This window comes from Apostichopus japonicus, chromosome 16 (assembly GCF_037975245.1).
Source record: "Apostichopus japonicus isolate 1M-3 chromosome 16, ASM3797524v1, whole genome shotgun sequence".
In the NCBI taxonomy this organism is placed as follows: Eukaryota; Metazoa; Echinodermata; class Holothuroidea; order Aspidochirotida; family Stichopodidae; genus Apostichopus; species Apostichopus japonicus.
Genome location: NC_092576.1, coordinates 43,969,991 through 44,042,079, shown reverse-complemented (window position 1 = coordinate 44,042,079; position 72,089 = coordinate 43,969,991). Strand labels below are relative to the sequence as shown.

Genomic DNA, 72,089 nt, shown 5'->3' with positions numbered 1-72,089 from the left:
ATGCGGTTAACATCTGAAGTTTTGCAAACTAACAGAACAGTTTAGATCACTCTTGCTGATGAGTTCAGAAAGTATCGCAAAGGTGTCCGAGTGTTTCAGTCGCGTCAACCTCCAAAACAGTCACCCATGGCAGAACTGTAGTTGTAGCCTACAGCAATGACTGCAGTCCAACATCCAAGAAGTGCTTAAAACTATTATCACAATCCTTTCAGAGTATTTAATGGCTGTATATATTTCCTCCTAATTTGATTGAAAGATGCTTACAGCTGTACACTTGTACTGCAATATAAGGAAGAAGGCCCGATGGTTTCTGATGGTTTCTGCAGCAAAGACAGAACTTATAAATAACTCACTTTCTCTTACTTTTCTTCCGACCTGAAAAGGTTACCAGTTCACTCCAGAGACGGTACAGCAAAAGTGCTGAGATTGTGGGGAGACAGGTACACATACAGTAAACTTAGGGAGCCATATAGTTTTAATCTCTAGAGTTTCAAACTTATCAACGTTTGTTTTGGCAATTGGAAAAATACAATGTGACGTCTCAAACGAAATATATCACAAAGATCTGCCCCAGAAATTAAATTTATGTTGCACAATGTTCATCGCTAGTTAAATGGAACCAGCCTTCTTTTACTTCCTTCGTTCCTTTTGTGAACAGTCAGCAATCATTACAGTATTAATTAATAAACATATTATAACAATGCAAGAGTCCTGGCTTAAAGGCATTGAAGACTCTCCCCAATCTGCGTGCGGCCATCTGAAAAAGTTAACTTTCTGTTGCTTGCAAGTGACGTTTTGTTCTTGACGCTACAAAATGCAGACAGTAATGAAACGTGATACCTTGTTATCTTGAGCTGGACCTGAGATGTCCATTGCTGTATCATTTATACACTGTGCTGTGGGTATTGACCGCAGCTGTATGTACTGACTGTACAGTACACTAGTGTCTAACTACCGACGGTAGCAAGCTGTGTGTGTATTTTGTGGGATCGATGGTGGTGTTTAACACTTCTGTTACACCTCATTCGAAACTAGGTCAGATTACCGGCATTAGACCTTTCTTTTAGCGTGAGTCTTCACACCCTTTAAATACTGTGAATGCATCTAGAGTAAATTACTTTTTGAACCCTTCAAGTGAAAGGATTAAATGCCCTAGTATTTGCATTATGACTATAAAGCAATTACACAGACAATTAAAAACAGGTAGCATGTGAAAGTAAATCAAGGTCTGGGTTATTTCTGACACGGACGGACAACACAATACTTGATGCAATCTGTAGTGAAAAGGACAAATACTTGAGAGAAGTATTCAACTTTATAAACAAGAGACTAGTAATTTACAAAATAATAAAGTAGATAGAAGTGGCAGAGAGGGATGTTTCTACTGGTATTTAAGCAACTGTTTGAAGGGCCTGGTACAATAGCAGTGACCTAGTACAGTATGGAGTGTCCTATAAGTGCCTGGTAGTGAAGTTGAACAATACTGTAACACTTACTACACAGTATCTGTACAGAGTGAAGTGGGTACTTGATACTGTGGATGGTGCCACTACTATATAGGCCTATACTGAAGCAGATATATACATTAGGTACTTGTTACAGTAATAACTTGTACAGTACAGGTTTTCAAATTGGTACAGTAACTTGTAAGATGGATATAGTGAAAGTAAACTGGCCTCTGATGTGCAGGACTACTATGCCAGGTATTGGTAATGACAGCATACTGTACAGTATGTACAGGGTCAGGTTTAAAGTACAGTACTGCACAAGACCTAACACGGATAGGGGCCTCGAATGAACTACTGTGAGGCTTCCTGATCCTTGGGTCTCTGAAAATAAAACTAAACTATACTGTAGATGCAAACTAAAACTAAACTATGTAAACTAAAACTATATGTAAACTGTATTACAAATTTATGTGAAGAAGCTACCATCATTGGATGCTTCTCCAAGAATTTTTGGATTGATTGAACTGGTTGCATTTTTTCAACATTTTTGTAGAATGGCACTCTTTGTCGCGACACCCACCCCAACCCCCACCCCAACCCCCACCCCCCACCCAGGTGCCCATTGTACACGTATGCCAACTGTAACACCTATCAAGGCAATAATACAATTCTTGACTTTACACCCAAAGCAAAATAGCCATAGCTAGATGACTGTTTTGAATAGTATCACCCTCCCCATTACAAATTCTGATACCTCCACCCCTCTCCCCACCTTCCCCCCCCCCACCCCCCAACCACTGCACTCCTTTCCATCCAAGAAATAGATCCCCCAAGAACAACCCTGGCCTAGATCTTTAACCCGGCTACACTGTCATCAACAGAGTCCAAATTCAGTAGCCCACACCCTGTTTACCATTGAACAATTGTGGTTTATACACACACGTGTGTGAGTGTGACCGATTTTGTACCACTCACTGCTGCATACCTGAGGCCTTTTGCACTGCACTAGATGCATGCATAATGGTCTTGCATTGTTGGTAACAGTGTGTACCAAACCTACACTTAGAGAAACCAGTAGTGCGTGACACTGTCTGAATAACAAAAGAAGGACCGTATTACTTGGCTGACCATGACGAGCCCTTATTGTCATACACTAAAGCCCAGTGCCTTGTTAGTGAGCTGGTCTCTTAAACTGGACGAACCTATTGAGACACACATACATACTGTACTCCTTTGCAGAGGGTTCCCTTAGGGAATGGTGATACACACCTGACGATGATCACACAGTCACAGTCCCGATGCAAGGGGACTGGGGCTGAGAGCGGATCAGTCGTTTGGTAGTTTGGTTTTCGTGCCCAGGTTCTTTCCTGGGTGACTTTTTCTTAAAAAGTACCTTTGCAGAGGGTGTGGGGCAGTGGTTTGGGTCTAATTGTTATTACAAAGAAAGAGAAATCTAAATAATTAGTCAACCGTGCAGAATAAATTACCACAACGGAAGCAAGAGAGGCCATTCATAGATCTTGCATGAAAACCTACACTGTGATCATCACATCACAAACATGTAGTTAGCTAAGTGTAAAAAGAAGAAAATTTATGTTTTCTATTAATCTTTTTGAAACTTACACATCAGTTGCAAACAATTTGCAGAGGTTTTTAATTCCTTTATGTTATGATTACTTCTTGCCTTAATGATGGATGTAGATATATGTATATTTGTTTTTGTCTAAGAGCTTCACTATGTTTTTGACATTGGTCAACACAATCTGCTAGAGACTAAGAGACAGTTATGTGCATACGTGTGGCTTTAAGAGGAACTGTTCTGGCATATAATCCCTAATGCTAAGCAAGAAGAAAATGACCATCCCCCTGGCTTAGAATTTTGTTATTTTAGCCAGCTATAAAAAAAAAAATAAGGGCCAGAGTTTATAAAATCTTCAGGCTAAAATCAAGTTCTCACTTGCTGTCATGTTTTTGAATTACGACGCACATCAATAACTACTGTGTGCTTTTGAGAGCAGCCTACTCATATTTGCTGATACTGTACAGTAGAAGCAGTAAATTAAAATCGCAGGGATGCCAGCAGCATTTGCCCCTAAGGTCTGAAAGTTGTAGGGATTTGGATGTCCCAAAGACTATCTAAGATAAAGTTAAGACTTTATGAAAATCCAGAGAAAAAAAATTCGGTATAGGCTCCAATTTGCGTATGCTACAGTGTGTTAGGATAATAATTAGAAATTTGTGGAAAAGTTCATGCCTGTTTCAACTGGGACGGAAGATCCTGTGGAGCCGAAACCAAATTTCAAAATCGGGAAAATCCCTGAAAATTGGCCTCTTTTCTAAGATGATTCCTAGTCGACTTAGTACTGTACCATACTGTATATACAGTAATGTCTTTACGTCCCTAAATTTTCTACTGACAGACAAATCGGGATTGCAATTTTTCCTTTTGGCTACCAGTGGCATACAGCAGATAATCCACAGGCTATCTAACCAGTGAAAAGTCCATATTTGAGGCCAGTACCCATACTGTACAAGCACACCCAGATCACATCCGAAGGTTTAATTCAGCGTTAACTACACAAGATAATATTTCATCATTAAGTATCTTGCCAACATCTGCGGTACTATTCAATTTTACTAGTTATGAGAGAGCCTGGATGACATTTTTCATACTAAACTATTCATTGGCAGTAGTTACCTGTATCACATGCAATATATTTTCAACCCAAGACTGTGGGCCTTTACAGCTCTCTTAAAACTGTTCTAAGAAAAATGTATAAATTGAACGTGATAAACAGTTGGTATGGACTGGAAATATAATACACTTTAGGTCCTCTACATAGCAATCCAAAATCAAGTAAATAGTAGCCCCCCCCCCCCAACTTTTCAATTGTATAGCAAATAGATTTCCACCCATGCTTACTGCATGGTATGCCCGATAGTTATGGTACAGTAGTCTTATTGAACACTGAACTATGAGTACAATAGGCTTGCTTAAAACTCAACTGAATTCAATAGATTTGGGCATAAATTACTGCAAGTTGCCAGAGCATGAATTCATTGTGAGAAGCCAGAATCCTTGTCCTTTCATGAATAGCAAGAAATGCTCGGTACAGATTTTTAAAACTATTCATAACAGAGTAAAATAATTTTGCACGTCACAAATACATTCCAATGTACATAATACGTGATACTGTGTAATAAATAACTTAACAAAAACCAAACATAGAGGAAAACAAAGCTGCTAAGATGAAAAGCAAGCAGTTTAAACTTATAAAGCATGAATTTGAATGATACAGTACAGTATGGTACAGTATACACTACAACAAAACTACTGTTATATGTAAACGAAAAAAATTAACATATTAAAGTACAGTTTTAGCTACACCTAATATATGACAGGCCTACAGTACTGCACATGTATAAACAATAACCTTGTTACACGGTACTGTTGTAACTTCACAAATTTAACACTGTAAGATACCACATATTTCCACAATCTAAGAAAATTAATCAGACTACCTGTAACTTTATTACTTCCTTACTGTACATCATCGTGTGGCATTATGCAGGACCCTACAAAGGGTTGTAGGCAGAAAGGGGTGTGGGGATTTCCCTGCTCGGGGGGGGGGACAGATGAAGAAGATGTATGAATGATCAAACAAGGGATACAGTCCTAGTGTTATTGACAAGGGAATCCAGAGAGGAAAAAGATTCTCTCTCAGACAATGTCCTTGGCACCAAGGACACCATCTTTGTTTCACTGCTAAGTCCTCACTTTAGAAATCCTTGCAGCCGCTTAAAGACTTACTTGACAATACACTAAAGGCTGTGCAACGGCCTGCTAAACTTATAGTACTTCCGTCAAAAGAGCAAAGCTTGACACGAAGAGATGTATTTACAGCATAAACTGTTACCAGTCGTTCCTTCTGACATTTGTCTTTTTTAATTTTAGATATTCTATTTTAGTCGAAGCAATAGTGGTTTGTTCTGAGGCTGATTTCAAAGGCCACCGATAAACGAAGAGATCGTTCGTGTGAAATCAGTAGGAATACAGTAATTTTGTGTTATAGTAGGTTGTACTATAGAGAAACACGTCGTAGTTACTGTACACTGTTGGATGTGTTAATAAATACTTTGAACCCAGACATTTGCACTCTCTGGTGAGTTTGACATGCATGTGACATTGGTGGCAACAATTTCGTCTTCAAACGATGTATACTGCCAGCTTTGGTTCTTAGTATGAAAGGAAATTACTCACAAAAGAGAAACCAACAACAACTGAGGTTCAAAGAGCTCTGGTCAATCAGAAATTTTGATGTTTGAAACTTTATCTAATCCTTGAATTTTGAACTTTGAGTGAATATATTACAAATCCATCTCACTTAAACAATCCTGGTGAGAGAGGATCTTTCCTTAAAATTGGCAAAATTTCCTCCTTACACTTTCCAAGCAGATGAATCCATGTACTTATCTACATTTCCCAACTATTTCTTGCACAGGGAATAATTTAGCTTGTATCATATCAAAAAATGTTATGCAAAATGGGCAAATTACTAAGCAACATGCTAGATACATACAGTATATATATGCAAAGATGTAAATATATAGCAGTTTTTGTACACACAAAGTTACAGTATACATAAGAGTCTTGCATAGTATTATTTATGCACTGTACTGCTCTTTACCAGGGTATAACTAATTCGATATCACATCACAAAATGCTATGCAAAATTTGCAAATTGCTATGCAAAATGGGCAAAATGCTGTGTACAAAGATGTACAATATATCAGTTTTTGTACATATGAACTTAGGAAGTTACAGAAGACTTGTCTGATTATGTACACTATTCTGCCCTATACCAGGGAATAAGGTATCGCATTTGCCAAATGTTATGCAACATGGGCAAATTGCTATACATACAAAGATGTACACAGTATATCAGTTTTTGTACACCATAGGAACAATTTTATTTTGTAAAGTGTAAACTGCTATACAAACTCCCAGTACTAAATTATTACCTTCTTGCAATGTCTACAGTTCCACAGTTTGTTCCAAAGTAGGTTTTAACGTTTTCTTCACCAAATAAAATGTTTGACATAGTGTATAATAATTTGTTAAAGTTTTAAATTTTATAAATTTTTGTAATTTATTCCTAATTTATTGTTTACTTAAATTACAAAGCAATATGGGTGACATTTTGCTGTGTTATTATTGATACTTGCCTTTTGCTTCTAGGCTATTATTTGGGGTTAAATATTGTTTAGTTTTCATGTTTTGTTTTGTTTGTTTTTGTCATTTGAAGGACCCAATTTCAGCCATTCCCCGGATAGCTGGACCAGTGTGGGATCAAGTCCATGATATACCTTTCAGTGTTTTGGTAATGGTCATTAGCTTTGCATGCAAATACTGTATGTTAGAACTGTTTACAATGGTGCAGCTTTCACTAATAACATGCAAAAAGTTGTTTATTGAACAATTATGAATGGTAATATATGTGTAAACAAACTGAAATATAAATATCAAAACAATTCAACTACGCTAAAATGTGTTTTTTTTTTTTTTTTCAAAAGTGCTATATATTATGAAGCATCACTTACAAATTATATAAATGTCCTTCTAACTTACAATTTGTAACTAATATGTGACCTGTAAAATTAGGAGTTGAAGATAAATCCTCCTAAAACAAGTTTATTTGGCTGGCACCTACATGTACTGATCACCAAGTTTGGTGAACAGTGCATGTCGGCACTAGCCTAATACCACTTTACACTAAAGCTTGTCTTTACCACTTTGTGTGGCCTTAATAATGAAAAAAAATGTTTACTCTAGGCTAGACCTCCCTAACGAACATTTTCGGTAGGGGCCATTGGAGCATGTGGGGGATAAATGCCAATCTAACATTAAACTTTCATTCCCATGGCTTAAGAAGGAGGCTAGTATATTATTTAACAAAAGTGAAGTAGGCCAAGGCCTAGAGCAAAAACTAACTTAGGCCATTAGGCTAGGGCTTGCCTCATAATTGTCACACCCAAAATATTTTCGGTCAACAGCAGCAATATTTCGGAATGGGACAAGCTTGTAACATGTTAGATGGCTTTTTGTTGGCTTCGCTAAATCCATCACCCTACTTGAGGCTTTGCGCGAAATATGTAGACATATGCCCTACAAAAGTCTAGTACGTATGCTTACGTACAGTGTAGGCTTAGGGCCCATATGCCTATCTACTCAGCAAGCCTACGCTCAGTAATATTTAGTAATACACGTATGAAAGCTACAGTCTGACATACACAAGCGTACTACCGTTACCGTGTCAACAAATCGCACTTTCCCAATTTACAAAATATTCTTGACTCGGGCAGATAGAAAATCCACGCTAAATATTTATCAAACCTACCTTTCGTATATTAAACCCAGGATACAGTATCACAGACGTTCAAAAATATATTAATATGGAATATGTAAGTGCGTTATCTTTAATCTTTAGCGAATTCCATGACGCACAATGACACATTATCCACTCCCGACATAGAAGATACTTTTGCTCTTGAATGGCTCAAAATTAAGAAGAAAACGGTACGAATGTCCATACCTGACCAGAACCCGTACGATACGATATGCTAAGTTTTAAGTCTTATCTGCCGCTATAACACTACCGTGTCTGGCATCTGGCCGTAGAAAGAGTGTAGGCAGAGACGTATTGAGCTACCGTAGTGCTATTTTTTTCTTTTTCTTCTATGGGGAGGAACCCCAAATCCCCTTCACAGAGGTCGATTTCAATGACTCCAATACAGCCCCCTCCTTTATAAACTTCCTCATTCGCCTATATAGCCCTTCTACATAAGTTCAGTCTCTCGGGAAATATACAAGTTCACTGTCTTAACCACTTGGCCACAACGCCCTTCCCCCACCCCTGTCTCGCTCGCTTTATAAGAATGCCCTCATCGAAGTCTTAGCAGTGTTGGATTATTCAGCTGGATCTTTCAACTAATCAAAACAAGCGACTCAGTGTCACACAGGCCCTGTCAGTCGTCAAAGTTTGTACCTTTTTTTCTCTCGATATTTTGAATGAAACGGCGAACTTTAGAATATGTATTTGAAAATATCGCAACGATAACTCACAATTTCGATAACAAGCCTAAATAGAAAGGTATATCGATATAAAACAGGTCCATTATCTCGAAATTTCGATATACAACGTCGAAAATTTTCGACAAATAAAGTCAACATTTCGGGCAAGAATTCCTAAACGAAATATTGGAATGAAATAGTCCAAATTTTGAAAATGAAAGACAAAAATATTCAAGAAGTAGAATTAGAGACCGTAATTTTTAGAATATGATGGAAATTTGAGATGAAACAACGTCACAGTCGAGAAAAAAATAGTGATATTTTTAGAGAAAATAGTGAAACCGCTTGAGGCCACGCATTTCGAAATTTTGACTTTCTCCTCGGAAATTCAACCTTTTTATATAATATTACGAAGTATATTAAAGGAAATATTGGGAATTAAGATGCATTGATCTCAATTTCGTAGCAGAAATCAACTTTTACAGGAAAAGTCGAAATGTTGAGAACAAAAAGAACATATACTGCGAGATAAAAAATAAAGAAAATGAAATAATCCATACACGAAAGAACAACACTTTAATAGAGGGCGCTAGAGTGTTAAAAATTGTCCTGGACAAAAATCCTGAGTATTGTAAAATTGATTTATAACAGGAACGTGGAGAAAACATTCGGAGAAATGAATTTATTATTATTATTTTTTTTTTCTGACTCTCTTTTATTTGGGTTTAACCCCTAAGGCAGGATTATTTCGTCGATGTGGTGTTTGTTACTTCGGTCAGGAGGGTGGCTGGGCCGCGGGGGGGGGGGGGGTGAAGCAACCTCATGAATTGCGCACTGCATAAATTTAGTCCGTTTCTGTCTGAGCAATTTTTTTTTCAATTACGAGTTGACATCGTGATGAAAGCTCTTTGCACGTAATGAGCTCCATATAGTTATAAAAACACACTATCTTTGCTAACATATAACGTGAAACCTGCCGCAACTCCATATCGGGGACACAACCGGCAACTACATATTTTGACATTAATATTTAATAATAGTATATTATAATATTTACACTGGCAATTTTTGCTTTTTCTTTCTTTCTTAATTTAATTTTTAGCACATTTCTTATTTCAAGCTTGGACGTCGTTTATGGTATAAGCTCCCTCCATGAGGCATCGGCAATGTTACTTTCCGACATTCTTAAGATCGCAAGATTGCTTACAATAAATGCATGAGTTAGCTGACATGAAATAAGGGAATTCGCGGACATTCGAGAACATAGGAACAAACGTGTATTGACAATGGACCTCTCAGTTGCATCTCACTTGGCTTCGTTACAGCGTTTGAGGAGCGGTGAGTTGTCCAAGATGTTGGCACCTATAAGCACACACAAAAAACATCCAACACTTCAGTGCCATAAAAGCCTGAGTACGAATGTTTAACCTTCCATCGCATTTGTACAAGATTTACATTATTTCCCGAAATACAAAGGAATGAGGGCGCTAGGCGTAAACACGACTAGAAATGAAGAAGGAGTGTATGAATTAAGGAGTACGGACTCTTTAAAGTACCAATTTGAAAGAGTAAAAATTCTATAAAGAAAGAGTGGGTATAGGATTGAGTCAATTTGAACAAAGTCCCTTTTAGAACCGTTAGATGAAATCTGAATCGGAGCATTTGGCGGCATCCAAGGTGAGCCGAAATTGACTACGTCAGACATTTGAATGTGACTTATTGAGCAGTTGACGAGCGCCCTCAATTTGTTAACATTCGAGTTAGGATCATTACTATAGCCATCGCGTCTGTTTCAACAAAGTTACTTTCCATCTCCACGAATGAGTAACAATGTGCATTACATTCATGATTTCATAGTCAGCTGTACATGCATTGTCAAGTGATATTCCGATGGCAAACGGTGGTTGTACCTACATTAAACAAAAGGATAGTCCACATTAATAGTTGACCCCCCCCCCCCCAACTCAATATCTTGCCTTTTAAACTCCATATATTGTTGAATGAATTTAACCTATTTTGACCGGGTTGAAAGCTTGATATTGCCAGAAGTTGATCACAGCCGGTGGTCTGTGACGTCATCATCGAAGATGTCCTAATAAAAGCTCTACTTACATATTGTCATCATCTTGTGTTGATTTATCCTTAGAATGTGCTACGTACCACTATATTAACTGCTGATCTGTTTATGTTTTCTGTATTTAAAATTTCATCAAAAATGGGAACTTGTTTAGTAGAAATATTGTATTCCTCTGTGAAAAAATAAGTCACAAAGTATAAAGAACAGCAACAAAATATTTTCAGCCTAATTGCTGTGATGACATCATTCACACTGGTGTTGCCAGATGCATTCACAAACTATCATCAGATTTGAAAACATTCTTAAATCTTCGTATAACAATATGCTATGAAGATGTGATTTTGACCGGTATATGAAATATGCAGATTTTTTTGGCAGCGTGTTAAATGTTAAGTTACCGACTTCAGCCACCGTTAACCATTGAAAGTGTGGTCATCGACTTTAGTAAACTTTCAGTTCACAAAGAGATGATGTGTGAAGCTGTCACGTGTCCATAACATGGCCATGTAATCCTGGGAGATAGGTCATAGGTCAAGAAGAAAACCACTTTTTGAGAACTATGGTTTTGCCAACTTTTCAAGTTTCCCTGCAGGATCAGATATTTGGTGACGTCATTGTTCAATACAATCATACAAACGACTTCACCATCTCATTCTATATTTTTGTCCAAAGGAAAATATCACACATTCATGGAAACAAACAAGAAAAAAAGAAAAAAAAACAGATGCATGCTCCTAAAATTAATTTATATTTATAAATTTCGAGAGTCGACGCCATCATTCCGAAAAGCCATAGGAAATAAAAGGGTGCGTGGGGATGTAGCTTACACTTGGAGGTTGGGGAAGTTGGGGAGGGAATGGGGTGGGGGTGGGGAGGGTGTCAGATTAATAATTTTACTGTAATAGTATTATAAATAGAAAGCAAAATGTACTGCTATGACATCTTCTATATTAATCCTACATTTATTTTACATTCATGCTGTATTTATGCTACATTCATGCTATTTTTATGCAATATTTATGCTGCTATATTCGGCCAGGAAAAACTGAGCATGACTATAGAAAGTAAGAACGTATTTTATAGGCATAATGATTATAAACGGTTTAGGCTGTAATAAACCAATCACCTTTTCTGTAGCAATACTGGAAGACGCGCCCCTTTACACAATTGCAACGATCTGCATACTTGGATTAGTTTTTAATGTTCATAATACATAACTATGTAGCTCCTTCTTTTCCCGTTTACCATCAATACATTAAGAAAAACACTATAAGAAAAAAATACGTGAACTGGTGGACACATAGGAAATTAATGGTAGTTTTATCCTTATTCAGATATGATTGATATGATATGATAATGATGGTTTTAGCCTCCATCTCAGTATTGATCCTAGTTGTAAACAGTATTTGAATGCAACTGCAGTGTTGTAGAAACATACTGGACTAATGCACTGTGATCAGAGGCGGACTGGCCACACGGGCAGTTGAGCAATGCTCGGTGGGCTGGGGAGCCTGGTAAAAATTACAGCCCATTTTCACAGTAGTTAATAGAATACAGACGGGCTGTGTATGGTGGACGAATTGCTGAAGAATATGCGGATTCTACGTCATGACTTCCAATCGACTCATGATGCAAAGTTTGTTCAATTGGCTAATGACCAACTGGAAGATATGGAAGATCTTGTTATAGAAGAGTCACTTCCGGTAAAACGGCAAAGGCAGAAGAAACGCATGGATGGCGCACGAGCCACAGATGAGGCTACATCAACTTCTGACCCAGTGAACAGGTATAGCATTGAAGTGTATAACCCGATAGTAGACACTATTGTGAGCAGCATTGAGCGACGATTTGACAGATCAGCCACAGCAACATCAACATTCTATGCTGATCTCACACTTCTTCACCCAAGACACTTCGGTCAAGTGTTCCAGAGCTATGGAAGAGCTGCATAGATATTTGCTGAGATTTGATGATGCTGTCACTGCGGAACAACTACGAACAGAACTGCGAAGCCTTGAAGACCAGTGTTCAACACTGAAACAATCAGTAGCAGATGCTTATACATCGCAGGATGACAGTGACGGTGAGTCTGAACAGGACAGAGAGAGCTTATCAAGTGAGTCATGTAAAGACTGTCCTCTCTGCTGCTACAAGGTGCTCCTCAAGTTGAACCTTTTCACCGATGCTTTTAAGCAGGCGCGTAGCCAAGGGGGGGGGGGGGAGGGGGCGAAGGGGGCAGCCTTGAGCATATTTTTAAAATTTTGTTGAATGTTTTTATGATATCGCTAGTAATTTCAAAAGAGAAAATGCTAAGATGCAACTTACAAGGCCTGGGAAGTGCCATTTCCAGCAATCTGGGAGGCATTTTCAGCCAAAATTTTCTTATACGCTTCGCGCCAACATGGTGGCACTACGCTTAGATAGTTTGCAATGCTGTATCTACGGCTCTGAAAGTTTGCCTACATTTTCGCCCCCCACTTGGCAAATTCCTGGCTACGCGCCTGCTTACAAGAGCATTGGGCTTGCCCACAAGCTGTTGGTAACACTACCTGTGTCACAAGTGGCATGTGAACGTTCTTTCTCAGCCTTGAAGAGACTCAAAAACTTTTTGAGAAGTACGATGACACAAGAACACCTTGTTCATGTTGATGTCTGTGGAAAAAAAAAGATCTTGGCCAAACTTGACACTAAAAATATCATTGATGGTGTGGCTGCCAGAAGCAGCGAACTGCGTAGGCTCCTATTCTCATAGACATGACATGTGCTCGTGTTATTGAACATATATGTTTAGTGGATTTCATTTAGGTTTTTTTTTTATTTGTGTTAAGCATGTTGTCACAAAATGCTTGAAAAACTTAATAAAATCCAGTTTCAAAACATATATTATAGTATATTTTTGTTTACCTTTTTAACTTTTGCTTCTGAAAATTTTTAAGGATTATTGTAACCTACAAATATGAGAAATACAGCACCATTTTGCATCTAGGCATTCCTTCAAAAATATCTCTAGACCCCTCCCCCAGTACGGCGATCACTATGCAGGCGCGTATCCAGGGGGGCATTGGGGCGCGCGCCCCCCGGGTAAGAAAAAGAGGAGAGAAAAAAAAGAGAAGAAAAAAGGAAAAAAGTGGTGGAAAAGAGGAGGAGGAGAGGAAGGAAGGGAAAAGAAAAAAGAAGAAAGAGAGAAAACAGAGAAAAGGAGGAAGTAAAAGAAAACTGCCAAGACACCGGGAAGAGAAAGAAGAACAGTGACATCATTACTGCGCTGATCCCTATTATATACACATGGCCGGGTAGCCAGTGACGGATCGAGGACTTCGGAAGGGGCGTGCGCCTCACCCTACCCCTTACACCGACAACTCCATTTCTGACGTTTCCATTTTTCCTCTCTTACTATAATGTATCTATATAAATACTATATATGGTCTATCATAACGCGTGTGTGTGTATGGACGCCTTAAACAATTGTGCGATGAAACCAACTGTGGCTGGTCTCGAACTAGACCGAGTCGTCGGGGAACATGACGCATTTCGGGAAGGGGGCGACCGCCCCCCCCCCTCGAGCATATTTTTTTTTATGATATCGCTAGTAATTTCAAAAAAGAAAATGCTTAAGATGCAACTTACAAGGCATGGGAAGTGTCATTTCCAGCGATCTGGGAGGCACTTTCGGCCAAAATTTTCTTGTACGCTTCGCGCCAATGGTGGCGCTACGCTTAGAGAGTCTGCCTACAGGCTTCGCCTCTCCCTTGGCAAATTATTCGCTACGCATCTGTTCGAATTTGTGAAGCAAACAGCAGATATCACATCATATCAGTGAGCATGAAAATGGAGGTTCCAGGATGAACAGCCTCAAAACTGTCCACGTGTGTAGTCATAGGAACCCAATTTGATTTGGGGGGCTGTAACTTGCTCGATAAATATAACCTAAATTTTTCGCGCGCTCCACGCGCGTTCAACAAGTTAATGTCAATATCATATAACCAAGCATCGGTTATTACATCCCATATATTTTTCATCAACTATACGGTGTTTCGTTTCAACACTTCATGGAATGCACGTCCTTATTAGATGCCAATTCCAATATCATTACTTATTAAAAACAATATGGGTCATTGTAGGATGTCAAATCCCTGAACAAACAGTGTAATACCATATTTCACTTGCATGACACGCAGTCCTTTTTAAAGGAATTCTTGTTTTTTAGTGTTTTGTTTTTAGGTGGGATTTACTCAAAAGTGCCCCATTTCTGGGAGTGGGAACTGTTGGGATATTGAAAGGACACACAATACCTACATTTTAAGCCACATTTCATGTAGTCCCCAGGAGATGACTGCAAGAATTAATTTACAAAGCTGTTTTGGCCACATGCCCCATAGTCTAATACCATCGTGTACCGTACAGTCCGTGGAAATTGCGCAGTATAAAGCGGGATGCTAATGTAAACAACGAAATGTCTTATGTAGATGGAGAAAAAGCATGGAGGTCCAATTATGTCAAATTCTCTTTTACATTAGTAATGGCGAATTAGTCGACCAAGCTTAGAACTTTATTTTAATTTTCAAGGAGATATGTTTTCATTTCCTTTAGCTATACATTATTGCAATTTATTTTCTTTCAGTAGGAACCCCCCCCCCCCGCCTCCTACGCCTATGTGTGTAGTGTTCGGTTTCGGAAATATCTGGTATTATTTCATTTCCTTCAGCCAAGTTTTATATAGCCGTTATAAGGGGGTTTAATATTTGTACACCAATAAATTAACTGTCTGAATTTTCGAAAATTTCCTTACCAACATTCTTCATCATACTTCCCTCTATTCGTGTAATTTTGACCGGTCTGTTAGGGGTTGAAGGAGGTTTTTCTATATTGGTTGTCCATAGGTGACATTTTTGGCAACATTATGGGTATGTTTTGAAGTAAATTTTCAAATTCTGAACAAATAATGGGCTGAAAACCTTGAAAGGTGGGGCTGTCGGGTATTGTGGGCCGCGACGTAGAATCACCTACAAAAGCAATGATCCACAGGACATGCAATGAGGTCGAACATGACGGTTACTGAAGAAAATCTTCAAAAAGTTTATGGATGGAAAAAAAAAAACTTTTGGGAAATACTTGGTTCTCAGGCAAAAGTGTACATCTGGTTGGTCATTTTCAAGCCCGAGAAGTGCCATTTCCGGTGATCATAGGGGGTATAAAAACCAGAATTTTTCTTGTACGCTGCGCGCTAAACGATGGTGGCGCTCCGCTTAGATAGTAATTCGCGCCCCCCGGGTTACAAAATCCTGGATACGCCCCTGCTATGGTAGACACTATTGTAACTTAAGTAGCATATCAATAATTAATGGGCCCCGGTCCTGTCTAGGTGAAAAATGCCTGGGCCGCTTTTCACACCCAGTCCGCCCCTGACTGTGATATAGATCACAGAGAGAGATCATCGCGGGTTGCCTCTGATATGATGCTATTTATATTAAAAACAAGAATAATATTATTTGCTTTCCCAGCTTTTGAATTGTAACTTAGAATGTGAGCTTATAGTTGCCGTTCTTCAATATGCCTATTCCCAATCTAAACCCACGCACATCAAGGAAAGTAGTGAAGAATCTGTACTTTTTGCAACGGCACGCCCCCAACCCCTTGCTCCCCACCCCCCTCGTCATTCATCATTTCTCTGTAAATGTAGGTGACTCTCACTAAATCAATTACAAATTTCCCACGTCTTTCCACTTCCCTTGGGGTAGGATGGGCAATAGCCATCTAGCAATTACTCTCCGCGATATTTGGTTACTTGAAAATGCAGTCTGCAGCAATGTATGCTGTTACGTACACTGAAAGTACGTGTATCCCACATAAGAAGACCAGCCCAAAGCATTGTTTTGATTCCGTAAAATGTCCCAAATTTCTCTCAGAAAAAGATAGATAAACTTTCAGCGATCTTGGAACATAACTCAAGAATTTCTAAAGGTTTGTAAAAGTTTGGGTTACACGATGTAAGCAGGGAACACCTTTATTCGGAAATTTCGTAGTTAACTCCTTGTCGTGGCAGTAATTAATGCACTGAACGGTAACAACACGATAATATCCCTTTGCAACGTTACTGTAACATTTCCCTTTGCAGTAGGCTAGGCTTGTTTAATGTACATAAAGGTATAACGTTAGGGAATCAGCTGACACCATGACTACTCACTTTGGAATTGTATTGCAGAATCTTGTTTCTGCTTCGTGATAGCTAGAGCGGATTGAGGTATTACACCATGGTGGTCAAGCTTAGTGATGATTTAACATGTGAATGATATGCACAAGGGCCCAATTTAGAGATAGTCGTAGGTTATGTGGTTCCAACCTAAGTCAGTGTAACTGTAGCTTGTAGGACTAGTTACACAAAGTTACACTGTTACTTACAGTTACACTACAGTCAGGCTAGGGCTATCCTAGTTCAAACGTTAGGCCAACTAGTCTAAGTTAGTATCGTACACTAATACTGTAACTTAGGCCCAAGTGACCACATTTTGTTTACAGAAATTCTGGGTACACGCTATTGATGTTGACCCCAATGATGACATAAAAAGGGGCAGTCTTGGTCTTGGTGTAATACTGCACACATCGCCCCTGATGTGGCTGTTGACGTGCAGTCCTTCAAGTTTGCTAATGGTGCTGCTGACTTCCCAGCATGAACTTGAAGGAGGCGGTGTTTGGTGCTGATTTTAGATCAGATGGGATTGCGTTCCACTGAGGAATGGTGCGAGGATGGTGCAGTAGGCCTATCTACACTACATTTAGGGGCCTAGGCTGTACTGTGAATGTTTTAATTGAGTGGATGGCATTTTGAGATCTCACTCTGTTTGGTAATGTTATGTTTCAAGACCAATGGTAAAATGCCCATATTTCTGTAATTACTTACGCAATTTATACAAACAGTCATATTTCCTTCAAATTTTGCATTTTTCTGGGCCTTTTTGCAACATTTGGAAATGATCTTGGACTTTAAATGAAATCCTGGGGCAGTTAGGGAACACTTCAATCTGGGGACAGTCCATGGTATCCAGATTCCATCCCAAGAAATCAGGCATGTCTGGTCACCTTAGCCTAGTCTGTTAAGACTACATGTCTACTGTAACTGTTCTATTAAGAGTGGGCCTGTAATCCAGCCATAACTGTAGTTATGGCTTTTCAGTATAATGAATTATCAATGGGATCAACACCATGTTGTTTGCTTACCCACACGAAGGTAAAATCACATTGGAAGGAGGGAAAACATAAAAAGGTCTAGTTCTTTTACACTCATATTATGGTGAATGATTGATTGTGTCTTTTTCTACATGATTTTGGTTAATTTCCGCACACAATTTGAGGAGTTATGAAACACGTTTGCCGTCAATTAATATGTACAGTGATTTTTCGCAAACAACTTTTAGATTCTCACTCGACACAGGGGTTAGGTGTGAGCATACCATGTATATATATGGTTTTTTCAACCATGGATTTTCAATTTGCAAGAGATCACGTTTATCTAAGCTTGGCTCTATGGGGTAATACTGTAGTCGATTTTGGCGCACTATTTTAGCAGTGAAGTTGGCAGGTTTTAAAGATTTCTTGGACAAAATACTGTAGGCAATACTGTGCAGTGAGGTAACTCGACCAAACTTAGGTACTGTACTAATACTAAAGCAATGTTATAGAAAACAGACTACATTTGCAGCCATACAGTAGCAGTGGAATCAGTCCTAGCAGATACATGTTCTTTGCAACTGTTTAGGACAACTTAGGTGCAGCAGCCATATCGATGATTCTGTCACATGTTTATGTCGGTCATTACTTTGGTTTAGGAGGTGAAAGTTGAATTTTCGTATTGCACAGAAATATTAATTTGCAGTGTGCATTTAGGTAGTGAAACTTACAAGCTGTATGCTGAGCAGAAGTTGGAAAGAAGAAATGATGTCACATTTGATAGTACTACTAATGTTTTTTTTCTTTCTGAAAGGTCTGTGTCAATATTATGATTGCCATGGAAACCTGTCTTTCCATATATGTTTACGAAGTCCCTCCAGAGCCCAACAAAAACAGATGATACCGCTGTCATCAAGTTATATTTAGGAGGAATTTTCTCTCTGAATTTTTTGTTCGTATGAGTTTGTTCTTTTATTTTTTTGGAGGAGTTTTTAGTTTTTCTCGCTTTGCTCTGTAATGTGAACTTATGACTCCAATCGTTATTGTTTGCGAAAAGTAACTTCCAGTTGATGTAAGGTAAGGTATCTTAAATTTACATCCATTCCCACTGACAGTACAGATAATGACTACTCCAGTAGTGCATTCTCAAAACTTGATTAAATATGATCAAAGTACTATGCAAAATGGTTGAAGATGCATCTGTGGATTTGTACACAGGAGGCATAGATAGTAATTGTATCTAAAGGATAAGAAATTCATAATCTTCAAAATTGGGACACAAAATTTGAATACTAAATGATTCCCTGTGGTACAGTGTTTGTGTGACTGACCTCACATCCGAAGCACCTCCTTTGACTGTGTCTACAGTGACCTGATAACCTTTTAATATTGACCTACCACATTGACCAGCCTACAGCCTGCCCATGCTACCCACCATCCAGTGAACCTAGCTATATAATGTATTTTGCTACACAAAATTTCCCATCCAATTTTCACTTTCACTTTGGATTAAAATCTGTTTTAGTTCTCATCAAGCTTCCATCCACCCACATATAGTATACAGGCATGAACTTTTTCCAAGAATTCACGGAATATCCATGATTTCTTTTCTACCTCAGAGATCTACTCCTCTCAATTTCTGTGCATACTGTATCTATCAACAGCGTTGTATCATTTGATCCGTCGTTAGCATGTTTTTCATTACCTATGGATATTTAACCTGCAGGGGGACAATTAACTATTATCTTAACACACTGTAGCATACAGTATGCAAACTGGAGCCATTACCGCAATTTTTGCAAATTTCTGTAATTTTTTTTTTACCCCAGGCTCATCCCTGAGTTATAGACAGTTCTTGTAGCATTGTGGCATCTGTTGTATACACTTAATTGCGGCAATTGGACAAAATTTATGAGTGATTCGAATCACCCTGGTACTGTAATGGTTATTTTTAATTGTTACCTTCAAATCAGCGTCTCCGTACTTTTGGGGGGAAATAACTTATAAGCATCTTTATAGTTTTGACCCTTTTAGTTTTTTATAGTTGCTATTTTTTAGTCTGGCACAATTTTGACTTTCATTTTTTTTTTTCACTTTTTAGATTTCTTACATTTATTGGCATATATTTCTGTTAAATATTTTTTATGAATTTGTTACTCATATTTATTACGGAGTAGGAAGAACGTTATGATTTTTGATGTGTAATAGTTATATACATTGGCTGAACAAATAAATGAAAAAAAAAACAACAACTGAGATACAAGGAAGGGATGTCAACAACTAGGATAGTGGATGTTGAGCAACGTATTACCATAGCTTGCTGCTGTACTTACATTTATAAGCTTACAAGAAGACAACAGCATAATTAGTACAGGTAAATGTATACCAGCAAGTTCACCAGTCAGTATGAACATTCAGAACACAAATATTAAACCATCATTCATCTTTGGTAACCTTTTTGAAGAAAATCTCTCCTAAACATACCTAGCTAAGGAAAACCTTGTTACATTTGAGAGATATCCTAGTTTAAATGTTATATCTGGGAAATGTCACTTTGTAAATCTGTGATGTCATAATAGGACTGAGATATAATTTGTTTTCACCTGTTGTTGTATTCTCAAGATAGAAGGTTGACACTGAAAATGACTACAGTATGCTATCATTTGGTCATGTTGAGAGGTTCAATATCATAGAAGGACGTGGACTTAGCATCGAGATGAACTTTGAATACAATTTCTTTGTTCTACTTTTTCGAGATATGGCTAGGTCTGCAATTGTGACAGTGTGTATCACAAGAGGACTTGATGCAAACAGGTATTATCTGTATCTATCATACTTGCACACACTGACAGCAAACTTTTCTTTAAGTTTTTCATTACTTTTTCACTTTATGTTTTGACCTTGAATTGGACAGGGTTCCTACCTTGTCCTACAGTAGGTATATAGAGGAAGTCAAGCTATCAATATTCTTAGGAGGACTGCAGTGCATTCAAATGTTGTTGTTAATTAATAATAATGATAATAATACATAATTTTTATATAATAGGGGCAAACAAAACTATGAAATAATTCTCCTGGTGCTTTACAATAGTTATAACATACGTTCTACAGTAGTAAAAAGATAAGTCTTTAGGACTGATCTGAAACCATTCACACAGTCTTGCACATTTTAACATGTTCTGGAATTTATTCCAACTTTTTTTTTGAAGAAAAAATGGAATTTAGAATTATTATGAAGGAAACATTGAAACAAACTTTGTCAGTGCGTGTATCTATGACATTACACCTGTTTGCTTCAAGTTCACTTTTGGTACCTGTCAGTCAGGACTGTCAAACGTTTAATGTCAGCCTGAAAGTGATACAAAGGAAATGATTACATATTACACCAGGATGCTAGGAAAATGTCCTTCCTTTCATTTATTAAACAAAGTCACACCTAGATTGTCCTCCAGCCCATTCCTTTTTTAACAAAGGTCAAGGGTCACTCTGAGGCAAATGAAGTACAGTGCCTGGCAGGGAGGCCCTGCTTAGCTTTTTTTGTTCCACAAGAAACACAGGTCTGTTAAAATTGATGACTTCAGCCAGATGTTCTCTTGTGATATGTCATCATCAAAGAAAAGAGAATGAATCGATTCCTTTAAAGATTGAGGAGGAGGGGGATGGGATGGGGAGAAGAGGAACAAGCCACAGGAGGCAGTGGTGGGTGAGGGGTGGGGTGGGAGGGCATATGAGGTGATTGTACATATAGTCATGCAGCCTAACAATGTGATGTACAGAACCTTCCAAAATGCACATGGACTTATTTACCATACGTTTATTGTATGTATACATAGTACTGTACCCTAACACTGTAATGTTGCACACCGTGTGTTGTACAAAGTACTGTATAACCATGTCACAAGCTGGCTACGTACTGAGTATACATATTCAGTTTTATGTGAGGTTATATATGCTATACAGATAAACCTGTTGTCATGTTACAGACAAACTGCTGTCACGTTACAGACAAACATGTAAACTTATGTGTATTACTTGTGTACAATGACAAAAAACAAAACAAAAGAAGTCAAAGCAACAAAGGTCATACACCAGGGAGTCAAGTTTGTTTGCGGTTTCTATTTGTATCTGAAAGTACAATTGTTTTGTATAATGGAGCCTTTCGGTGGTATTGACATATACGTGTAATGTCTTTGGGAACTTCAGAAGACATATTTTATTGTATTTACTGGGTGAAACCATGACCCTAGAGAGCTGACAATGTTGAATAGTTAGCTAGTGGCATGAAATACATAAGTCACCAACCACATAACTTGAATTAACAAAATGCCAAATTTAAAATGCGATTCTCCAAAGTTTTGCTGAATAAAATTTGCCGCTCCGGTATGATGACATATAACGAGGCATAATTCATGATAACATGCATGATGTTTGGCTTACTATACCTATAGAAAACATGAAATAATGTTGAAAAATGTGAATTTGTGTTTGAAAAAAAAATGACAACATGGAACAACTCTGTGTGTTGTAAACTTGTAGATTGGCCAGGCTGCATTAATAGCAGGTTACAGTACATTCAGTTATGACTCAATAAAATATGCTTTTGAAGTGGGAAATATTTACTCATGGTTGCATAAATTCCTTTTTTTTGTAATGTTTCAGCTAGACTAGTTTGGCACATTTTGAAAATATGCAAATATCTATATAATATATAATAATGATAAATGAGATTTATATAGCGCCAAATCAGTATACAAAAGTCACTGCTCAAGGCACTTTACAAAGAAAGCATATAGATATATACATCCACTTAAAATATGTGTGTGTATACATGTACACACATATAATCCAATGTTAAAAATTCTGGGCAATTTACAAAAAAAGTATATATTGTTAAGCCTGAAAATGGTGCCGTTTAGATGGTTTTTGGTATTAAGTATGTCGCGATAGATCTACTTAAAAGAATGGGATGTGTATGAACTTCACTTGGGTGACCTTGAATTAGTTTAATACTTGTAGTGTGATTACTCTCTTTAATAGCAAATACTATATACCAAACTATAGGGTATTTAGTACTTAAGAAGAGTATTAAGGCAATGTTTCGTTTTAATTATATTTCATATTCTGTATTGCCAACCCTAAGCTCTTGAATACCGTATAAAGAAACTCTCATAACATCTCAAGCTCTCCGTTTGCATTCTATTGATTTATTCTTGAATTAATCCTGCCTGTTTGCCGCATTTAAATTGTTAACATTTCGATATTTTTTTCTTTCTAACGCCCGTTTTCACCCTTTCACCAACGGCAGCTTGTTATCTAATAGTTTATGAATTATATTTTTTCAATTTCTTACATGAAGGTCTCTGTTTATAATATCAGTTGCAAGTCACATACAAAAGAGCCAGTTTTTTCTGTAAATCTACCAAGGAAATAGTTAAATAACTGCTCCTGAAGGCAGTTGTTCGACATCCCTGGAGATGTTTATATATAAAGTGTATACTACAGTATATTGGTGTGCTCATTACGTACATTATTAGAGGCAACTAAATGCTTTTATCTTCTCTCTGACTGTAAATATATTTGCTTCCTATGCATACGGTGTGCGGTACATACAATACTACAGTAAGTACTATTTCCATATATGTGTCTACATACTATACAATACAGTATATATGTACTGTACTCTCCAGTACAGTATATACAGATGTACAGTTTATTGCTTAGTCATGCAAGATCCCGAGGTATTAGCCGACCTTTTGAAGGAGCTCTCCTCTGTTACCCATCATCAGTTAAGTGTGAGCTCAGTGGCACAGGCATTTGCATTGCACTCTTCTAATTATTCATGATTATCTATGCTATATGTATACATCACAGGCTGGTCTATATATATACTGTATATATCTCCACATCTCTGGCCAGGGCATCCTTCGTGGATATGATATTGTCGTAATAAAACTCTCATGTTGTCAATAGTTGTAGCTACTGTACTGCATAGAGTAGCTACTGTAACAGTATTAATAGCGAGTGCTCTGTGTGTAACTATATATACCGTTAGCTACTGCTCATATTGTGTGTTGTATTTAATACGTAGACAGTTCTGAAATCTCGCGTACTGGCTTGGAACGTCTCGCAGGGCGACCGTCGTATATTGAAAACTCTGATAACGTCGTCGTCCGATTCTTCAAGCGCTACATGGAGAGAGTCTGTGTGTGTGTGTGTGTGTGTGTGTGTGCTATTACTGTTTACTCTGTAGACTGGGTGTATAGGATATTCATAAACTGCTGAGGAGTTCAACCAGCATGTTTTACAAGATTTAAGTCTAAAATTGAAGATCTTGTTAAGTAGAAAACTGATGTCTGACTGACTCACACGTTGGGGTGTGTTTGGCTTGGATCTATTTGGTAGTTTTTTGTTGATATAACATTCGTTTTTGGGAGTAGCACTTGATATTACGAAACGTTCTTTCAATAGCCAACTGTCTTTTAGAAATAATATTATGGATACATTTATTGTAATTTTGTAACAATGTGGAAATCTGCACTGTACTGTACAACAAAGGCAATTGAACCATTCTGGCTGTGAGGTTGAATTGAACACAAGTTTCCTGTGTTTTTCTTTTGGGATATTCATTACACAACTACTGTAGAAGCTACTGTAGGATGTGTATTTTTGGTTAAAGATTCCTGTCTGCAGTAAACTTACTGTATGGCTGTATGTATCCCAAGGAATAAGTTGTCGTTCACATTGCTTGTAGTGACTTTACGGAGCGGTCTTACATGGATTATGTTTCTTGTGAAATGTGGAAAAATTCCATGATTCATTCTGAGCAAAAGTTGCTAGATCATACAATTATTAAACAGTCCTGAGACATTGAAAAAGGAGGAAGTTTCATCTCTGATATATTTGGAGAAATAAACCTGTGGATATTGCCCCGTTAAAACTCATGAATAAGCATTTACAGTATGCTTTAGTTTGCCTTATTAATTAATCAATTAATTGTCTTGTTTCTTCTCATTCCTCTCCCTTGAGCCAAAGACTTGTTTCATCATTTCAGAGGTGTTATTTGTTTGTTTCAATTTAACAGAGTGGTTTTACGTGGATTTTGTTTTTTTGTGAAATATGGAAAAATTCTAGGATTCAATACTGTATGAGCAAAAATTGCTAGACTAGATACACTTATTAAGCAGTCTTGAGAAATTGAAAGAGAAGGAAGTTTCTTCTCTGCTATATTTGGATAAAAAACCCTTTGGATATTGCCCTGTTAAAATTCATGAATAATCATTACCAGTACGATTAAACAGTTTGCCTAATTAATAAGTCAATTAATCGTTTTAATGGGTTTTGAAAGAAACACCTCTAGCATGTATCCATAGTGTACACTGACTGTTCACCATGGTCTAGCATTGTGCCGTGAGTTATTTTCAGTTCAGCTAGGCTTTAAATTTTACACTCTATATTGGAAACCTTCATCTTTATCCTTCAAGGACAGAGTTATTAATAGCAACATCATAACGGTATCATCCATATGGAATGATCAAATCCATATTAAAACCATTACACCGAGTACTGCCCGTGTGAGAGACTGGTTGAAACCACACACACACAAACGGTCGTACACAGCAACACACACTGACGTACGCTTATATGTTAATTATCTCCATTGTCACTGCCATGCCATGTGTGGTCTTTGTGTACAGTAGTAAATCATTATAACGTATAGTACAACCTCTACGTGAATCGACTAGTATTGATACGAAGACACAAAGGCATCGATTAGCCAAGTCATCCTCCTGCCCCTGCCTCTCGGATATTCTCTCCTTCATCACTCGAGAGAGAGAGACGGATTTGTGGTAGATATTAAACAATGACATCAGGGATGAATTGTTGATGAATGAGACATCATCTTTAGTGACACATCATCTGGGTGCTCCTCCCATCTAAGCTGGCCGGCTCGTGTCATCTCGTGGTCGTTTCTCGTCGGGGAGTATTTGACTCTTCGACTGGTAAACACTAATGTTGATTATTCGTAACTTGGCTGCCAGGATGCAGGGTGAGCAATTTCAGTTCATTATTTTAACTCTTTTGTCCTTCAGGCTTGGGTAGTACATATGAATGTTTGTGTTAGCACTGTAACTGTAGTATTGCATGCACATGTGTGTACATAATCAGTACAAACTGTACACAGTGCAATATTTCAAGGGATGCTAATTGGCATTTAAGTGGTTATTGAAACAGTTATTTCACTAATTTATGACTTTGTGAGTCAGAACAAAGGATTAGCATATGCTAATCCTATAGTAACCATGTAACTAGTCTGTATCTTTGGTCTAGCAGGTTTTGTTAGCAGAAAATATGAAAAGAGTTTGTATTTTATAGACTAAACAAATGGAGTGATTACACACGGTACATACACATATCATGTGTAATGTACAATATTGTTGGGTATAGAAATTCTGATCCCCATGAATTATCAAATGTTTAATAAATGTTGTAAAAGTTGAAATTAAGCTTAATTCTTGGTGTCTCAGAGTCAAATTAATCATTGGTAGGGAATGAGGGATGGAGGGTTATATCTTTGTACGTACAGTATCTTACCAGCACGTTCACCGGTAAGGTTCTCATTCGCTGAATAAGATTTAAATAAATAACTACAGTCGTCCAAATGGTTGCATTCTTAGCAGGCTCTGGATAACGAATCCGGCCGAACTTCCTGAGAATCTGTTACTCAGCAGGAAATTGAAAAACTAAAAGCCCTGCGCAACCCAATCTCATATTGTATAATATCAGTGGACAGTGTTCAATTGTAGGAATATCAGTGTAAGGTCATAATTTACAACTCACGCTGGTTTTGCTGTGTTTTTATGAGATAATTCAAACTACCATGACTGTCCAGGTCTTGTATTATAGAGATGTTATTATTAATGTCTGTATTCAGTATTTCCTTGGTATGTACAGTTTGTGTTCAAATCTATGCATGTGGAAATTATTCATGAACTACAGTACCTAACATGATGTATTTTACAGTCTACGTACAGCAGTTCACGTTGGGTTTCATAGTACTGTACATAACATTCAATATGAATTGGAAATAATGCCACAAAATTTTCTTGATATCCCATTGTTGATATCTCAGTGGTGAAGGTAAGGATGGGTGTGAGGAGTCCTCTTCTGAAAATCAGGCATTAGTACCAATTTTGGTCATGAGTGGGAATAGACTGGAGGTGGGCCAGGAGAAGGGTGGGGGGGGGGGACGTCAGCCAAAAGTCCTTAAAAAGTTGCCTTGTTACTGGTAGTCTTAATATAGATTAGGTACAGGAAATGGGATCAGAGGTGAAGTGTGTGGGATGGGGATCAGAGGTGTGAGGAATGGGGAGCAGAGGTGAATTATAAGGTATGGGGATCAGAGGTGAAGTGTGAGGAATGGGGATCTTAGGTGAATTAATATTATATATTTATACTTGTACTGCACCTAATGCAGTAAAGTTAACTGTGAGTAAATCAGTTGCAATTGTTGTTGAGAGCACAAGTTAATTAAGTTCTTCATTACAATGACGGTGTAATTTTCTGGCACTTGTTGCCATTTTTGGTTAAGAAGATTGAGCAGTAGTTCATGAATATTCAACAGTGCATGCCTACAGTAGACATTAGGCTGTACTTTCATGCAAAGTGGATTTGTTGCAACCTATCAAGTAGTTAAGGCATTAAGCCGGTTTAAGTTCAGTTTCATGTCATGGTAACATGCGACCAGCACTTTTATTTAATGTTCAGATATGAAGGTTGAGGTTCTGTATACTGTACCATGTTGAAATCTCAATGGCATACCATGTGATGCCCACTTAACGCCTGAGAAATGTACGTAATGTCTGTCAAAGAAGATTTGAATTATCCAGGACCGAAGCATATTTACGCTATCCACAAGTTTGATATTCGACACCACATTTACGTTCTCACTCATGCACAATTACAGTATCATTTATAAATCCATCAAATATTACACATTTGGTAAAATATCTCTACTTATCAACTGCTAGCAGTAAGCATTACAAACACATGAATATGTCACCAAAAATTATGTTGTATATTCTATGTAGAGCTGTTCTTGCACTCAATAATAAATAGTATACATAGTCCTGTTAAGTACAGCTGCCCTCAAAGATGATCAGGTACTTGCTATTAGCTATAGGCTGGTGATTGCTGAGTCATCGATTTATAACCAGACTAAAGTCAAGTTCTATACAGTCAGTTAAGTTTAGCATGCTTGCTCTAGCATGTAAAATGTTCTCCAATGTTGTGTTTGCATAGCAAGGACAATTTACCCGCCAGAGATGTTGGGCAATTGATGTTAAACATCACACAGTGTTGGTAATTAGATTGCAGCCGATCTGAGACACACCCTGTTTATGTTACAATATGTCTGTAGAGTACATGTGTATTGTCATTCAAAATACAGCACAGATACAGTGTGGCATAGTTAGATAACTACATTAGTTGTTTGTGAAATTTGAGTATCAGAAGTTGAAGGAGAGACAAACCCTAGGATGATCTACGTAGATCACTCATATGATTGAGATATGTGTAATGGACCCACTCACCCAAACAGTACATTATACATAGTATTGTACAGTTTACATACTACAGATTATATAGTATAGAACATTATACACAGTACAGTATAAATAGTACAGTATAATAGTACAGTACATATAGGACAGTATACAGTACAGTATATAAATAGTACGGTGTACATAGAACAGGACATATAGGACATTACAGTATATACAGTACAGTATATAAATAGTACAAGACACAGAAAGTACAGTGCAGTTTACATAGTACAGTATACATAGAGTACAGTTTATATAATATAGTACAATATACCTAGTATAATATAGTATACATAGATTGTAAAGTACACATAGATAGTAAAGTACAGTATACATAAATACAAAATACATTGTGCAGAATACATGTTTATATGTGTATACTATACTATATACATGTAGACAGAGTACAGTTTACATATTACAGCACACAGAATACAATATACATCTAGTACAGTATCGATAGTACAGTACACATAATAATAATAATAATAAATTAGAGTTATATAGCGCCAAATGAGTAGACAAAAGTCACTGCTCAAGGCGCTCTACAGAGAAAGCAGATAGTATATGTACAGACAGTATACATATAGTACAGTTTACAAAGTACCGTACACATAGTACAGTATACGTTACATAGTACAATACATACAGTACAGTACACATAGATAGTAGAGAACAGTATACATATTACAATACATATACATTGTACAGTATGCATGTATACATATTACAGTACACATAGTACAAGTATAAATAGTACAGTGGACATATAGTAAGTACAGTACAGTGGACATATAGTAAGTACAGTACAGTGTACATATAGTAAGTACAGTACAGTGGACATATAGTAAGTACAGTACAGTGGACATATAGTAAGTACAGTACAGTGGACATATAGTAAGTACAGTACAGTGGACATATAGTAAGTACAGTACAGTGGACATATAGTAAGTACAGTACAGTGGACATATAGTAAGTACAGTACAGTGGACATATAGTAAGTACAGTACAGTGGACATATAGTAAGTACAGTACAGTGGACATATAGTAAGTACAGTACAGTGGACATACAGTAGTAATGTATACATAGTATATTTGCATGAATTGCTGTACTTCACTCACCAGGTACATAACAACACACATGTTTGTGTTAGAAATGTACCACAGCCTACCGTAGACAGACAACTCATCTTTATACAGTGTAGCTGGGTATTGTATACTGTGGTTGATATATATATGATAACAATAGAAACCTTTTAAACTTTCTTAAATGTCCACTGTTCATACTCTAGTACACATACTCTAGTGCATGGAAGTACCTGAGTAGTACTTGTCTATATATAGCGATTACAGAGCTATGTTTAAGTGTACTACAAAATGTAGTACACATACAATAAACATAGTACACAGTATAAGTATACATTGTACAGTATAGTGTACAGTTTTATGAATTGTACCATAGCCTACTGTATGTATAGCAATCACAGAGCTATGTATGTACTTGTAATTTGTACTACAATATGTACACCTGTTGTTACTGCCAAATGTCATTATGATTTCTTGGATGTTGAAAAGGTGCTTTGGTAATGTTAATACAATGCCATCAAGCCCTGCAACAACTAAATTTCTTTTTTTCATTTTTTTCCTTAAAACAGTTGTTACTGTAGTTTGAAACATGTGAAACATTTTTTCAAGATGTTTACTCACAGTACATTATTAACTATATCAAGTTAATAATGATAACTGTAACATCAGTTTTCATGCTTGAATGATCACTCAAAAACAAGTTAGGAAAAAACCCTGCCCCTACCCCTCCCCCTACTCCACCCCCACACTCTTCCTTGATCATTTGAGTACATGATATTTTCATCAATGGTGAGTGTTGTATTCTAGAGCAGCATCGGAACAACTAGATTAAACATTGATTTTATTAATTGTTAATACATTATTAATTTAGTGGCTATATGGATTAGTTCCTCATTTAACTAGCCAGGATATTATTAATTGCCAAGAAGGTACTTGTTAGCTTTGTCAATATCCCTACTGACCCCATACTGACCCCCTTCTGACCCCCTACTGTCCACCTACTGACCCCCTTCTGTCCACCTACTGACCCCCTACTGACCCCCTTCTATCCACCTACTTACCCCCTACTGACCCCCTTCTGTCCACCTGTAATGTACAGCACATCCCATGTTTCTGCCCTTCAAAACCAGTATTGAGAGCAAGGGTTACAGTAGGTAGATGGAGTGTTGACTGGATGGGGTAGGGGTGGGGGGAACTTAGGGGTTGGGAAGTGGTTTTCTAAGTTGTACTGTATAGCAACCATTGTGGCCTTTCTAACTAATGCATTTTACAGTACTTAGAAAAGTAAGCCCTGGCCATTGGGTATGCTAGGCCTCAAAATGGCCGACGGATATTCAGTATATGTAGGCTATAATATGCTGCTGTCAGGTCAGTGACTGGAAGGATTGCTAGGTAAGGTCATAATTACTCATATTAAAAGCAGACTGACCTGTTATATAAGTATATATATGTTTTTTTAGGTCCAAAATCTTGAAATTCTGTCAATTTATTTGGAACATTATAGCCCATCAGTGAGTCGGTGATATAATGTAATTTAATTGGAAAAGTTAAACATATTCGCGCTGTCACCGTTTATATACATATTTGAGAATGTTTCGTCTCGTAATTCTCTTTCCTGTGAGCTGTTTTAACCTACATATTTATAATGAGTTTTTCTTCCCCCTTGAGGACAAGTTGGGCAGTAATAAAGGAAATCATTAAATGGGATTTCCTTCTCTCTTAGAAGTTAAATGTATCCTAGCTGAATTAAGGAATTAAAGGGTTTATTACTTGCAGTATGAGAGAGAGGCAGAGAGACTCTGAACCTGTCATCCAACTGAGCTGTTTCATGTAACAGACACAGTGCGACCCATATCTGGTTAACACAGTATATAATATCACTAACATTACAGTACAGTAAATACCGTAATAGTGAACATATAGTCCAGAGGTCTGTAATGGAAGTATTTCTGCTGGTAACTGTGGCAACTGTTATGTAATAATGCAGAAGGGTGAGTATGTACGTAGTAGACACCAGTCTATGTAAACATTGTCTGTATGCTTTTACACAGTGTCTATACAGTATATGCTGTGCACTTTTTTCAGGTTTCACTCCTTGCTGAGTATGTCAAGATGCATACTTTACAGTGCATGTACAGTAACATGGTTTATCTGTCTTTAATTGGCTCTTTTTTTTGCTCTTGAAGTTTAATTTGGTGCTTATTTGTTGATCTACACTGTGTGCGATGCTTGGTGCATGGCCTAAAGTTTAATATACAGGTATAACCTAGATAGTGAATTAAGAAGAGACCTGAATTTAAACCAGTAAATATAATATAATATTATACATCATTTCTTATATTCAGAACTTTACTGGGTGGAATTGTTGGTCTGTTTTGTAACATAGTTTGCCTAAATAACCCCCTCCCCACCCCTCTACCTGTCCCCCTCTCCCTGTTCCACTCTTCTAAAGAGGGAACCCTCTGTTAACCTAAATAATTAATTTACACTTCAGATGGTATGACATTACTTCTTCAGTTGTTATGTAGTGCATCTCCTTGATGTTATGATCATACATACAGTGTCCCCAGTTAGAATGTAAAACTTGAGCTACATCCTACTCTTGCTATGTGATGAAGTATGTCCCCAGTTGATACCTGAAAATCTCTATTGATGCTGTTAGGATATAACTCTCAGGCCCTCTTTATCCTCATATAAATATATATATATTGATGATTACTTTATTAAATTATAAACCGATGTTGTTTTCTGTTTAATCCACAGCTCTTAAGAAACTACAGCACGTAGCCGCTATGAGCAGAGCCAGTCCCGCTGGGAAGGCTAGGAGCCACACCCCTACGACCAACCAAGATCTAGCCAGTCTATTTGAATGTCCGGTCTGTTTTGACTATGTGCTGCCCCCAATCCTACAGTGTCAGAGTGGGCATCTCGTCTGTTCGAACTGTCGACCAAAGCTGAATTGTTGTCCAACTTGTCGAGGCCCTCTAGGTGAGTCATGCTTCAAAGCACTGGTACTGACAGTGTAAACAGTTTCTAACCCTTTAATCTGATTCTAATGCTAATACCACTCTGTACTGTCCTCTCAAGTCATGCTTCAAAGCACTAGTGCTGACAGTATACACAGTTTCTAACATGTATCAGTCACACTGCTCATACTGTCAGTTCTTAAGTGCTTTGAAGCAGGACATGAAACTGAAAGCACAGTAGACTAAGAGAATAAAAAATGTTGGCTTGTCGAGGTCGTCACACAACTGGTCGAGATTTCTAAGACTTGCATGAATGATATGCTGGTAAACGTTTGGAATATTCTTCATCTATTGGTTGTAGATTACATTGGAACCTGCAGTAAGGTCTAATATATATTAATGAAATATCAGTCAGTTATTATGAATATTTAAAACGTATTAATGAGCAGCAAAGAATATTCCGTAAATTAGAATAAATTCACTGAATATTATATATATCAATACACAAATATTAGTATTTGGAATACAGAAATGAAGACAAGAATGAATATTATCGTTCTCAATTAACAAATCATTGATCCAGTTTCAGTTGAATCGGATATTTCTTCACACCCTTCACTATACATTACCTCAGATTCATGAAGAAGACTGCCGCACATGTATGTCACATCATCGAAACCACAATGCATTTTTTCTTTTTTCAACTTTCAGGGAGTATCAGAAATCTAGCGATGGAGAAGGTGGCCCAGACGGTGATGTTTCCGTGTAAATACGCATCGGTGGGCTGCATCCAGACCATGTCCTACACAGAGAAGACAGACCACGAGGAGACCTGCGAGTACAGACCCTACTCATGCCCCTGCCCCGGGGCCTCCTGTAAATGGCAGGGATCATTGGACCAAGTCATGATTCATCTTACCCATGCACACAAGAGTATAACCACCCTACAAGGTAAACTTAATACTTGCCTACAAGGTAAACTTAATACTTGCAGACAATGTAGAGCTCTTAAAGGATATGTGGGGGGGGGGAATACAAAAATAAAAAAGTTTAAAGAAAAAAAAGCGGGAAACAAAATAAATGAAATATAAGGAAAAAATAAATAAATTTAAAAAAAATGTTAAAAGTTAAAATAAAAATAAATCAAAAAGGGAAAAAAAATATATGTAATGAATAAAAAAAAAATTCCTGACTCCACCCGATTTATGTCCTGCTTTGAGAAGCAGAGAAACTAGTTTAAAGTTTTCCACTCTTGACATTTAACCTTGACATCATGGAGGAAGAACGTTTAACGTACACCAGAAATTGATTTCATTTCACCTGCCCGAACATGTTTGAATTCCAGAAGCGTAATAGTCAGTTACCTTGTAAGCAAAGCATGTCGTCTGTGCCACAAATCAGGCCCCAATGACCTTAAGTGTAAGGTACAAAAAGAGGGAAAGGAGAGCTGCTTCTAATTTCCTTTGGACTTGTCCATCTTGCGATAATTGGGTCAAATCCCATTCAAGCTCAACAAATTTGTTTTGCTGTTTACAAAATTCCTCTGATTTCATCATTTGAAGATTCCTCTTTGTAAGTTCTTGGCTAATTTCTTGCACAGGGACTTGTTAACAACGTACTCGCAGTATTGTTGCCATGGTGATGATTTGGCACTTGAACAGAATATTGCTTAGAGTTGACTATTTCCCAATTAGGTTTTCCGGGAAAGCTCGGCTAAATTATGAAATCAAAGAGGTTTAATTCCTGTTCTTTCTTATCCTCAAGTGTATCAGAAGGCTTTAAGATGTACACCAGTGTAATATCCTTGTAGGAAATGTCTTACCAGCATTTATATTAAGAGCTCGGTAAGTTAAGTTGCTGTGGTAATGGTAAGGAACTTGATTTGCTGTTTCAGTCAATTGGCAGTTTCCCCAGCATGTCTTGTGTTTTATGAACTAAACATTGCCAGGTAGGAACTTGGCTGGATTTTTAGCTTGTATTATCAACCAGTAAGGGCTTTAATTTTGATTTACTGTGGTAAGGATTGTGGCTACATTAAAACAATGTACAACATACTGTAACAATGAGAGCACTGCTAGCTACATAACACATGGCCACTGTGTACAACATACTGTAACATACAGCTAGTATTACTAGCTAGTAGCTACATAATACATAAGCACTGTGTACAAGGTACTATAACAATGCTGCTAGCTACATAATACATGGACACTATGTACATCATACTACTGTATAACAATGCTTCCAGCTGCGTATACTGTAGGTAGTCACAGTACTGTACACATGCTCATAGTATTGCCACCTACATTATACACAGGCTCATTGTGCAACATACAATACTTAGTACTGCTAGCTACTGCACATTACACATCTATAGGCACACCGTGTGCAACACACTGTAACAATACTGCACTAGCTTAAAATAATGCAGATATATGAACACTGTGTACAACATACTGTAACAATGCTGCTAATATTACTAGCTACATAATACATTGGCGCAGTGTGTACATCATACTGTAAAAATGCTGCTACAGTAGCTACATATTAGGTAGGCACAGTGTGTACTGTAACAACAATGCTGCTAGTATTGCTAGCTATGTACATATGGACACAGTTTGTACTTGTAACACACTGCTAGTATTAATAGAGCACACATTAACACATTCTGCACAGCACACTGTTACCATACTACTAGTGCAAACTAGCTAGCTATACAATACATAGCTACACTGTAATGACATCAGGACCTGTACCATGTATGCCAATTCTATAGAGGAAATAATTCATTACTCCCGCCTCTATTTTCCAGTCCTTGGGTTTCCCCCAGATGACAGGGACTTTGTTTATTTCCGTTTTTTGTCTTTACGGGAACTTGCAAATTACTTGGTGACAATCGTAAAACTGTTTGATAGACGACTTTGATTTGCGTGAATATAAATTGACACAGGAAAGTTGTGTTGATGTTGAAAGGAAAATCAAAATCTGAAGGTTTTTCGTAAAATTAAAGGATTGCTATAAATGTGTGGGTGATGGCAACAAGGGGGAGGCGTTGAGCGGGTGTGAAAATGATATTGCAGTGACATTTTGCGTTCAAATCTATTTGGGTGGGGAGGGGGGTTGGGAGTGGGTAGGGGAGGCAGTCCCCCATCTGGGTCACCATCCATGTGGGCTTAAATTTCACAAGTATTGTTTTGCTCCTGAAATTGCTCCAACTCAGAATTCCTGGCTAGAATTTCTACCTCCCCCCCTCACCCCCAACTCAACTTCTGGTAAGTTCACACCATATGTCGACTGTTTTCTGTTAATGTAGGTCACATTCAAGTTGACATATATTTGTTGAAGCTGGGCAGTTGTACACTCTGCCAACTGTCATTCTAGAAAAGGCTAGGTTTCGATTCATTTCCGACAGAATCTAACGCATTTGAAACTGGTACATAGTAGTAGCAATTAGCCTTATATGGCGCAGAATCCAATCTAAATAAGTTGGCTCAATGCGTTTTACAGGTTCCAAGTTGAAGTGACCAATTACTGACACTCCCAAAGAAAAGAGAGGAAAGTTTTCAAGGATAAGTTGAACCATTTGAGTAAATCCAATGATCTCAACTAAACCGAGAAGTGAGCTCCACAAGGTAAAGAGCTGTCTGCTGGACATTATAATCACCAAAGGTCTTCATGCAAGACATTGGGAGTGGACGCTGGAGAAGGTGATGTGAAATAAGGGGTTAAAGTCGGTGGTCAGTCGTAGTGGTTTATAGAACCATGCGCACTGCCTGACTATCCCGGACATTTGGTACATTACAACAGTCAGGTCAGGGTTGGGGTTTTGCATTCAGAAGTGTTGTTGAACGCCATTGGCCCTGTACAGGAAGGTAATGTTTAATACATTGCCCCTGTACGGGAAGGGAATGTTACCTCCCGCGGTCCGAGCTCTATTGACAGTTTTGTTTTGTTTTCATATATCTATTTTCAGGGGAGGATATAGTATTCCTAGCTACAGATATTAACTTGCCCGGAGCCGTGGACTGGGTGATGATGCAGAGTTGTTTCGGCCATCACTTCATGTTGGTCTTGGAGAAGCAAGAGAAGTACGACGGACTACAACAGTTCTTTGCAATAGTACAGCTCATCGGCTCCAGGAAACAGGCAGAGAGCTTTGCCTACAGGTATATCAGTCATTGAATACTTTATTGAAACGTAGGGGAGGAAGGGGGAAACATGAGGCAGGGAGGGGCAGGGAAGGGGCTTGAGGAGGGATGGTAGGGGATGTCAGTGGAAGTTATCTTAAGGGTTGGTCATAGGAGGCAGCATGAGGGAGGGAGCAAGGGAGGGGGTTGTAAGGTAAGGGGAAGGGTTTGGGAAGGGAATGGTGGGGGTATTGTCATTTGAAAAAACTTCAGGGTTGGTTTTAGGAGGAAGCATGAGTTGGAAGGTAATTGGGGGGGGGGGGTTGGGAAGGGAATGTTTGTGGGATGTCGTGTGAAAATGGCTTCAGCATTGGTCATATGAGGCAGCATGGGGGAGGGGGTTGGATGGTAGTTGGGAGTGGCTTGGGAAAGGAATGGTAGGGGGATGTCCGTTGAAAATATCTTAAGAGTTGGTCATAGGAGGCAGTGTGACAAAGGGAGGTTAGGAAGGGGAAAGATGGAATTCATAGATCATTTATTGCTTTGGGGGAAAAAAACGGCATGGGGGTGTTTGGGCCGCATTGGGAAATATTATGGGGATATAGTATGGGGTGGGGTGATGGGGGTAAGGCTGGTGATCTAGCACCGCATAGCAATATGGGAAAAGTGTCATATATAAATTTTGTACGATAAAGCTATGTCTTTTAGTTCATAGTCTTTCGGAGAAGTGTACTAGTGTGATCAACATATCCTAGTGTGTGCAAATTGAAATAAATAGGCCACTAGACTGGAACCCTTTGATTTAACCACCTAGTGCTGCTAGGATCTCTATAAGGGATGACTCCAGTCCCCCCCATCACAACTCTTAGATATTGCTTCTCACAAGAGAGAATAGCCCTAATACTCTTATTTTCCCCTGTAGAGTTGAGTGCAAATGGGTTGTTTATCAGTAGCTTCCTTATAAGACATTGCATGATGAGAATAATTCAATTTTAGTTCCTGGACTTACAAAACCTATAATATATACACTGTTATACCCAAAAATCGCATATTTGAATTTTTTCGCAGAACTGGTACCTACACAATATCATAGCTAAAATTTCATCTATCCTTTTCCCCTAGGACTTACAAACTTATTTGCAGGTCTATGTTGAACTCCCCAGTATCATTAATCTGTGAGGGTGAGATGAGAAAAATGTTTTCTGTGTTTTTTCTGTCGTTGCAGATTGGAACTCAACGGGTCACGTAGGCGACTGACTTGGGAAGCCACGCCGAGGTCCATCCATGAAGGAGTCCAAGCTGCTATCATGAACAGTGACTGTCTAGTCTTTGATTCCAGTATCGCTCAACTCTTTGCCGAAAATGGTAATCTCGGTATCAACGTCACAATCTCCATGGGGTGATCGAGCGGAAACGTGACGTCGTCACGGCGACTGCCAGAGGTTGCCCCGACAACAGTGATACTAACTTCTGCTCGGTGTTTTTATGCCCTCTAACTTCTGACTCTCAAAACAATTTTGGGAACGAAGCCATCGACGCATGGCTCTCGAACATAAAGAGACGCCATCTTGTGGAATGAACTGTTTTGTGTTTGCTCCATCGATTCGTTAGGGGAGTTTACGCAAAGTTGGAACCATTCATGGGTTCATGGGGGTGCATAAAGGAGAATGACTTGAGCCTTGTTGACTGAACGTCAGTTTACTCGGCCAATCTTCCACATTGGAAGAAACTGTCCAGAGGTCAATGACCAGATGTGAGGTCAAAATGGACGTTGAAACGATATGACAGCTGTTAGAAGGAAACAGCTCGAGGGACGTGCTTGACCGGTGGAGATTGTATCTGCGGTACTTATTAAAGATAGTAGAACCGTGGGGACAGTGGAACCATGGTCAGCTAAAATGACCAAAGGGACTTTGAAATGGAGAATATTCTTCTGCAAGTCTGTGAAGATTTGCCTTTTGTGGAAAAGGCACAACTATTGCCGATAGCAATAGACTTACTAGTATTTACAATATTGTTTTCAGCCCCAATCCTTGTATGCAAAGTAGGTTCAGACTAGGATTACATACCACTAATACAAATTTGTGGAAAATTTATGGGTCAAATTTGTGGAAAATTTATGGGTTAGTGGGCGGATCACTGGATTAGATAGATTGAAAAAAATTCCTTTATTTTGTTCAAAAAATGAAGGAAAAAAAGAAAAAAATATCAGATTTTTGGTATTTAATTATGGCAAGAAACTACTGTAACAGGATGTTCTGTATTAAGACATCATCGATGGCAAGTGAATGTTCTGTTGCCAAGCGACCAGCTGTTTCAGCTCATGGTAAGATTTAGCGACTCAGATATAGTTGCAATTTCCCTTGATTAATATCTGCAATTAAAACAGTTAATTGCTCCTTTGATTTGCCAAAACTACATGTTTCATGCTCTCTCCTTTAAATTATCTTGCCTTTTAGACCATAGTTGAAAAGCTTGTATCAGAGAAAAGGAAAGAATTAAAGTTAGTAGTTTCTGTTGTTACCATAAATTCAATTTCTTATCCTGAGATATGTGATCAAGAGGAACATTTTCTTCAAATTTGATAGGCTGGGTTATATGGAAAAGTTATTCTCTTATTTTCTACAGAATACAATTAGAATGGTACTGCATCAATAATGCTCATTTTACAAAAAACAAAATGTTACAAACTAAGGTTCATATATATATATATATGTATATCCATTTTTGCATTTATTTATTTGACATTATTTGATAGATACTTTGTATAAATGGAGACTGTCTTTGTACGGCTTCAAATTTTTTGGTTTGTATTGTTGTCATGGTAACAACATTTATTGCAAGGTTATGTGTTCCATTCTGATAATGTTATTATTCTATAAATGGTAACATTTTGCTCTGCTTGTGACCTATATTAGGATCTTGACTGGAGGCAGAGCTGATGGCAAGTTCTTAACCAAAATACATTTTACTTTTCTGCAATTTTTTTTTTTTTTAACATTTTGGGCCTTTCATTGAACTGAAGGAAGACCTTTTGCTATCATAAACCATTCAAATGGTGAAAGTTGCATTGCAATACCAATTTGAGTATTTGTGATATTACCCTTCAACATATCTGAGGCTCATTAACCAAAGTGGCTGGATTGCATAGTTTAGCACTCCTTACAGATGACAGACAGCCCTTAATGTTAATCCGTTGTCTTATAAACTCTTTAAAAACAACCAAAACACTTTCTTGTATCCTTGTATATATATTTATATATAAATATATATATATGTATATATACATATATATATGTATTATAGATATATACATATATATATATATATATATATATATATTATACGAATGACGTTCAAACCAATCAATATGCAATCGTAAACATTTTATCAAATGCGATAAACTTTGTATGGATTCCTAATCAAATTCTAAGATTCTTTCAAAGGAGCTTGCCTATTTGGTCTGTGTGCTAGACTATAGCAAGAACTGTAGTTAGGCTATTTAGATGTTTACATACGTCATTAATGAAAAGTAATGAGCCTCGGTGTCTCTTAGCTGATCCAATCACATAATGATATCGCCAAGTACCTGAAACGTACCTAGAAATGCCTGTTATAGTTGCAAATGACAAGGTTTGGGAATTAGCCATCCATTTGAGAATTTCGTTCGAAAAAAAAAGGCATGAAATCTGATAATTAAAACAATGTTATTCTTGAAGCAATTCATCAATTCTTCTTCTTAGTTTTTTTATCACATTATTTTGGGTTCTGTTTGTTGTCTGCAAATTGTACTCTGTTTCACAGGGAATGCAACAGGACATTCGAAATAACTATATAGCCCATATATTATGCATAATGTAGACCCTCAATCAATCTGTTATTTTGGGAAGTATAAAATAAATGGCAAACGGGTAGTATTGTGACAATGACAATGATTGGCATACCTTCCTGTTACAAGGAAACCTGAATGTTAATGGTCAATGTATAATTTTAGGGGAAGACTTCCAAATAGTCTAGTCCATACTCTGTTGCCACAGGAACTGTATATTTCTGCCATTGTAAAACTTATTTGTACAGAGAAAAATGAGACGAGAAAATAAACTTCCTCATTGAAACAAGATTGAGATGTGAATTGTTTGTGATTTGTTTTGTGTGTGAGATGTTTTATTGTTCGTCCATTATATATTTATTTCATATTTGTTCAGATGAATGTTAATGTAGCAAACAGGTTGATCTTTGATGTTGTGTTTTACAAGCAAACAAGCTACTTGTTCATTACCTTCTCTGTGTCAGAACCACATATAGAGATATCGCTCTGCGTCGTTCAAGGTTAAGTTAACTTTATGAGGACATTGCTGTGGTAGACTTTGTAACACCTCTCTCAGAGAGTGACGATGTGTTTGAAATCACCATATCTTATCCCGAACTTGGAAATATGGTTGATTTAATATACCGATGCTGTGGCCTTGTGGATAAAGGCGGTGGCATTTGAAGCAATGAGGCTTAGCAATCGGGAGGTTCCGGGGTTCGATACCCGGCCGGGTCATAGTAAGGTGGGTTTTATATCCAAGAGCAATCTACGGTTTCTCCATCGGAAATGACTTTATAAATTGAAAAGATTCCAAATTTGAGTTAAAATGTTGAATTGAAAGCCACTCGACGTGTAAGTTGTAATCCATAAGCCCTTGCAGGTTTCTCCCACATCCGTGGTCGCTTAAGCGTCGTAAAACTAACTGCTGATTACAAATAATATGATCTACTTTGAAAGGCTAATCCCTCCGATTTTTACAGCAAGTGTATCACAGCAGATGGTCTGCAATGTCATCACCGCACAGGCTCTTTTAAGTTTTCCTATCTATGTTCTTCTGGTAACAAGCAAACATTCTACCTTATTCAAGGTTAAGTTGACTTTCAAGTCATATTCCTGTGGTAGACAATGTAACACTCATCTTAAGAAAGTATTATGCTGTTTGAAAAGCCAATCTTGTTATCTTCAGTCCAATTTGAAATATGGTTCATTGAATGTAATCTATGTTGACAGGCTAACCCCACTCTATGATTCTTCTGGAAAGTGGATCACAGTAGGTTGTAAGTACTGTCATCAAGGCATAGGCTCTTCAAAAGCTTCACTGTAAATTCTTATATAATTTGAAATTTTGGAAATGTGATACACTTGGACTGTATCCTCCATTTAAAAGTTCCTCAGAAAATTGTTAAAGAACTTCTTGAAACCCGTGTTCAAGAAGCTTCTGCAATTTTGATCCGCTGAACGTTTTCATTCTTTCGGAAACATCAGAAAAAAAAAACAACCACAAAGACAAATTTATTTCCAATTAGTCTAGATATATTAACAGATTCTTGATACAATATTCAAATTATCCAAAATATCTTCATTTCATAAATTTCATATTCCATATAAATTGCATTACATTTTGCGTCCGGTATTAACATTCTGAATATCCAATATACAATGATTCAAAGTTATAAAAGTATATATTCTCCAAAAGTATTTAAATATTGGCAAGATGATTAAAATTGCACATTGAAAGTTGGCGGAGATGAATTATTCGCCCTCGACGATGTAGGCAGATGCTCGACTAGATTTCCTGGAATGCTTGCCAGAGAGACAGGATTTTTGACTAGATGAGGAGGACTTCCCACTGCCGGAGGAAGTTTTGCGGGAGGCGGAGTGCTGGCTGGATGTAGAGGTTCGACTGTGAGATGAGGGTGTCTTTGTCAGAGTTCCACCAGCTGAGGAAGTCTCCTTTCCTGGTGGTCCAGTCCCTCCTTGGTTATGTTCTGTGGAATGACTCTCTCTGGATGGTCTGATGTTCAGCACAGAACTGGAACTTTTACCTGAAGTGAATGATAAGAAAACTCTGAAGTAGGGGTATGTTCTAGTAGCATCGACAGAACGTCGTAGAATCCTAGGAAAACATTCTGCTTTTGTTTTGGCATGCATCAAGCAGTATAAAGTATGCATCCCAGAGATGCACCAGAGAAGGGTTCAATCTGGACCACTTAGGATGGGGAGGGAGAGGGAGGGAGGGGATGGTAGAGTTGTGGGAAGTGTGACTGATTTGAGGGGGTAAACCATAAATTTGCTTCCAGACTTTGAGACTACATGTAATTAACCTGTGCAATACAGATACCCATATTGTAAATATTCAAACACATGCAAGGATATACCAAAGACACATATAAAACACAATGACATGTATCTACTCTATCATTCAGATCGATTGGTTATAAGAGCTAATAAGGTCAATATTACGTAACAAATTTGTACATCAGTTACAGGCCTTGGTCAGTTAAACTCCACGTTTTACCAGTCAAGCAAGAACTTGTAAAATCGATCTTCCTGGAGGCACTGACCCCCGACATAGTTCCCATGCATCAAGGATTGTTAAAATACATACATCTCATCGTATAAATTCTTGTCCAGCAGCCCTCATGAACCACCCATCATCTCTGTGGGTTAATTTCAACCAGCCTGAATTACTTATCCTAGATAGATTACACCATCTCTCACAATATTCTTTCCCCACATCACTCATCATCTCTTGTGGTTAGAGGCTGCTGGAGATACCTCCCTGCATAGTGATCTACAGTATATAATTGCATGCAGTTCCAACAGATTTTGATTTATCTCTCACCTATATAATCTAAGAGGGATATTATAGCTTGTAATTTTATAGCACAGCACAGGTGGTGTTTGATAAACCACAAAATACATATATATACAGACACACATATATATATATATATAGATATATATATATATATATATATATATATATATAGATATATTCTATTAAACATTCTGTTAGGGTTGTACAGCGCTATTGAATACTTCGTAGATTTAAGCGCTTTATAAGTTCATTTATTATTATTATTATTATATTACATATAGCAATTATTGAGTTTACCTGATGGAGGTTTATCAGTGGTAGATTGGAGGTGTCTCGGATCAGTCTCTGAAAGCGTCTTAGATGCAGCATCCTGAAAGTATCGAAATTAATTCATAAGTTAAATGTAGGCTAATGAGCAGGAGAGGATGATGGCTACAACAAATAACCTCAAATTCTACTTCAGAATTAATTCATTTACATATATATATCTCTTGTCCTATTTATCAGGAAAAATCCCTTTGATGACCACAGTCACGTTTTGTGCTGTGTCATGGTGGTGGCCGGTGTAAGATGGTTTATGGGTTGCAGAAATCTTTCAGTTGGGGGGGGGGGAGTGTAACAGCGCATAGCTAAAGCATCTAAACCAAGCTGAGCTTCACAAAGTCTACAATCATCAAGGTAACACCAGTGTGTATGGCAAAGTACAACACGAATGGTCTATCCTGCAGGAAGATGTGAATGAGAAACCAAACTTTACACATCAGTTTGAAGAAACATTTTGACACAGATGAGAAAAAACAGAATTACCTTGTCTATCACAGGACCGGTCTGAACATCGGCTGTAGATAGAGAGTTGGCATGGCTTATCTTCACCCCCTCTGAGGCAGACCTCTTGGCAACGTTGACGTCTCTAGCACTGGGACTCGCAACCTCTGATCTGCTTCGGGTCACCGATCCTCTCTTGAAGAATGAGAAGATGGATGACAATTTAGACTCTTTCCTTGATTGTGAATCAGCCGCTTGATTGGGTGGCTCCACAGCGATGCCATCTTCCGTCTCGGTCGCTGAAGGAGCTTTGAACGTTTGTTCTGATGAACGGTGGGAAACCACTGGCGAAGAATACCCTGATGACTTTTGTGATGCATGCTGTGATGCTACAGGTGAAGCACGTTGTGATGACAATGGGGATGCATGCATTGATGAGCCTTGTGATGCATGTTGTGATGCTACTGGTGAAGCATTCTTTGATGTTACAGGTGAACCAGGTTGTGATGACAATGGCGATGCACGCTTGGATGAGCCTTGCGACGCATGTTGTGACGCTACTGGTGTAACGTTCCTTGATGCTACTGGTGAACCAGGTTGTGACACTACTGGTGAAGCATGCTTGGATGTGTGATGTGAAGCATGTTGTGATAACACTGGGGAAGCACACTGTGGCATCTGCTGTGATGATGTTTCTGACTTTATATTGCCCTGACTTTCAAAATTCTCCATTGATTCTGTTTCCTCCTCCTTCTCCATCATCTCATCCATATTAATGACAACAAAAGATGACAGACAATCGTCGCTTTCATCTCTCTGTGGTAGCTGGGCCAACTCTTCTGTTTGGTTGCTCTTTGCTGGTAATTCAGACAAGCTGATGTAGACAAATGAAGAGGTCTTTGAGGAGATGGGTATCTTCCTGTGTTGTGAAGATCTGTTGACCTCTGGATTGGAGAGAGAACCGACCTTGTCATTTGTTCCCTCATGCGGAGCTACCATCGTCATTTCTGAACCAGCCTGTCGGTTGGCTGGTTTCAGATTCATGGATGAGTCTTCAGGATTTTCAGAATCGAACGGTTTGATATCATCCTTCTCTGAGGCTTTATCTTCACTGGACAACTTTGCTAATGAGCTGTTAGACACTTTATTTTGGTCCTCCTCAAGAACAGCTTCCGTGGAGATATCTTGATTGGAATTTTGTGGAACAGTTTTCTGTTTGGAAGGAACTTCTGTCACTGTTGTCTTTGTGGATGAATTGATCCTAACGGCTGACTCTTCATGGAATGATCTCTTTTCCCTAGAAGGTCTTACGTCAGCATGATCAGATGATTTCTTTCCCTCTACAGATGTTACGCTCTTGGTCGGGGGTGCGCCCTCTTTCTCCTTCGTCATTTGGTCTTCATCCAGATGAGGAATCCTGCGCTGGTGTGTGGAGGAAGATCTTCTTGATGACGCGGTCCTAGAATGAGCCCCTGAACCTGCTGTGGTAACCTCAGATGGTAAAGAAGGGCTAGATCTAAACTCTTCATGGTTCCTGGATGCTAGCTTTACGGTAGCACTTGAAATGCATTCGGGGTATGAGGCTCTCTCGCCAACGTGGACCGATGATGTTACATCAGAGCAGATCTCATTGCTGGACCCAATCTGCTCTAACTGTTGATCTTTGAGTTCACTGGAGACTGATTTCTTATCCGAGGAATGTTTTGATGCGGATTTCCTCGATGAACAAGATGATGATGACAAATTCTTATGATATCCAACACTTGTTGAGGATTTGTTTGGGGCATCAACATTGGCCGATGACCTCTTGTGTTGATGAGATATAGATGTTCTTGATGATCTGATATTGGAGGATGACATCTTTTGTGTTTCAACACTTGCTGACATCCCATCCGGAGTTCCAAGGTTGGATGACGACTTCCTATGGGTACCATGGTGAGATGATGACTTCACACTCGTGGATGACTTTCTATGGGAGCCAACACTTGTAGTAGATGCATCTGGTGTTTGCACATTGGATGATGACATCTTATGGGTTCCATGATGTGATGATGACTCCACACTTTTGGATGACTTTCTATGGGAGCCAACACTTGTAGTAGATGCTTTTGGTGATTGCACATTGGATGATGACATCTTATGGGTCCCATGATGAGATGATGACTTCACACTCGTGGATGACTTTCTATGGGAGCCAACACTTGTAGTAGATGCATCTGGTGTTTGCACATTGGATGATGACATCTTATGGGTTCCATGATGTGATGATGACTTTACACTTTTGGATGACTTTCTATGGGAGCCAACACTTGTAGTAGATGCTTCTGGTGATTGCACATTGGATGACGACTTCCTATGGGTACCATGGTGAGATGATGACTTCACACTCGTGGATGACTTTCTATGGGAGCCAACACTTGTTTTAGATGCATCTGGTGATTGCACATTGGATGATGACATCTTATGGGTTCCATGGTGAGATGATGACTTCACACTCGTTGATGACTTTCTATGGGAGCCAACACTTGTAGAAGATGCTTCCGGAATTGCAAAACTAGATGTCCTCTCAGTCGTTTTGTGATGAGACCTCACACTAGACGATGACTTCCCATGGGATCCAACACTAGTTGATGATCTATCGGATGTTCTGACACTGGATGATGACCGGTGATGTGTTCCATGATGTGATGACTTGACATTAGAGGATGGCTTCCCAAAGGATCCAACACTAGTTGATGAAACCTTGCATTGCTTGACACTGGACGATGATTTCTGATCTGACACACTATGAGATGACACTTTAGGGGACCTAACACTGACTGAGGTCTTTCTATGGTGTACAGTACCAGACGGTGAGTGGGTACCGGATTCAATCCTCTTACTAGACGATGACTTCCCAGGAATCCTGACTGATGATATGCTGGCAGAGTAGGGTGATGAAATAGTGACTGAGTCTGCCCTTGATGATTTTATAGGCATGCTGGCACTCGATGATACTGTGATCTTTGTAGTTTCGATGTCCTTGCTGAATGCCACAGGTGTTTCTCTACTGGATGAAATAGATGCTTTGGAATGCCTGGAGGCTCTCTTGGATTCCTTGCTGCAGGATGATGTCTTTGGTGGCAGCACAGCAGGAGAGCTGGATGGTGTTGTTGAGGAAGATTTCTTTGCTTCAAGTAAAGTGGATGGTGACTGGGCTACAGCTCTTAAGTCACCTGTAAGTAGCTCAACAGTCTGGTCATCTTTGACATCCTCTGTCTCATTTAGATGTGCCCCATCCTCTCCCACGGAGGGCATTTGTTGATCAAGGACAACTTCTGTTGCAGATCTATCCTGTGTTTCATTTGTGTCAGGTGTTGCTACTGGCTCTCCACTGATGGTGTCTCCTTCTGTGCCAGCTTTAATGGATATTTCATGTACAGAATTCTCAGTTGGCTCTTCAGCAGTCACAGTTGGAATGTTACCCTCTGCCAATTTCAACTTGCCATCTTCTGCCTCCTCCCATTCTCTTTCCTCTTCATGACCCATTAAGACTGTTTTCCCCTCATCAATGATGGTGGTCCTGCAATCCACTTCTTCAACAATCTTGTAATCTTCACCTTCTTCTTGTGCACCGTCATCAGCCTCTTCTTCTCCAGACAATTTCTGCTGCTCTTCCGACTTGATTCTCTGTTGTTCAGTTTGACTGTCACTTCCGTCTACTGTGTTTCCTCGACTTGCACCACATCCATCTAAAGAGGCTGACAAGGTAGGAGCAATCCTCTTCTCCAGATCCTCTTGACAATTTTCTTCACTCGGTAAAAGCCCCTCAATCACTGCCATGACAGATCTTGTAAGACTGTCTTTGCTATTCGAAGACTCCATCTTCTTCTGTGAAGAAGCTTGCGAGGTAATGACTGCCTTGTCAGAAGTACCTGTTCCATCGGTAGACCATGGGTGTCCTTTCCCCTCAGAATTACAGGATGCTTTGATGATGGCTTGCTGGGGTTTACCATGCTTGGATGTTGGTCGCTGTTCACAAAGGGAAACTTCACGGGCGGTGCTCACAGATGACGAGCCACAGTTGACCGTTTCTCCCAAACTTGATGCCTTACTGGAGGCTGCATGTGATTGCTTCCTATGCTTTCTCTTCTTCATCTTTCGTCGCCTTCCCCTTTTGTTCTCTGGACTGATATCTGATGAGTTGGAGCTCTCACAGGATTGTGCCTTCTTCTCTTGCTCTGAGTTTTCTCTTACCACTATGGAGGCCTGGGAGGTTGGAGACTCGTAATGGACCTGGTAGGCCTTTTCTTTTGGGAGGTAGCATACACCTTCCGTCTCTTCTACGGTGATCAGCTTTTCTTTTGAAGAATGTTCACTAAACTCTTCCTCCTCTTCTAAGAAACCCAGATCCTCACTTTGCTGATGGATCGACCGTTTGATGGACTGAAGAGACTTTTCACAATATGTTATGTCTGGGCGGAAGACATTCCTGAAAGAATTCTTCCCACTGGCCTGATGGGCGACAGAAAACTTACTGCAAACATCCGGTTTGTTCGAAATAGCGGATAAATTTTGACTGATGAGCTCATTAGAGATCTCCACCAAACTGTTATGGTAGACTGGTATGACTGATTGGTACTGGATACCCGTTGCCTCGCCACTACCCTCTGCATCTTCCTCGGCTGCAGATTTGTTAAGTTGGAGGGACGAAGTGCTGCCCCTCTCCTCTGATCCTGTGATGTGCAAGGACTCAATTGATAAGACAGATTCTGTCATGGATTTTAAAGGTCCTTCCAGAGCCCTTTCAGAGATTCCTCCCTCAACAAGCAGGCTGCCATCAGGGTTTTCCCTATAGACTTCAGTGAGGTTTGCATAGCTTGCAAGGGAACTTCTGCTCTTCTCCTGGGCGATGACTTCATTTTCAACTATCCCAATGATTTCTTCTTGAACACTCTCATCTTCCTCTTCTATATCAGTGTCTGCATCGGTGATGCTCCTTGAATTTGTCACGAGGGAACTCAAAGTGGAAGTGGCCTTGAGCCCTGTCACTGCCATCGAGGACCGGCGCAGTTCTGCAGCTGATGACGGCAATCGGTTCAACAGTTCTGTCACTGACTCAATCTCAGCTATCTGCTTTCCTATGGAGTGGGAGGGGCTACCAACCATCAGAGGATCAGTTGTCTGAAATGAAGAAGCCGATGATCTCTGTGTTCCAGATTCACCCTCCACATGGAGAGATGACATGGAGGGAATGTGGGCAAGCTCTTCTGTGGTCTTCAGGTACATAAAGGCACCAAGGAGGACCCCTCTGACCACCTTTTCAGCAGTCTGGAAAATATTCTATGAGAAAGTGATGACAGAGTTCTACATGATAGTTACATATTAGTCTCACCTTCCAATGGGCTTGGAATTATATGATAGCTTTTGATACATGACACAACCTGCAGAAAAATCGGAGATGCTGTGACCTCTGAAGAGATGGACAGCTTCTCATGCATTATCATCCATAAGTGGAAATATGAAATTATGAATGTTCACAAGACAAGTTTCAAGTTTCATTAACATAAGGTAATAAAATAATCCATGAATTTAAGAGATTACTATGGTCTAATCAGATTCCATGCAGAACAATTAAAAAGAAATACACTGCATGGTCCAATTTCTATCTAGCTTTTAAAATATCTTTGTCCATTGAGGAGATGTACTTTTTTTTTAAAATTTAGTCATGCAATTTTAGAGATTTCTTTGTGCAATCATTTGTGACATCATTCAACACATCAACAATCTACATTTTTCTTTTACATTTTTTTTTCTACTGATGTGATTCGAACCCCTCCACATTTCAATTACATGTTTGACGATGACCTAATGACCTTACCATGAAGCGAAATAAAATAGTATTTTATATACACAGCTAAATTATTTGATCAAGTCATCAACTTCAGTTTTATAGTTCAAAGAAAGTAGTGCTAGATGTAGTCGATGTATTACATCACAAATAATTGCCATTAAATGAACTCTTGCATTAAATAACAAAACAAACTATCAAAATTGGATACATCTCAACAAGGAGATAGCTTGAATAAAGTACTTCATTATACAAGCTATTTAATATATATATCTGTTTAAGACTCACACTTTAATTTCCTTTTAATGAGGTATCCGATCCTAGAGAATTTGAGCACTGTATCCTTCATTTTAATATTATGAATCAATTTATGAGTATTCATAAGATAATGATGACCTAAGTTACTTGAATGTGAAATGCTTTAATTGGTGGATTTGCGACAGAGATGGCTTCATCCTATACTGACTGATTGATTGATTGATCGATGATGTAATCCAAAGAAGTAGCTCTAAGTGCGAATGCCTGGTCATTCATGTAGGATATTCATCGTCTTAATAAATTATGATCTGTTTGACATTCAAGTTTAACGCCAAAACAACACTTAAACATTTCAAGTTACAGCCCAACATCCAAATTACAAGTGAATACTTGCAACTTTTGCAGACCACAGTTGATAATGGCAGTTTGAGAACTTGAACAGATAGCTTATAAACTACTGTACCATGGACGAGAAGATGAAGGCAGAGGTGAAAGTTACAAGTGAATACTTCCTGACAGACAGAAAGAATTTGAAATGACTCTAACATCAGAACAGAGTCGATGATCATGATTAACTTAGAAGATTCCTACCAGGTCTACTGAAGCTTCAGTCGTATCAGTCTCTTCTATCTGGGGAAACAGGACATCAACCTTGTTGCATCTACTTGGATTAATAGTCAATCTGTCGTTACTTAGCAGCCTGTCCTCATGAATATTCATTCTATTGTATGAGGTAATCAGATCAAGGTAGAGCTCATCTGGCGCAAACACATCTCCCTCATTATTGTCATCGACCATCTCTGGGTATTCTGCTGCAATCTCTTCAAAGACCCCTGCAACAAGGCACCTGGCAACAGTCTCACATGGGTCAATCAGAGATTCTTCATCTACAGTACTCATGCAAAGACTGGCAAGATACAAGCTGCCATCTATAGGACCACTGGACTCTGTTATACTGCCCTCTAGTGGCACCTCAGCGGCCACAATGCTGTCATCCATGGGCTGGTCCAACAGACAGCTGACATCCTCTGTTGCTATGTCTGATTTTGTAACACCGCTCTCAATTGAATAATCTGAAGTATACAAAGCACAGAAAACATGTTGCATGCTGATATCATCTGATGTCTTTCAATAGAATCTAGATATTTCAATGTAGTTACTTGAAATTGTCTATAGGGCAGCAATACTCCTTCATTCATTCACTTATACATTTACTTATTCATTCACTCGTTAATTCACTGACTGACTGACTCCTTCCTTCATTCATTCATTCATTGACTGACTGACTGACTGACTCATGACTTACTGACTGACTCCCTCACTCACTCACTCACTCACTCACTCACTCACTCACTCACTCACTCACTCACTCACTCATTCACTCACTCATTCACTCACTCACTCACTCACTCATTCACTGACTGACTGGCTCATTCCTTCATTCATTCGTTCGTTCGTTTGTCCATTCATTCATTCTTTTATTCTGTATACATTCAAATATATGTACTTGTCATCAATGCACATCCTTGGGGATGTAAAATACTGTCAGCAAGCACATTCATGATAGGAATAAACGCACTCTGAGGCTTGCATGCATGTGAGAAAAAGAGTATTACAAACGAATTGGCCAAGACTAACAAAAGTGTAGAATACATTTCTCTCTTAGGATATTAGGTGTTACATTCTATGCTACCAGAAAATCTATTTGCATACAGCAACAAGACATGACAAAAAACGGTTCTTAATCAGGTGAGGGGTGGAGGGTATTAGGAGCCAATACCTTGTTGCTCTGAAGTATCTGATGTTAAAGAAATTGGAGGCAGGAAAGTGGAACTTGTCCGGGCAGAGCTACTGGTAACAGATGACTGGCTCTTAGTCTGGAAGAATGAAACAAGTTATATTCATGATAATATCAACATTTCTATTTATAGATATTAAGTGAAACATGGCCCTATCCGAATGTTACATTCACCTTAACATTACGAGTGCAATAAACTCACTACCGTAAGTGTGGCTTCCACTGGAGAAAGATAAGGAAAACAGCTTTGGTTACTTCTTCGATCACATGATGCTCGAAGAATCACCACTTTTTCCAAGTATAAACGAAGCGAGGGCTAACCAGATGGAACTTGCAATGGAGATAGTTGCACATAGCATGGACAAAGGTAATGTTTGGAAAAGCTTGCAGGTAATGTCCCTGCCATATTTATTAATATAACTGTCCACTTCACTCAAACATTAATTACTCCTCCCCCAGAGAGATGTTTTTGACATACATTCCACCTCTCCACTGTCATCTTCTACAAAATGAGAGATGTCCAGCAAGTTTTCAGCTAGACTGTTTAGCCAACCATTGGCCTGTGAAACATTATAATTTTATCTGTTCCAATCAAGCTTCTAATTGCTGTCACCATTACAATGCAAGCCTCTAGGATCAACAGAATTGTGCAACTCTATCATTGCTGGCTGCAGCTTTCAATGAAATTTGTTTAATTTATATAAAAACCGGTTTTTAAAGATAATCAGTGTTAAAACGTACCAAACATTGGACATTTTAGTTGATGGAAAATTCAGGACAATGATGAAACGTTAAATGGCAGGTTACTTGATAAATGCTTGCAGCTTCTTGTGATATAAAATAATTTTTTTTAAATTGGAGAGATTGTCTTAGTTTCCTTTGGACTTGCGTGCCAGTGTAGAGTTCTTTAATTTTGTTATTGAATTCCATCCCTACCATCTGAAACATCCATCTACCTCTCTGAAGCATCCCCCAATCCCCCTCCCTCCCTTGACCCATCCCTGCTCTAGTTCGATACTCAAACAAAATGATAGAAACAATTCGACACAATAGGTCAGATCTGTACTTACTTTTTTTGTCCTTTTGGCTTGTGCATAATTGCAGAGATCGTCCGATAGCGACGAGTCTTGCAGTACAGACTCGATCCCCCACATGGTGTCCCTAAACCCAGTGGTCTTGATCCCTTTGTTCTTGATGGGTGGGAACATTCCTTGCCTCTCTCCAGCTTAAATTATAAAGTCAAGTGTTTCATAAGTTAAAGCTTGTGGGAGTCAAGGTACGAGTCCTTTATAAAGAGGTGCTTTAGCATAATTACTTGATATCACATATGGGATGAAATGAATTACAAAATGAGAAACCTACGTTAAAACCTGTTTATTGCTTTTACTGCTTGATCGGCTTGCCATATGCAACAAAAAGGCAATGAAAACCTGCATCGTTCAGTAATGGAAGTCTCCATGACCACACTGACAGTTGAAAGAATAAAAGCCGTAAGTAAAACACAATTATACATTGCAAAATTATCAGGGACATGATAAATATGTAAGTTTTGAAATGCATATGGCTTATCTTAAATGTTTAGAAGTGTTTCTTGAGGGGGGGGGGGTAGTCTAGGTTTTTCTCTTCAAAGTGTAATATAAGAGCATACAATTCAATATTTTCCACTTTGCTGTTATTCCAACACATGTTAATTGTGATGCAATGGGGGCAGCTAGAAATGAAATTAAAAATACTTGAAAAATATGAAACATATATCGTTCTATATTCTCTTCTACTTTGTATAAAGCCCCTACCAAAAGGGTTACTTCGCTGCGCAGTCGCTGCGACTTCGCTGCGAAGGAATTCCTTCGCTACAAGACTTCGCAGTACTTCACTTTTACTGTGACTTTGCCGTAACTTCGCGACAGCAGAAATATTACTTCGCCGCAGGGTTTTGCTCCTGCGACTAGTCACAGCAACATCGCAGCAAAGGAATATGACTTCGCAGGAGGCCCATCTTGTTGTAACTGGTCGCAGCTACTTCGCGGCAAGGAAAGTTACTTCGCAGGAAAGGCCTTCTTGTTGCAACCAGTCGCAGCTACTTCGCGGCAAGGAAAGTTACTTCGCAGGAAAGGCCTTCTTGTTGCAACCAGTCGCAGCTACTTCGCGGCAAGGAAAGTTACTTCGCAGGAAAGGCCTTCTTGTTGCAACCAGTCGCAGCTACTTCGCGGCAAGGAAAATTACTTCGCAGGAAAGGCCCTCTTGTTGCAACCAGTCGCAGCTACTTCGCGGCAAGGAAAGTTACTTCGCAGGAAAGGCCTTCTTGTTGCAACCAGTCGCAGCTACTTCGCGGCAAGGAAAGTTACTTTGCAGGACAGGCCTTCTTGTTGCAACCAGTCGCAGATACTTTACGTCAAGAAATAATCACTTTACAGAAAGGTACCATTCCTGCAACTAGTTGTGGGAACTCAAGTTATTACTGCATGATCATGATTCATGGGCAGGTTTCCCTTCTGCAATTAGCTGTATTTACTACACAGTGAGAAAGCTTTCATAGTGCAGCATAATGAAGCTCATAGTGCAGCGGTTCTGCAGTTAACTTATCTTTACAACAAGGAGAAACTTACATACAATCTTACAGACTCAAACTCTACACAAACCAAACAGATATCATACATTTTTTAGGATTTCTTTTTATTGGTTTCAATTAAAGAGCCATCATCTTTTAAATGTTTTAACTTTTCCTGTAGGAATAGAAAATATGTGGTACCACTGAACAAACTGTAATGGTTACAACATGAGGAGAGCTGGCACCTTAGAGATTATGATTTCTGTACTTTAATTCAAATAGGTTACTGTAACATTAAGGCTTATAGATCAGCAATTAAAAAATTACTGATCTTTTCATTTCTTTTAATTCGTACAGGAAACCCACAAATAACACTAAGCAATGCAAATTATTAAATCTTTAAAATCTTAAAAGTAATCTCAAAACTCTGAGAACAAAACTCAGGAAGATTCTTATTCATTATTCTACCAAACTTCACTGTAGTTTCTGTTAATCAATTTATAGGTTTGAGTTAATAGGTTTAAAATGTTAATCAGGTTCTTAAAATTTGGAAAGTCACTGAGACACAATCCATATATAGTTCCCTTAAATCTATGCTGAATTTTATCTACAAAACCAGGATGCTGAAACAAGTTTTGAATTTGAGGCTCTAGTGTTACATTGAGGAATTTGTTCTTCTCAAAGTCAATTGTCAATTTGTCATCCTGCATATATTACAGTACGTTGGTCTGGCCATCTTCAACAGAGCTAAAACAGGACCCACAGTAATAATACTTTTGCACTGGTGAATCTGCCTTTTCAAAATAGTTCTTAAACTTATAAAGACTACCAATGGCAGAGTGAGTTTCCATACAATGGAGACTAATTAGTGCTAGCATATCAGACAGCTGGACATCAGTGATGGAATGCGTAGTTGCAAATGTGAGTATCAGTAGAAGACTTGTTTATACTGTCATCCAATATCCTCTATAGATGTATGATGAACCACTCCTGGACTCTTGTCTCTGACTCTTCATCATCTTCCAAAGGTGAAGCATCACAGGTATCATCGGGCTCACCCAACGTATCCTCCCACTTATCAGAAATGTGACCATCTTGGTCAAGAGTTGCCTGCCAGTTTTTAATGTTCATTAGTTCACTTACTTCCATTGCTAAAGGTATAGATGATGGGTGGATAATTGTTGTGGGACTTTCATCAGTGCACTGATAATCTGGCTGCAAGCTCTCTACAAAGGATGATGAGCCACCTTCAGTATGGCCAGCCATATAAAATTCAGATAAGGCTGGAGTAAAAGCTACTGACTGCACATTGGATGAAGCTGGTATTTCTCTTCTACGTGGTTGGTTGTACCAAGTAGGCCTAAGTTGGCCTCATGAGTTCACTCTGAAATCAGGAGTAACACTGGGCTCTGAAAATAATATATGAAATGAAGTTAATCCCTGTCAAATTTAAATAATGCAATGGGGTGTCATATTATATGCGCAATGAAGTGTCAATGTTCAGCTTAATTTTGACATGACGCAACTATCCTGGGGGTCTGAGGTGCATCATACAGTTGATAGGTGCATTAGGCCTAATAGCAGGCACCACATGTTATGATTAAAACGCAGAGTTTATTGACTGAGACATAAAGCCAGGGCTAAGGTTGTGAATTCATGCTGTTTAATCTAGCACGTCATGTCTGCAGGGGGGGGGGGCAGGCTAATTTCAATTGCTGACTAGGCTTTGTATAGGAATTGTACTCACCAATATTTGTTTGCTGGAAATAGTTTGCTGTAAGTTCATTCCGAGTCGTTGATTTTTGAGAGTAGATCTACAGGGAAAAAAGGGTACAATGACACTGTAGGTGTAGGCACAGACATAATTAATCAGCATATGCAGCCAATGGATACTACTTTAATCTTTAATTATTAGAGTTAGTAAAATACTCTTAGACCTAGGCTACTACTTACAAGCATTGTAGTACCACTACTAGGCCTCACCCTAACTGTAGCATAACATAGACTTGACCCGCATAGGCTATAGGCTATTTCTGTATCGATACTCTCCTACACTGACTATGCATGAAGGCATATAGTAGCCTCACTCAAAAGCCCCCCTACTAACTAGTAGTACTACCAGTACCACACTAGCCTAGATTGAGCGTTACTAGAATTAGTATTCAAGTAGTTCGATGGGATCGTTATTACTTGGCTTGGCATCTCCAAATAAAAAATGATTAACCACTTACTCCATCATGTATATCAATCGAATGCTGCAGCCTGCCGGGAATGATAGTAAAACAAGAAAACCAAGAGGTTTTGAGATTCCTTGGCATCTAAATATTACTGTAGGTTCATTGTGTACACTTGGTTCCGACCTTTTATGAATATTAATGTAGCATCAACACAAATGTTGTTCCTTGCTATCAGCTCAAGTTTGATGAACAAATTGATATTTTAAAGAATTTGCTTTAAGCTCTACCACTCATTAATATTCATGCCCCCTCATTAATAGTATTGGGGTAGAATTCCGACTTGCAGCTGGAAGGTTAAAGGTTCGACTCCTGGCCGGGTCATACTGAAGATGTGTTGAAAATCACTCTAAGCCCTGCCCACTCATTAATATTCATGATATTAGCACCAAAATAAATAGGGATCGTCTACTCATGATGGGTAACCTATGTACCAAGAATGAGATCAATCTACCTTGGGATTGCTGAGAAAACCTAATTTCAAGCTTTTTTGCGAAAAACAACTTAGCCCCGCCCCTCATGAATAATAATGAGATTGGACAAACTGTCACCATATTCATATAGAGGACTTTCCTCTTGTACCACCAAACCAAGTTCCATGAAAATTGAACTTACGGTTGCGAAGATATTGACATTTGTTGAAAATCACTCTAAGCCCCGCCCACTCATTAATATTCATGATATTAGCACCAAAATAAATAGGGATCGTCTACTCATCATGGGTAACCTATGTACCAAGAATGAGATCAATCTACCTTGGGATTGCTGAGAAAACCTAATTTCAAGCTTTTTTTGCGAAAAACAACACTTAGCCCCGCCCCTCATGAATAATAATGAGATTGGACAAACTGTCACCATATTCATATAGAGGACTTTCCTCTTGTACCACCAAACCAAGTTCCATGAAAATTGAACTTACGGTTGCGAAGATATTGACATTTGTTGAAAATCACTCTAAGCCCCGCCCACTCATTAATATGCATGATATTAGCACCAAAATAAATAGGGATCGTCTACTCATGATGGGTAACCTATGTACCAAGAATGAGATCAATCTACCTTGGGATTGCTGAGAAAACCTAATTTCAAGCTTTGCGTCACACACACACAGACACACACACACACACACACACATACACACATACACACGCAGTCATGACCGCATAGATTCCTACGGCTACCGCCAAGGAATCAATAAATATAGACCGAGTAGTGACTGTACTACTACTGTAGTATAGTGAGTGTAAAATTATTTTTCACGTCTCGTGCAACTGCTCATGATACTACTACCAGCACAGGAACTTCGACGACTGTTGTGTAAATTTGAAGTAAACAAGTCTACACAACAGGTTACTGTTTTTTTTGTCCATACAATCATATAGGTTGGCTGGTTTCAACCAGGTTTAAGTACGCAGTAATAAGTTGCTAGAAAGGATCTGATAAAAGGTGATATACTTACAACATCTCGTACAGTTTGACAAAGGGATACTGAATTGAGTTGGTTTTAATGTTTGGATGCGTGATTCCTTTAAAAATTTATACTCCATTTCATTCATTTTTCATCAACACGATCGAATTTACATCATAACCAACAACGTAAAAATGTACAAATTGAGTCAGATGTTGTCTATTAAAATGATTGGCCAATCAGAAACTGCGAACGCTTTCGATTGCGTAACAATCCATCTTTCAAATACAATACCGGCTGTATCGACATTCAGATTCTCTAGCTCTCTCGACTTTTAGGTTTCTTACATGAATTCTTTATTAAAATTTTTTACGAAATACTCAATACTTTGGACCATTGTTCTGTGGAATATATTTATATTTTTGAACAGAAATCGAGATTTTCTATGACTTTGTTAACGTTTTTACTTTGCTAAGTTTTCACGTTACCTGACTGAGTAGCCTAACTTAAACTTAGTGCGTAGGTTACTGTTAGTAGTGGTGTTAGTAACGAAGCAAACCTAATCCAGCTTTCTTGCTTTTGCATAACTCTTAACGTCGAAAAAAATGCAATTTTTAAAAGACGAAGTGGATACAATTGCTAGGGATCTTGGGCTGCCATCTTCGCTTGGAGGTGATTGCTAGCATATCTGCCTTTTCTGGTTGATAGACAGTCAATTTGGTGTAGCTAATGGATGACGAGGGACAAATCTCATTGGCCTTTGGGGGAAAATTCCGGGCATTTTATACAGCTTCAGAAACATATGATGCATCGTTTGCTTATGGTGGTAAGTTCCAGTAAGCTAAAGGATATAAATCGACTATAGCCTTGCTAAGCCTAGGCAGTATAGTTAAGCATATTTTAGCAGAACACAGAGTAGGCTAGGCCTAGGCGGCATGCATCACTATTATCACTTCAGGGACTCTTTTAGAGTATTTCAGTGCAAAGAATCCTGAAGTTAACTTTAAATGTTAAAGCCTATAGCATGTCTGCTTGGAATGTAATTTGCCCATGTCTAAAGGGGTATAACTAAGCTACTGTAACTAGTTGGTTAAATTCGCTATCAATCTAAGTTCCAGTTCCAAACAAACCAGCCAGTGAACTTTTTAATTGGAACCATGGTTCAACCACAGACATAGCACAAAATTGAGTCTGTACTGTCTTTATATGACAGATGTGAAATGGGATAAATATGCTACAGTATGCCAAATATTGAAACTGTGTGTTCCTCTAAGAATGATGTGAAGATATTGCCTGTGTTTCTGTTGTGGTGGACCCTAGAGAGTGATTAAATATAGATAGTATGATTCACAGTACTAGATCCAATACGTTTTTTTTTTAAGTTAAATTGAAGTTTGCAAACTGAGCACTTAAGTTTTCTTCAAATGTAAATGAAAATATCTCACAGAAAGAGAAAGTTCTTCAGTGGTTTCCTGATATCCGCAAAGTGCGCAAATTTTCTCTGAACATCTTCTTTGAATAGCCATTCAATCTTCGCCGATCTTCCTTGAATAGCCAGTTATAAGCCAAACACAAGTTTGGCGTATTTATTATCTTGCATATTAATGAGTCAACAGCACCAAATGTGAAAGCCCCAATTGTTGATATCTGAAACTAGAATGACCTGTATGCATGGAGTACCCACCCTCAGGATCACTCCATTTTTAAGGGAAGGCTGGCACTTGAGTTTTGATCAAGCTAACATGTCTTGACATAGATATCAGTGAGAACAGATCAACAGATTCTGCTCATAATTCTCTTGCTATATTTCTTAACAGAACTTGGGTTGATGAGTGTTAGGGTTGAGGCGTGTTTAAGTGTCCAGAAGTGGTATTCCAAAAATGCCATGAATAATATGTTTAATTTGCAGAGATCCAGATTGCTTCTAATCAGTTTGTTGTTGTTATTTTTTTTCTTTCTTTTAGGTCATTTTGAGTGATAGGGAGGATGCGTCACCACATTTGGAGAGACTTGGCAACTGCAATGTTGCCATACCAGCTGCTTGGCATAGTAACCTTCTCTCCAAGTCTCAAATCTGAGGCTTTTCTTGTAAAGAAAATGATGGATGGTTTCTTCGAGCCACAAGATATGTCACAGGGGAACAATTCATCCGTGGTAAAGCTGTTTCCCCTGCAGATGGAAGCTATTAGATGTAAGTTAGCAGAATTCCCACATATTTTAAAGGAGTTAGGTAGTTGAAGAAAAGACACATTTGACATAAATTCTGTACAGCTTCCTCCCAAATCAGCTGTAAATATACATAATGCAAATATTTCCTGTGAAACTGGTACTTCAGTTTCCTTGCTTGTAAAGGAAGGATCTGGAGAGTAATAGCTAAGCATAGAGAAAAGACTTATAATTACTCTCAAATTTCATATCCACAATGAAAAAATTCAGCAATTCCATGAGTATTGAATAATGATAAATTGAAGAGGATACTTATTGGTATTTGTCATTAACCTGAGGGAAATTTGCCTTTCTTCTCCAGTGTATGGTGGCAGTGAACTGAAGATCTATGCTGATGTCACATAGGCAATCAACATCAAGTGCAGCAGAGCCAGGAGACTGATGAAGAAACTGAAGTGATGCTGACATGTTGGGGATAATGGGAGGGGGGGGGGCAGAGGTAAATTAGAGTAGACAGTAATAATATAAGAAGTTTTACAATTAACAGTATAGAACTAAAAATAAAGTAGTTTAGACCTACAAAGTTCTTCTGTCTTATATTTGTTGCAAGCACCTCTCCAGGAAAGTCGCCGCAAGCCCATTTCCTTGCGAAGTCGCAGCAAGCTCCTTTCCTGCCAAGTAGCCGCAATCCCCTTTCCTGTGAAGTCGCCACAAGCCCCTCTCCTGCGAAGTCGCCGCAGGCCCCTTTCCGGCGAAGTCACCGCAACCCCCTCTCCGGCGAAGTCGCCACAAGCCTCATTTGCATGTGAAAAGTGAAGTCGCGGCGAGGTCGCTGCAAGCCTCTCTCCGGCGAAGTCGCCGCAAGCCCCTTTCCTGCAAAGTCGCCGCAGGCCCCTTTCCGGCGAAGTCACCGCAACCCCCTTTCCGGCGAAGTCGCCACAAGCCTCATTTGCATGTGAAAAGTGAAGTCGCGGCGAGGTCGCTGCAAGCCTCTCTCCAGCGAAGTCGCCGCAAGCCCCTTTCCTGCGAAGTCGCTGCAAGCCCCTCTCCTGCAAAGTCGCCGCAGGCCCCTTTCCGGCGAAGTCACCGCAAACCCCTCTCCGGCGAAGTCGCGACAAGCCTCATTTGCATGTGAAAAGTGAAGTCGCAGCGACTGCGCTGCAACTAGTTGCTGCGAAGTCGCTGCAACTGGTCGCGGCAAGGGCCTTTTTTCGACAGGGGAGGTGGCCTCAGACATCTGATATGATCATTTCTCAACGAATACTTCACCTGACCTGATTTACTGGATAGGTTTTTCCTCCTTTCAAATTTGTCGGACACTCTTCTGAGTTTGGCCGAGAGGGCTCTGTGAATCTGGGATTCCTTCTCCTGTCTTTGATTGGCTCGTTTGTTACATATCTTCAGAAAGACAGCTGTAAGTGTGATAAGTGAATATACATTAAATGACTGTCGGTACAACTGGCGGCTCAAAAGCTACCATACTTAAGGGCATTGAAGACTCGCCCCAAACCATGTGCGGCCATCTGAAAAAGTTAACTTTCTGTTGCTTGCAAGTGACGTTTTGTTTGTGTTGCTACAAAATGCAGACAGTAATGAAACGTGATACCTTGTTATCTTTAGCTGGACCTGAGATGTCCATCGCTGTATTGTTTATACACTATGCTGTGGGTATTGACCGCAGTTGTATGTACTGACTGTACACGAGTGTCTAATTACCAATGGTAGCAAGCTGTGTGTGTATTTTCTGGGATCGATGGTGGAGTCTAACACTTCTGTTACACCTCATTCAAAACTAGGTCAGATTACAGGCATTAGACGTTTCTTTTGTGCTTGTCTTCACACCCTTTAAGGGCCATCAGTCATGAGATTTGAAAGGCTTTCACCTCAAAGTGTTCAAGTGGAGAAGGAAGACCTACCTTGGTGTCTGAGGATTGTCTTGTTGGCCATCTCCTTCCTTCTAACAATCTGAAGCTGTTTCTCCTTCTTGGTCTTTTCATCTTTGATCGCTTGTGCCTTCATCTGCTGTCTTCTCAACATCTCGTGCTTACTCCAGTGGGCTGCGAGCTGGAAATAGTCAAGTTTGATAATTACTTAATATATACAATGAATATGTATGAGTAGTCAATTATCCTAATGATGCTCAGTGTTTCACATTTATACAATTAGTTAATATTCTAATTTCTTTATTCTCACAGAGCCAAAGCGGTGGTGTGGGTAGAGGGTCATTATTGCTGACTGAGTTATCCCAAAGAGATTATTTCCAATTTGAACACCAACATTCTTCAGAGCTCTCTTTTATGCTCTTAATTTATCAGTTTTGCAGCAAAAAGATACTTTTGATGGTTTTCAAATGCAAGGGAGGTGTTGATGGTTGATGGTGGGGCTGGCGGGAGGGGGGTGGGTGGTTGTCTTCATTTGCATTACAACACGTAGACTACCTTTCTCTCATTCTGGCTATCTTCTGCATCAGTTTTGTCTAAAGAGGCAGACATTTCACAACTTCTGTCAGTGAGGAGGGGGGGAGGGGAAGAAGTGCACATGGTTGGTGGACTGGCTGGGGCATTTATTTTCTTCATGTACAATTCCAACATCTGCCTTGCACTATATCCTTTCATTGACTTTGAAAAGATTGCAAGAAAAAGAAAAGCTACTGTTGGACCACATTTAGAAGTAAGGTCTTTTCATCGAGGTGGAGTAAAGAAGAGGCAAGCTATTCTGTGATGTGATCTCCATCCCTTCACATTCTCTTCTTTATAAGCATTAATTGGCATCATCTCAGTAACTATGTACATGTAATGGTCTTTCTCTTGAGTGTCTTTACAGGGAAAGAGGGACAAAATGCAAGTGGATGGCCAAGAGGATGGGCAGGAGGATGGAGAAGAGGATGGAGAAGAGGATGGACAAGAGGATGGACAATAAAATGGAGAAGAGGATGGACAATAGGATGGGCAGGAGGATGGACAAGAGGATAGACAAGAGGATAGAAAAGAGGATGGACAAGACGATGGAGAAGAGGATGGAAAAGAGGATGGACAATAGGATGGAGAAGAGGATGAACAAGAGGATGGGCAGGAGGATGGACAAGAGGATGGACAAGAGGATGGAAAAAAGGATGGACAAGAGGATGGAGAAGAGGATGGACAAGAGGATGGAGAAGATGGACAATAGCTAGGATGGGCAGGAGGATGGACAAGAGGATGGACAAGAGGATGGAAAAGAGGATGGACAAGAGGATGGGGAAGAGGATGGACAAGAGGATGGAGAAGATGGACAATAGGATGGGCAGGAGGATGGACAAGAGGATGGACAAGAGGATGGGAAAGAGGATGGACAAGAGGATGGACAAGAGGATGGGAAGGCCAGTGGAGATGATAAGAGTATTAAAGTCATTTCCATTTGATCTCTTTACCTTCTTCTCTCTCTCTCTCTTCTTCATCTCTCTCTGCTCGGCCAGTCTCCTCGTGCAACCCTCCTCCTTCTCTGAGCGTTTTTGCAGGATGGTTGCTTTGCGTCTTCTCTCCTTGGAAATAAATCAGAAAGACATTTGCACACGCGTCATTTTACTGTGCCTGTAGTCCTCAAAGAATGAATGTTTTGCATTGCTGTTTGTCATCATTATTTTTCAAGCTGTCTTCATACATTCTTTCAAACCCACCAAATTATTTCTTCTTTTAAATATAGTTATGTTCATGATTATTAAAAACAAGAAGTTATGAAAGATTACAACATGGGTTATACTAACTTGCCAAGGTATGACATATTTACCTCAAAATCGGAGGCAATGTTTGCGAGTCTTCTCTGCTCCAGCCTTCTTGATTTTTGGGCCTCTCTGATTCCTCGCTTTACTCTCCTCTCGTTCAGCAGTTTAACCCTTTTCAACTCGTCTTGCTCCAGGTATCTGAGAAGACTGAATATTTATATATTTATATAAATAAACATAAATGTGAAGAAACATAAACATATGTATAAATAAACATAGCATATTTTCTATCATTCCAATTCACTGGCTTAACTTATCCAACATTAATCTAAGTAAGCAGTTAAAATATTTACAAACACCTCAAGCTCATTTTAAAATGCTCAGTATTTTTAAATTGGGACCTTCTTTATACTTGTAGTATTCAAACAATGGTATCTGCTATACCTTCTTGTATCATGTATTTAAACACCCCTCGTAACACTATCAACCAGTCCAATCTCTCAGCCTTTCACTGGAGCATAGCATTAGCTCCATAGCAACTATTAGTCATATAAATATCATAAGGGGTCAGATGATATCTCTCCTTAGACAGTAATATCTTACTTTCTGTGGTCACTTATATTCTGGTAATATGTGAACATGCTGAATAGCTCAGAGAGCAATACCATTTTGCTTCTTATTTCCATTATCCTTGGAGAAACATTATATTGGCCACAAGGATAACCCACGCGTGCAAAGCCCAATGGGTTAGCAGGGCATGATCAGTTTTGCATTGCGTTTTTTATCCATTATCCTTGGAACATTATAACACAGTAAGTAACAGCAGGATGACATTCTTACGATTCCACGTTGCTCAGAATCGGCGTTGGCCCGAATCTTATACCTCGAAGAGATATAGTCCCTTAAACGACCAATTATATACAGGCATCACTGTGAAATAATTTGAACTTATACACAACTTTACTGCACAGCTTTAGGGTATGTGTCTAACATCAAATGCAATCTTGTGATAGCACAAAATAGCATGAAATAGCATGAAAGGTTGATAATCTGACCTCTCATGATCTTCTTTGGCTTTGGCCTGTTTCCTTTCCCTCGCCTCTTTCCCTCGTTTATCTCTCTCAGACAACGACCGCCTCTCCTTCAGTTTTCTCTCCGTTGTCATCTTCTTGGCTTTGTCACGGTCCATCTACATACAGTACAGACAGTGGCCATCAAATTTGGCAAAATTGTGATTAGTAAAAAAGGGGGGGGATGTAATATACATATATATATACAAACTTTCATTCCAAACTAATTTAGGTAACACCATCACTGGAGATATAGTGCTCAACCAAAGGGAGCAGGTAAATAAATCAAAAGTATTAAGTAAACTTTGGAGGCACAATTTATTCTGATACAAATTTATTTCGTGTAGAACGAGTGTAGGTGGGCTTGTCCATCCATACGAAACAAATTTGCATCGATGAAATGTGCTTTTAAAGTTTACTTAATAGTTTTGATCTATAGGTTTATATAAGCTTCTCAATAAAGGAAAGTGGAAATTGAAGTATGAACTCTGTATAAGTTATAAAAGTGAGTTCAAAGTCTTTCTTCTAGAGAACAAGACATTTTAGGACTCCCTTGTGTTTCGCTGTTTCATAAGCTACAAATATATTCATATTTATAAACATGAACTAGACTTTGATAGCAAATTATGGCAGCATGGTTCCATCATTTTGAAGTAAGACATGAAAGGAGTCCTATGTTTTGGTGTGGGAGAGGGTGGGGGGGGGGTGGAGAGGGCAAGGAGAGAAAAGAAAAAAGTTTCTCGTTTTCTAATGCTCAAAAGAGTTTAAATCTGCTCAAAGTACTGAACAAGCTTCAAAGTAAATAAGAGCTGATAAAAACATCAGAATTAAAATCAATTCAGTCAAAACACTGAATTTTGGACATTCCATGATAAAATCTGACCAATTTTCTCCTTACCTGTCGTTTGTGTTTTTGGGTCTGTCGATTAAGCCTCATCTTCTTCAGATATTGATGATAGATGTTAAATTCCTCCAGCGAACATTTCACCTGCAAGCGAAACAAGACGGTTGATTCTTTCTTTCTTTGTAGAAATTAAGGCTTAAATTTAGCAGGAAACATGTTAATCAAATTTGATAAATAGGACATGATCTAAATAAACAGTGTCTCCAAAATGTTGTTTTAATTGCATTTTTTACTATCTGGCATGGTTTAAATAGCTAGCAATATGAAATACAGGTTTGTGGAAATAGTGCTGTCAAATAACCTAGTTGTGCACTTCAGCTATGGATGAGCATGTTAAGTTTGATGAAGGGTAATATGTAAAATATTAACTGCAGATGCTTGAATATATGTAACAGACCATACAATTTTTGTTTTTGCAATGTATAACTTTTAATTTGTACCTTGTTGAGTGATCATGAATACATATAAAATATAAAAATAAATAATAATTAAAAACATAAAAAAATGAATAAAAAATCATAATTAAAAAAATGAATGAAAAATAATAATTAAAAAATAAAATACAGTACAATACTTTTCTACTAACATTTAGTGACTTATTAATAAAAAAGAGGGAAAACTTGTAAAGGGTAAAAACAAAAAACCGATTAGAAATACAAATATATTCACAAAGAAATCAATCAATTGTGACATTCCTAAATATTTCAAACCTGCAAATATTTCTTGAAATGTTTGACATATGTCTCTACATGACGAGTCCCCCGACATCCTCATTGAAAACCTAAAATAAGATCCTTCTAAGTCAGGGTAACTTACCTGCCCATTTTTCCTGACACTTTGGTCATTTACTCTACACTTCCTGTCACAAAAAATGTTGCCTCACAAATTGTTCATATTAATTAAAATTCATTCATAGAGGTGGCAATTTGAATGACCAACAGATTATCACAAGTTTGAACATTCATGCCAAGCGACAGTGCTTTACCATATAATCTGAATTTAAAGCAACACAACCTTTCTTATCTCCATTTACAATTTCTGCCTGCTGCTTAGTACGTATCATTGTATTTGTTAATTTATTATTTAAAAAAAAAAAAATTACTGCAGGAGTAATTGATACCCAGGCCGCGATTTTTTTGTGTCCCAAACAGGTTTGCAATTGCGTGTAAATAGGCGCTCATGATTGGTCGGAAAAGTTACGTCATCACGATGGAAACCTTCACTTCCAGGTAACCAAAGTGTCTGCATCCATTCGTTGCAACGAAGATATACCCGTTGAAAATTACCCAAAGCTTTTCATAAATATATGTGTTTGGAATTGGTTAAGACATATTGAGCACACTAGTACTGGTATGATCATCTACTTTGATCGAAGTTTTCTGTGAAGGCATTAATCTGTAACATCACACAGTGAAATGTTCGTACATGGTACATCACACATGCGCTGGTGGCCTAGATATGTATTATAACTGTGTACACAATGCAGTGACTGAAAATATGATACTGTACACTAAACTGTTTGCGTATATTCATTGGAGACTTGTGAAGTTGATTTTAGTGTAGGCCTACCCATCCACGAAACGAATTCCGATTGTAGAAGAACGGCTCACAAATCTTGAATAACGTAAACACGAAACCGATAGAATGTAGCGTATGTATCATAAGTAAGGTCAACATGTGATTCAAGCATTAAAAGTAAAGTTAGGGTGTTTCATGGGAAACCCCGTAACTAGACTTAATTAAGTGTCGGTGTGTAACTCAGACCATGTCCTTGAAACACAGGACTGATATCCTAGCCTACATGTACATATTTTCATTTTTAGGAAGACTTTTAGTATCCTCCTGGCTTTGATCATGTCATAAATACACTTGACTTCATTAATTGGGAAATGTTTACAACTTGACTTCAATTAGTGGCTTTGCAACTGGTCTATACACATTCATCACCGTGGCAACTACTTTCTGACTGACCTTTAGCTCTGGAGTAATGAAGCCTTGCTTGATTAATCTTCTCACAGTCCTTGCGTGGGTGTATAGATTCTTGAGATGAGGGTCATGAAGGCTTTTGTACTCCAAGAAAAACTCATTGGCACTTGAGTCAAATTCTAGGTCACTGGGAGTGAAATGAAGCTACACAGAAAAAAAAAAACAGATTTAAATAAAATTCTTACATAAAAATAGTCTTTAAAATAATTTGTATTGAAATTAGGCTGTGTCCTAGTATGTATAATTAAGCTTAGGCTTAGGCCTACTACTGTTATGATGGTATACAGTCAACTCATGATAGTAAGGGCATTAATGTTCTTTTAGTTCTTTCCTTTGGAAATGTGATTTCATCAATGGTTTGACCAGATTGCGACAGAATAGAAAGAATTATACTTGCAAAGGTCAGAAGTGGAACTGCTCGAAGACATGTTAAAACATTCCTAACTCTATGCGTGAGCAGAAGTTTATGTATGGTTCTGCAAAATGGGTGATATAATCCACGAAAGTGTCTTAAAGTACAAAGTGGATTTAACTGTGGGCATTTTGGCCGTTTTCACTGGGCTTTGTAGATTAAAATTGCAATTTAACAAGTGGTTATATTTTGACTAACGAACACACCTACATGTATGACACAGTACAGGAAATATTAGGACCACACAAAAATATTAAAAGTGCATAGGCTAGGCCTAGACCTATGTTTCATTTCAATACCTGCAATATTTACTTGCAAGCATAATATAATAATACCAACACTACCTAACTAGCTATGCCATCCTGAACTTCTTAGTGACAAAACTTTCACCCACTGGAAAATTTTATTAAATATCCTTAGTTAGAATGGGCCTGTTAGTGATGCATGGGCTAGGTTAGGCCTTCCTCAGTTAGGGTTAAGCCTAGGGGGGCCAAGGCCACACTAACAAAGTTACATGTAGGCCTAAGTTTGGCCTCACTCCTTGTACAGCATTCCTACATCACTGCAGTCTTCCACACAAAACTGTTAATGAACGACAGCAGTCGTGACATAAATTTGATAAAGATACCTTTTCACACAAGCCCGTAGTAAATAACGTTATTGTGCCAGATGGTGCATACAGCATTGGCAGTTTACTGTACATAACTTGGGTTTGTTTTAACCATGACGGAATGTATGGTAGCGTCACGGGAGCCTCGTCATCGCCGAACGAAAAATAACTTAATTTCTTGTCTTTCGACTTCGTCACATTCAAAGATGCTCCTGCCATGGCTAGGGCGATCTTCAATTCTTCTTCAACTCAAATATTGGTGTTCTTTTTTGGATGTGAGATGAAATGACAATACTGGCTTTAAAAGGCCTACTGTAGATCTTCTACTTCAACCTTACTACTGGATTCTAATAGGACTCACATGCTACGTTACTCGTTAGGGTAGCTACTACGTTAGTATAGTACTACTAGTACTAGTCGCGTAACACAAGTTTGGAGCAATGTTCGCACGGCAACTGCATTCCAAGAATGACGTCATAAGAGTCATCCTCTCACGCGTCCAATGACAACATCGTCCACGATATCGCCTAGCCTGCGTAGCGGGTTTTGTTATCTTCCGTCGGCCCGTAGTAATAACGCACAAACAGTTTGTACAGAACATGGCCAAGCAGTTTCATAGCAACTTCGTGTCTGTTGTGCATATACCAGATTGTGTATTACATGCGATAGCATATTGGCACAATACAATCTAGAACAAAGTCAAATATGTTTGCCTGGCAACATTGACTTGGTTGGGCGTGGGACACAGTTATGGTAATCAGACACCGTGCCTTTATACTTCAAAAGAAAGTAAACGAGGCAATTGTAAATATATGCCAAGTAGCAAAGAACGAGACGTAACACAAATATAAATTATATTTGTAAATAAACCACACAATAAAACCAAGGTCTCGTTGGTGATTTCAGACTGGGTGATCTTTCTCTATGAAAGACGGTCGATGACCTATGAACATATGCATAATGTCATAATAATGTTATGTGGATTTGGGGAAACTTTGAATTTTCATATCATAAATATCTAAACTTTCAGCTAAATCCATAATATCTCAGGCTAGTCAACTTGAAACATTTAATGACATCGAAAACTTGCACATGATCGCAATATCTTATTAGTAACTATGGCGTCAGAAGTTGCGAATATAATAGATGGCGCTATTTATTTTTCATCAAAGTCTACTCTCAGTGGCTGCATATGTTGAAAGTCAACATCAGGTTTCGATCTGTGTACTGCTATATACAGAATTACTTGATTTATAAAATCAAAAGGAACTTCTGTTGGTAGCTGTTGGGTTTTTTCATAGACATTGTACATTTAGCTTCACAATGTTAAGTGCCCAAACAATGTAAGAGCAGGCAAGGGTGGGGTTAAAAATTGTACCAGTAGGGGGTGCGGATTTACCAAGGAATTATGAAGAAATTAGTATAAGCTGGCCCCATGGTACACACCTTTCAAGACACCCCACAACCCCTCCCTCCATAGGCATGGAGTTCATAGTATCAGAGCGTGCTCGTGTTAAATCAAGAAGAGAGTGACAGGCTGTCCTTTGTTATTGATCTACGGAGGCTAAAACATTCCCCTTTCCACCCATCCCTTTAATAATAAAAGGGGATGTAAGGGAAAAACTTCAGATAAACATTGAACCAAAGAAGTTTTGCCTCTCCCACACCCGTTCCTCACCCCTCCCTTTCACTTACCACTTCACCTATCCCATCCCTTCAGCAGTGTTAAAAAAACAATTAGTCATAAAATGAGATTTGTGTATGACAAAATAAAGTATAAACCAATTTCTTTAAATTTGTAATATTTTATTTATTGTAATTTGCATAAATCACTGATTATAATTTCAATACAATCCTTGTGTGTAAAACTAACTAACAAATCAACATGCATGGCATGAGGAAGGTTTTGATCTTTCAAAACCTATTACACAAGGGCAAGATATTTCTTCTACTCCCAAATTTTGTGGTTTGTATACACAGGATGAATCTGATGCCAAACCTTTCTCAGCTAACCATCCCATGAGAATCTTAGAAATACATGAAATTATTATATTCTGGGCAGTAAAAAAGACAACCTTCATTAAGCAAAAAAAAAAAACGAACACAAAACCCCATAAAAATTGGTACAAGGAGTTGGTAAATAGCAGTTAATTTCTGATTTTTTTCCTTCAAAATGGACCTGGATTAATTTGCACCAAATTATTTTGCCAATTATACAGTGTATCAAAGATTAGTCCCAATTAGAATATAAGCCCCACATACCAGAGAGATAGACAAGCATACGAATGCACATTATTGAGACTCATAGGGTTGTCGCAAATACAGACAACATTTTCGAAGAACAATTTTTGTGGACCTCCCTTCATGATGAGAATGGCAATAATAGATGCGAGAACTGAAAATTTGTAAATATTTATGGAACCCCTTTTTTGGCAGTAATTATGTGAAATGATGATAAAAATTGGTTTGGATGCAATTTATGCAATATATATATATATATAGATATATATATTTTAACCAAACCTCACACACATAAACACATATACTGTACCAGTTGACTGTGACCATCCCAATGAGCAGCAGTGACAGTGTTTAGATAAAACAATGAACTCCAAACAGGATTCCCACCCCTAACACCCACCCCCCCCCCCCCTAAAAAAATGAGGAACCAGAAAACTAGATTGAAAAATCTGTCATTAAATCACTCATCGGCTAACCGAGAGAAAATCGTTTGGGGTAGATTACAAATAAGGGGTACAAAAATTGTGACATTTTTGGTGTCAAAATACGCCATGACATGGTCGGTCATTGTGTCCCAGTTGCACTGTAACTTGGGCATGTTGTCCTGGGTTAGACTAAATACAAGTTTCACACACGAAAAAAAAAGTGTCAAAATAGTGTATTTTTAAAATGAAGTAAACTAGTCATTGCATTTGGCTTGTGTAGAAACATTTGTTTAATGTAACTATTAAACATATGTACTCATTGAGATAAGATATCATGTGATTGAACAATTGAAAATTGTTAATAACTGGACATACATATTTTTTTTATTATTTCAGAACAACTTGACAAAGAAGCTGTACCTGATACAATGTGTTATGCTCGTTATACAATGTATAAATCATATCAACAAATCTTTGAAGCTGAACTGTATTCAGGGAACATTCTGATATTTCTTTGTCCTTAGAGACATTCGTTACAACAAAGATTGAACATAAATGTGA

General features: G+C 38.6%; 4 protein-coding genes and 2 long non-coding RNA genes across 9 annotated transcripts in view; 2 read left to right on the top strand and 4 right to left on the bottom strand.

Moving 5' to 3' along the window:
* LOC139982364 (uncharacterized) overlaps nucleotides 1-8,010 on the bottom strand; it is a 25,515-nt gene extending 17,505 nt beyond the window's left edge. The window contains exon 1 of the mRNA XM_071995113.1: nucleotides 7,847-8,010. The gene's annotated coding sequence lies outside the window, so the exon portion shown is untranslated. The remainder of the gene's footprint in view (nucleotides 1-7,846) is intronic.
* Nucleotides 8,011-16,398: 8,388 nt separating this feature from the next.
* On the top strand, nucleotides 16,399-40,667 carry LOC139982357 (E3 ubiquitin-protein ligase SIAH1-like). Of its 3 annotated transcripts, none has more exons than XM_071995103.1 (5): nucleotides 16,399-16,558; nucleotides 32,212-32,436; nucleotides 33,126-33,365; nucleotides 36,388-36,580; nucleotides 37,767-40,667. In XM_071995103.1, exons 2-5 carry the CDS (start codon nucleotides 32,241-32,243, stop codon nucleotides 37,942-37,944), a joined length of 807 nt encoding a protein of 268 aa, XP_071851204.1. In that variant the 5' UTR covers nucleotides 16,399-16,558; nucleotides 32,212-32,240; the 3' UTR covers nucleotides 37,945-40,667. The 3 variants fall into 3 exon arrangements, with proteins under 3 accessions (XP_071851204.1, XP_071851202.1, XP_071851203.1); XM_071995101.1 differs by lacking the exon at nucleotides 16,399-16,558 and adding an exon at nucleotides 23,999-25,808; XM_071995102.1 differs by lacking the exon at nucleotides 16,399-16,558 and adding an exon at nucleotides 31,415-31,439.
* A 1,298-nt stretch (nucleotides 40,668-41,965) lies between these two features.
* Nucleotides 41,966-69,317, bottom strand: LOC139982551 (uncharacterized). Its single transcript, XM_071995444.1, has 14 exons — nucleotides 68,881-69,317; nucleotides 67,826-67,984; nucleotides 65,849-65,938; nucleotides 64,936-65,069; nucleotides 63,946-64,087; nucleotides 63,590-63,700; nucleotides 62,097-62,244; nucleotides 61,455-61,592; nucleotides 52,895-53,049; nucleotides 51,807-51,903; nucleotides 50,618-51,099; nucleotides 43,981-49,260; nucleotides 43,471-43,543; nucleotides 41,966-42,397 (listed from the first exon to the last, which is right to left on the bottom strand). Exons 1-14 carry the CDS (start codon nucleotides 69,079-69,081, stop codon nucleotides 42,105-42,107), a joined length of 7,503 nt encoding a protein of 2,500 aa, XP_071851545.1. The 5' UTR covers nucleotides 69,082-69,317; the 3' UTR covers nucleotides 41,966-42,104.
* On the bottom strand, nucleotides 53,603-56,658 carry LOC139982358 (uncharacterized). Its single transcript, XR_011798147.1, has 3 exons — nucleotides 56,604-56,658; nucleotides 56,120-56,186; nucleotides 53,603-55,781 (listed from the first exon to the last, which is right to left on the bottom strand). It is a non-coding gene; the product is annotated as an uncharacterized lncRNA (long non-coding RNA).
* On the top strand, nucleotides 56,646-61,404 carry LOC139982359 (uncharacterized). Its single transcript, XR_011798148.1, has 3 exons — nucleotides 56,646-58,840; nucleotides 59,979-60,205; nucleotides 60,542-61,404. It is a non-coding gene; the product is annotated as an uncharacterized lncRNA (long non-coding RNA).
* A 2,447-nt stretch (nucleotides 69,318-71,764) lies between the features above and the next one.
* The window catches only part of LOC139983304 (uncharacterized), a 19,478-nt gene continuing 19,153 nt past the window's right edge, over nucleotides 71,765-72,089 (bottom strand). For both annotated transcript variants that reach the window (XM_071996764.1, XM_071996763.1), the window contains exon 10: nucleotides 71,765-72,089. This exon is cut by the window's right edge and continues 4,287 nt beyond it. The gene's annotated coding sequence lies outside the window, so the exon portion shown is untranslated.

Excerpts from the sequence above, each read along its gene's own strand:
- LOC139982357 (XM_071995101.1), top strand. The coding sequence starts at position 25,772 with ATGTTGATTATTCGTAACTTGGCTGCCAGGATGCAGG. Across the intron at positions 25,809-32,211 it reads CTTGGCTGCCAGGATGCAGG|CTCTTAAGAAACTACAGCAC; the intron begins GTGAGCAATTTC and ends TTTAATCCACAG. Across the intron at positions 32,437-33,125 it reads AACTTGTCGAGGCCCTCTAG|GGAGTATCAGAAATCTAGCG; the intron begins GTGAGTCATGCT and ends TTCAACTTTCAG.
- LOC139982551 (XM_071995444.1), bottom strand. The coding sequence starts at position 69,081 with ATGGCAGGAGCATCTTTGAATGTGACGAAGTCGAAAGACAAGAAATTA. Across the intron at positions 64,088-64,935 it reads GCCAAAGAAGATCATGAGAG|TCTTCTCAGATACCTGGAGC; the intron begins GTCAGATTATCA and ends ATAAATATTCAG. Across the intron at positions 51,904-52,894 it reads AAGCCAAAAGGACAAAAAAA|ACTAAGAGCCAGTCATCTGT; the intron begins GTAAGTACAGAT and ends TCATTCTTCCAG.